The 58,730-nt window shown below is 44.3% G+C and overlaps 1 protein-coding gene across 8 annotated transcripts; it reads right to left on the reverse strand.

Moving 5' to 3' along the window:
- Nucleotides 1-429: 429 nt before the first annotated feature.
- SERPINB9 (serpin family B member 9) lies at nt 430-19,296 on the reverse strand. 8 transcript variants are annotated; one of them, XM_070584967.1, is made up of 9 exons: nt 18,912-19,294; nt 18,349-18,416; nt 15,780-15,957; nt 14,418-14,555; nt 13,939-14,056; nt 12,357-12,499; nt 10,950-11,105; nt 9,405-9,829; nt 430-4,151 (listed from the first exon to the last, which is right to left on the reverse strand). In XM_070584967.1, exons 3-8 carry the CDS (start codon nt 15,945-15,947, stop codon nt 9,425-9,427), a joined length of 1,128 nt encoding a protein of 375 aa, XP_070441068.1. In that variant the 5' UTR covers nt 15,948-15,957; nt 18,349-18,416; nt 18,912-19,294; the 3' UTR covers nt 430-4,151; nt 9,405-9,424. The 8 variants fall into 8 exon arrangements, with proteins under 8 accessions (XP_070441068.1, XP_070441070.1, XP_070441067.1 ...); XM_070584969.1 differs by having other exon boundaries at nt 1,580-4,151; nt 18,919-19,082; XM_070584966.1 differs by lacking the exon at nt 430-4,151 and adding an exon at nt 7,338-7,699 and having other exon boundaries at nt 18,912-19,296.
- Between the last annotated feature and the right edge of the window lie 39,434 nt (nt 19,297-58,730).

Genomic DNA, 58,730 nt, shown 5'->3' on the forward strand with positions numbered 1-58,730 from the left:
AACACTGGCAGCACGTGGTTTCTATTACAGAACAGCTAAGCTTCCGGGAGGGCACTGGGCAAGGTCCGGTGCCTGCATGCGTCATGGGGGGGCGAGGGGTGGGGAGGATGGCAGAGGAAGACCTCCTCCCTCCTCCCTCACCCTCACCCACCAATCCCTTTATTCCCCCCCACCCCCGCCCCCAACCCTGGGGTAGGCTCCTGAGCCAGGGCAGTGTGGGCCCAGGCTGGCAGATGGGGAAGGATGGCCTTGCAGAAAAGCTTTGACTTTGTAGTCTGACAGCCCTGGCTTCATTTTCTCTACCTGTCTCCTACTAGCGAAATGAACTTGAACACATTGCTTAGCTGCTCTCAGCCTCAGTTTTCCTATCCATACGATGGGGTAACAATACTTACCTCCCTTGTTGCTGTGAAGACTTAAGTAAAATAATGCACATGCAGTGCCTAGCACCGTCTCTGGCCCATAGCAGAATTTAACAAATGCTATTTCCTCCTTCCCCCAAAAGAGGGAGGGATTGCTAAACCCCGTTTTCTCTACCGCGTAGCTTTTGAATGGAGCCCATCTCTCCTTAGAGTAGGTGGCTTAGGTTATACTGTTGTCATCTTCGCCTGGTTGTCAAGAAGAGATCCGGAAACATGGGCTTGGAGAATGTCTGAGCTGGATGTCTTGTCCAGCTAGACCTCCTTATTTCATATAAGGTCAGGACCCAGCTCCCATGGGGTGACGTGGCGGGGGGGGGGGGGGGGGCGGGTAATGATACCATCTCCACACAAGGGAAGCCATACTGTGGAAAAGAAAACATATTGTAACTTTGTATGACCTCTGCCTAACTAACCCAGCTGGTTATGTACCCTCCAGATCCACCTGCATTGTGGGTTTTATGACCCTTGCTTATGCATGTAGCTCCCGGCTGCACTAAGACAATAACTTCGTTCTTTTGAGTTCCTTACAAATGTAATGACGTCTGAACAGAGAGTGTGCTGATAGCCATCATCAGTGAAAACAAAGATCTGGTGTGGCAACTCCCAGATCCACATTCCTAACCCCCTCCCCTGTGACCCACTGGCCTATATAACTCCTTCAAGATTCTGTGCCCCACTTAAGATGGTTCTTTTGGACATTAGCTGGCCATCTTCCCACTTGCTAGCAAGCTGTAATAAAATACGCTTTCTCTGCCACCATCTTGCCTCTTGACGATTGGCTTCTGTCTTGTGGTGAGCAGATCATGCCCTTTGTGCGATAACAGGGGGAGTATTAGGACTCAGTCTTCTGACGTCAGGGTCAGCCTCATGGTCTGGGGCTGGAAACTTCTCCTTGTCCTGCCCACATCATACAAAGAACTTGACTCCTGAGGTGAAAGTCAGAGAAGCAACTCAAACCCCAGGGAACAAAGAATAAAGGCAGGTGGTCCCTGCAGTCACAGCCTCCTTTTGGAGGCTTGGCTGTATTTCCAAGTGGTTTTGACCTTCACTCTTGTGTAGCCCAGCTCTGTGAAGCTTTCCTACCCTCACATCACAATCAAACTGCTCTCTCATTTCACAGTTGAGGAACTGAAGCCCTGAGAGGCCAGGCAGCTATAGGTTGGCCCATTTTGGTTTATTGGGATCCATATTTGCACTCCTTTGGCATTTCTCCTGGGCAATATCCAGATGTCTGGCATATCCATGGAACATGAGTCAAGCTCAATTATAAAGTCTCTCTCTCTGTCTCTTTCTGTCTCTTGTCTCTCTCTCTGCATGAGTCAAGCTCACTTACAGACTCTTTCTCTGTCTCTCTCTCCCCACCCCTGCCCCCAAACCCCATGCACAGGCACTGGGAGCGAGGCCACTAGTACTTCAACAGCTCTCTTAGGAAAAGTCTCTTGTAAATACCCTCTCAAAAGCTCCTCTCCAATTTCTCCTATCTAGGAGGGGTCTAGAGCTCTGGGTGATTTCCTTTTCAAATCTGCACAAGGAAAGAGAGATCACTCTTGTATCCCATATGAACGAAATTTCCCCCTTTCTGCAGCACGTGCCTGAACCACTCTTGTACTTCATCACAACTCATCACAGTGGCCTAGCCAGTCTGATAATGGACCAAGAACTCTGAGTGACCCTCAGACACCAGGTCCCTAGAGAATCTGAGTGAAGACGCTGCTGACCAATGAGCGTATGCAGACCTGTGGCTCATTCGGTCCAGTGCAGACTGCTGGGTTCTGAGGGCTCCCCCTGTCCAGCCGTCTCAGCAGACCACTCAGTGAATTTCTGATTGCTCCCGTCTGGCTAGCGAATGGCCTCGGCTTTGTCATTTCTTTTTAGTTCTGTTGGTCTTTGTTTTAGTCTTTACCATATATTATGTTGGTATTTTGGGCAAAACTGAAAGAGAAAGATTCCCACTCTAACATCCTTTACAACTCTATTCAGAAAACAATGTGGCTTCGCTTTCCCTTTTCAGTCAAGAGTGAGACAGTTGGAACTCAACCTCAAGTCTTACAAAACCCACAGTATGTGTTCAGCTTATGTGACTGGCATTCTCCAGACAGGGCCAGCATCATGAGCATGTGATCTGTGTATTTGCAAAAGACCCGCACTCAGAAGGGCCCCAGACTTGAGGATGCTCTGCTGTCCTGTCCTGAAATTCCAATGAGGTGGCTCTCATTTGCATTTTGCATGAGGCCTCATACATCATGTTGCTGATCCCAGTGCCTGGGGCACAACCGTGGGCAACCTCCTGCCCTCGGGGAGCTTAGGATCTTGTGCAGATGGGTGAATTGTCCATTTTAATTCAGTGTAGCAAATGCTTTAGCTTCAAAGATTTAAACACTCAGGTGGAGTATTTGACCCACAGGATTAGTGAGGGTTAGCCAGCGCTGTGGGTGTGGGGCTGTGGGATGTACATGGAGCAGGAGGAGTGGGAAGGAAGGGTTTGCTAGCTAGAAAGTGGAAATTGCAAAGCCCCAGAGGTAAGGCAGAGCAGGGAATAGTCAGGAAACTACAAACAGCTCAGTCAGGCTGGAGTTGAGGGTTGTCCCTGGAGAAGTGACAGGGAATGGGGAGGAGAGTGGGTAAAGCTAGGAAGAGCCTTGTGTTAGTCAGCTCGGGCTGCCGTGACCAAGTACCACAGACTTGTGGCTTGAACAACATTGATTCTCTCACAGTTCTGGAGGCTTGAAGTCCGAGATCAAGGTGTTGGCAGGGCTGGTTTCTCCTGAGGCCTTGCTCCTGGGCTTGCAGACGGCTGCCTTCTGTGTGTTCACGGGGCCTTTCCTCTGTGCAAGTGTGCCCCTGTGTCTCTTCCTCTACTTATAAGAACACCAGTCCTATCAAATTAGGGCCTCACCCTTATGACCTCCTTTAACCTTAATTAAGTCCTTAAAGGCCCTGTCTCCAAGTGCAGCCACACTCCGAGGCACTAGGGGTGAGGACTTCAACATAGGAATTTTGGGGGAACGCTGCTCAGTTCCTAACACACCATGTTTGCTCTATGAAGGAGTTTAATCTTTATCCTAAAAACAATGGGAAACTGCCAAAGGTGATCTCAAGACTCAGGTCCTCTTCTCCTGGGCATTCAGCCAGACCATATGTTCTGGGCTCCTTGCAACCAGGTGTGGACATGAGACTGAGTTCTCACAGCAAGGAGCAGGTGGAAGTGGTGTGTGCCGTTCCAAGCACTGCCCTCCAAGCTCTTTGTGCTTCTGCAGTCCTTAGAAGGTGGCTGTGAATGTTCAAGAATCCTGGGTCTTTGAATCACCACTTGGAACAACCATTTCTGTCTTTATAGAGGGCAAGAAATAGGTTTCTATTGTGTTAAGCTACTGAGACTGTGGGTTTCTGTTGTAGCAGCTAGCATTACCCAGATTTACTTTCAGGAAAGATCTCCCTGCCAGTAGTGTGGAGAATGAGTTGGAGGCATCAAGGAAAGGAAGACACATGAGGATGCTGTTGCAGGAATCAGATGAGCAATAACGGTGGTCTGCACACTTTGCATGGCCGAGTGACAGAGGAAGAAGGGATCCTGCTGTCTGGCGTGAGTGACTGGGTGGATTCTCTCGCCTTCCGGTTCACTCCAATGGGTATCTAAGAAGAAGTATGAGACACTGGCCTGGGTGCCAAGTATGCAGTGTTGATGAAGCAAAGCCCATTGCTGCTGTCATGGATCTGACAGTCCTGGAGCTGAAAATGAAAGGAGGAGGATTAGGAAGGTGGGAGATGATCTTTGCATAAATTGAGATAGACGTACTTGTTGGGTACCTAAATGGAAGGATGAAGGGGGCACCTGGAGATGTGGATCTTGAGCTCAAGAGAGAGAGATCTGAGCTAAATATCCAGATCTGAAATGCATCAGCTCTAGGGTGGCAGTCAGCCCATTGATGTGGACCACATCAGCCTGGGAGAGAGAGGCTGCAAGAGGGCTCAGGCCAGCCCTGGGAGCAATGGGCAGAGGACAGTGCCAGACAATGAGACTAAGCAGGAGATGCCAGGAAGGTACAAGGAAGATCAAGACTTAAGGCAAAAAGTCTGTCGAGGAAGAAGTCACCAATGGTGTCAAATATTGCCCAGAAATCAGATGTCTGTTGAATTTAGGAATAAGGAGGGTGCTGGTGATCATTTAGTGCAATGGTGGAAATAAACCTTCTTTTCTTTCAGAAAAGAACAAAGAATGGAAATAAATCTTATTCAAGAAAAGAGAAAGGTAAACGTCTGTCATTCTCCTTAAAAACTATGATAAAAACCAGGAATAAAAGGATAATTTAAAAATTGTTTATGTAGATTTTATTTCCATTTCAATGCCGTGTCACTCAGTATTGCACAGAAGGTTGTATCCTAGAGTTCTTCTTTCTTTAGATTATGTGCAGATTACAGGATTAGATTTTCCTAGTTAAAATTTTAGCTAATATGAAAACATACAGAGAGAAAAATAGAAGTTTTCCTCCTATCCCCCCCATCCCGGAGATAACCTCTGTTGGCTATGGCCTCTCTTTAAAAGGTGGAGCCTTTGAAACCTTTCCCATGGACTCACAAGCATGCATTTCCGCATACACACACAGGGTTCAGTTCATACGAATGACGGCACACTACACACAGTATTACAAATTACATTTTTCACTTGATTTGTTTTCATGATCTTTCTCAGCAACTGCGTGTGGACCTATCATAATTTAAAAAAATTTTCTGCATAGGATTCCATCATATAAATGAATTAAATTCTTCTCCTATTGAGGAAAAAATAAAACTTGGATTATTTCCACTTCATTCATTGTTTTTGTTCCCTCTCTCCCTCCTTTTCTTTCATTCTTTCTTCCTTTTTCTTTCCTCTTTTGGTATTAAAAAACGTTAACTGTATACTTACAAATAGTTAAGATGATAAATTTTGTTATGTGTGTTTTTTTACCACAATTAAAAATAATGATTAAAAGACCCTGTAGATCTGATTTTTTTTTAAATAATAATGCTGAAGAGAAAAACCTAGAATATGTCTGAGCACATATGCAAATATTTCTGTAGAACAGACACCTAAAAGTGAGAATGCTGGTCTACAGAGAATACTCATTTAAAATTGAAAGACTGTATTAAATTCCCTCCAATAACCGTTAATTCCCACTCGCATACACGGTGTAGAGGAGTACCCATTTCTCATACTCTCACCAGTACCGGATATCATCCACCTCTCAATGATAACCAAGACCAGCACAGGATTTCTGTGGCGATTGCACATCGTCTCAGAATTCCTGGATAATGCGAAAAAAGACACAGACAAAACAAAACAAAACAAATAACATATTAAAAAGAGAAACAAGTGGTGTAACAGACTGACGTGCTCCTTCTTAAGATCACTTGCCAATTTTATAATCATATAACAAAAATCCAAGAGAATGTATTGAAAACTCTTGAATTACTAAGAGTTCACCCTGGGGCCGGCCCATGGCCGAGTGGTTAAGTTGGCGCGCTCTGCTTCAGCGGCCCAGGGTTTTGCCAGTTTGGATCCTTGGTGCCAACCTAGCACAGCTCATCAGGCCATGCTGAGGTGGCGTCCCACATGCCACAACTAGAAGGACCTGCAACTAGAATATACATCTATGTACTGGTGGGGGGGGGGGGCTTTGGGGAGAAGAAGAAAAAAAAAGAAGACTGGCAACAGATGTTAGCTCAGGTGCCAATCTTTCAAAAAAAAAAAAAGAGTTCACCAAATTGGCCATAGGAATGATAAATATTGTGACATAATGAGAAATGTATATTTAATCTCTGCCCCCAGTTCCTGACACAGGCCTCCTAAAAGCCTTGTAATTTCCTGAGTGATAGAAGCATCTTTTGTTCTAATATGGAGTCTTTGACTCCAGTTCCTGACTCAGAGCTCCTAAATCCTTTGTAATTTCCTGAGTGATCAGAGCATCTTTTATTCTAATGAAGCCATTCTTGGTGGGCCTCTGGATAGGTTCAGGAAGGAGGCAGGTTCCCAACCATGATTAGGCCGAACCACAATTAGAAGCTTGGAACTTTCAGTCCTAACCCCCATCCTCCAGGGAAGGGAGAGGGCTGGAAGTTGAGTTAATAATTGATCATACCTACACGATGATGCCTCCATAGAAACTCCTAAACAGCAGGGTTTGGAGAGCTTCCAGGTCGTGAGCACATCGAGGCCCCGGACAGTGGCGCACCAGAAAGGGCGTGGAAGCTCCACACCCCTTCCCCCATACCTTGCCCTATGTGTCTCTTTTATGGGGCTCTTCCTGTGTGTATCCTTTATAATGAACCAGTAATAGGAAGAAAAGCACTTTCCTGAGTTCTGTGAGACATTCCAGCAAACTATTGAACCTGCGGACGGGGTTGGGGGAACTCTCATTTATAGCCCATCAGTCAGAAGTACAGGTGAGAACCTAGGATTTGCAATTAGTGTCTGAAGTGGGGGCTCTTGGAACTGAACACTTAACTTGTGGGGTCTGAGCTAACTCCTGGCAGCTAGCGTCAGAACTGAGTTAAACTGTGACATCCAGTGTCCCTGAGAATTAGAGAACTGCTTGCTGTGGAAAAACCCACACAACTGATGTCAAAAGTGTTGTTTAGTAGTAATAGGGAGAAACAGTTTCTCTGTAGCATGTATAAACTTCAGTTGTTTACTTATATGCCATCCATAACCAGGTGAGGAAAAATGCTCTTTTACTATCATTATAATGACAATAAAACTCAGAAATAATCATAACAAGAAAAGTAAAAGCTGTGTGGGACTTATATAAAAAATTTAAATCTAGACAGATATAAAGAAGGATTTGAATAAATGGAGATTCCTCTCATTTTCCTGAATAAGAATAAACATTATAAGTAAATTAACTCACCCAAATAATTGTCAACTTAAAAGGCAAATTTTCCTGTTATTTTATCTCAAACTGAGTTTATTCAGGAGTAACCAAAAGGATTGCCAATTCAGGATGTGCATGCTATGGAGAAACACAGGCAAATCTGGAGAACAAAGGGGAGCTGCCTTTATAGAGAAAAAGGGGGAGTGGGAGGGGCTGTTCTAAAGGAAAGTCCATTGGAGGAAAGTAACAGTTCAGGGCAGCAAGGGCTTCTCATTGGCTGAGCTGTGGCATTTCTCATTGGCCGAGCTGTGGTGTTTCTCATTGGCTGAGCTGTGGCATTTCTCATTGGCCGAGCTGTGGTGTTTCTCATTGGCTGAGCTGTGGCATTTCTCATTGGCCGAGCTGTGGTGTTTCTCATTGGCTGAGCTGTTGTTGGGTGGAGAGAGAAATCTTCCTTTAGTAGTGAAGTAGTTTTACTTCCCAGCCAACGTGCAAGTGTCATCTCTTCCTGTTTGGTGTAATTGAGGATGTGTGATAGGGCAAGAGAGCTCCCCCTATAGGCCTTCTTGACTCCAATTTAGTTGAGGTTTCTTTTATTAATTTCCACAGCTCCAAATTCGCCTTTCACTGACACACTCTGTAAAACTAAAGCTGGACTCTGTAAACATTATTACTTTGCCAGCCGGCACAATGTTGGGCTTCGTCAGTCCCTCGAATGGAGGGCACTGGAGACTTTGAGGAGACAGCAGTAGACAGGCACTTCCCTTTCAGGTTCTGGTCTTCCTAGGACTACACAGCAACCCACACCAGCCGGCTTTAGCTGGATTCTTGTGCTTTCCCCATGCAATGGCTATTTCTGCAGTTACAATGGCTGCAACCTCAAGCAACTGTATCCCTACCTAGCATTTTTTATCTACAGACCAGCTCCAGCCTGCCCTCAGCCACCAGCAAAGGCAGACAGCTTTCGTGGGCCAGCTCCAATCTAGGAGATATTTTTCTACCTCCAGGTGATATTGCTGGGATTTATTTGTACAAAGCTCTATTTAATTGGCTTGAAATTAAGAACTTATATATTAAGTATTCCTAACTCTCAGAAATATAACAGAAACTAACTCAAATGCTTTGTAGGTCCATGTTATCTAGGATTAATCCTTAGTAAGTAAATGACAGCTTAAGGTTGTTGGTGTAAATTAAAAACATACATGTATATATAGATACGTAAGAAACAGATACGCACAGACAGAGATATCTAATCATTTTTTTAAAAGTTCCTGAGGGGCCGGCCTGGTGGCGCAGCAGTTAAGTGCGCACATTCCGCTTCAGCAGCCCAGGGTTCACCAGTTCAGATCCTGGGTGCAGACATGGCACTGCTTGGCAAGCCATGCTGTGGTAGGCGTCCCACATATAAAGTAGAGGAAAATGGGCACGGTGTTAGCTCAGGGTGAGGCTTCCTCAGCAAAAAGAGGAGGATTGGCAGCAGTTAGCTCAGGGCTGATCTTCCTCAAAAAAAAAAAAAGTTCCTGAGCTCATTTATGATCAATTACTAATCAACGCACTATCAGTGGCATGCAGACATGTGAAATGTAGTCCCAAACTCTGATGAACTTAAGGCCTAGTTGGAGAACACAGATGATTAATAAATAAAGCAAGTGCCATAAGAGAAATGCCCTCCCTCAGTGTGGGATGAGAGGTCAAAGATGTATGTCTGGTTATGTGGGAAAGGAAAACTTTCTCAGAGAAGGTGACATTGGAAATGAGCTTTAAGGAATTTTTACTGTTCGAGTTGGAAGTGGAGAGACACAATCACATGAAGAAAGGTGTGACCCTACAGAAGGACCACATGGTAAGTTGAAGGACAGTCCCTAGCCCAACATGGTTGTCATCCTATGGGATTTGGACTACATCTTAAAGACAATCTGAAATCATTAAGTCTACTGTCCCAGGATCCCGATTGAGTAGTGCAAATGAGCGGTCAGTATGGTGAGAGCTGAGTGTGGAGAAGCCTGAATTGCACTGGCAAATCACTCAGACGGTCAGGAATCTGCCCTCACCTTTGCACGTGGCTTTCCAGGCCCACCCTCATGGAGCTGTAGAGTGAGATTTGGGGACACAGAAAGAGGGAAGTACTCACATGCACAGTAAGCACACCCCCTACGGAGAGGAAAACCTGCCACAGAACAGAATGCTGTTGGTTTTGTTGTGTCTAATGAAGAAAAGGAAGGGATGGTCAGCACAGAACCGTGGTCCAAATTCCACGCAACATTCCACAACCAGTATGGCAGAAGCAGCTGCGGCCTCCGTGCCTTCCTCATTCACTTCCACAAAACTCTTGTGCACAAACTTGGACAGACACAGGTCTCTCTCGGCTGACATTGCCGAAAAGTCGGCCTTGCCCTGTTCAAAGGCATCAAGCATTCCCAAACGCTGAAGCACAGATTCCATGTCATACTCCTCCTCCAGTGTGAATCTCGGAAGGAGAACTTCAACTTCAGTGCTCTTCATACAGTCTGGCTTGGTCCAGGCCGTGAATTTCTCAAAAGTGAGATTTTTTTCCACCTGAAAGATTGGAATTAGACGTTAAGATGCATACTTCAGCACATACCTACGTGTACCCCTTCTCCTCTCGGAGATGGGAGTAGACTGTCACACAGGACCAGTGGCACCTTTACCTGCCAGGAAATTTGTGAGATCTTCTACCTGTGCTATTACATACACAGCTTCCTTGCCAAGCAGGGGAAGCCTCAAGCAGCCTGGAAGCACGAACACTGTGTCTGTTCCTCTCCTCACCCAACGACTACTAGGAGCTGTCTTTTATTCTGACAATTGTCAATGCCCAGGTGACTGTGCTGCTTTCAAAGACAAGACAGTGCTGGTAGGAAAAAAGATTGGAAGAGAAAGGGTCTCAGTGTAGCCCACACAAAGGGGAAGTCTGCCCAGAGGTGGGATCCCGCGTGCTTCCTGGAGAAGAGACGTCACAGGGAGCTGGACAGAGGGAGAGCCAGTGGCTGCAGCTCTGCTCACACTGGCCCCTCGGGCCTCGGGGGCACTGCCTGCCCCCCATGCCCAGGCTTAGAATCTACAGGGCGATGGTTGACTGTCACCCTAGGGAGCCATGCTGAAAGAAAGCAAGGCGGGCCAGGTGAGCCATTTGGGGCCGTGTCTGGCTCTGCCCCTGAATGCTGGCTCCTGTCCTCCTCTCCTCCCTCTTGTTAGGTCACAGTGTAAGCTTTTCTCATTCACTGCTCTGGGTTCTAAATAGGGACAAGGGTTCCTAGTTTTTAAAATTTAATGCTAATAACAATGATTATAATAATGGAGCACATTTATACAGGGCTTATTATGTACCAGACAACGTACTAAACTTGATACCTGAATTACGCCCATTTTATCCTCATAATAACCCTATCAGGCAGATGTTATTATTATCCCCATTTTAGAGGTGAGAAAACAGAGGCTGAGATGAGTTAAGTAATTTGGCTAAGTCATGGAGATAATAACGGGAGAAGTAAGTCTTGAGTAACAATTTGATTCCAAAGCCCGTGTCTGAATACTGGGGTCTGCTGCCCAGCTGCCCGCGCCACCAACCAACTGGAAAGGTCAACACAAAAGGTGAAAGCGGCGCTCGAGTTTTAGCCTATAAGGAAGGACATGAAGAGTGTCTGTGCGTCCATCTCACCGAGTCTAGCCCCACGTCTTCGTCAGGGAGCAGAATGATCATGCTCAGCTCCTCGCCCACATAGGGCAGCTCCAGGACCTGGGCCTGCACCTCTTTGATGTAGGCAAGTTTAAACGTGGCTTCCTGAAACATCATCTGCACTGGCTTTTGCTCCTTCTGATGAGAATAAACAGATGGGCATGGAGTTAAAAACAGAGTATTGAGAGGGGGCAACAGCTGCAGTGGCCTCCAGGAGTGTTTTCAGCACCCATGATGGAAACAATATTCGTGCTCTAACGGCGCTAGCCTGGGAAAGAAGACGCTTTTATTCTGCAAAATAAACATGATCCCCTGCATTTTCCACAGGCGGAAGTCAGATTATCCTCATTGAAAGTATGCCCGGCACATATATCTAAGGAAACAATATAATCAATGATGTTAAATAGAAAATTATTTGTATTTAATGAGAAAAAGTTCTATAATAAAGTGGGAGGACACAGTTCCACAGCACTGTGACCGGGAGCACGGAGGGACACGCCCTCTCAGGAAGCACCGGCAGCCAGCGTGAAGACCCACAGGTATTTAAATACAATTGTCCCAACGCTGGTACTCTTAGCCGAGGCAATAATTTTTTAAAAATACAGAAGAGGTATGTGCATGCAGAAGTTGATTGAAGTATTATACTTATTAAATTAATTTTTAAAAGTTGATACACACCATCTATTATAAAAACTAAAATAGTTTCTAAAATCAATGTTAGAAAAGTTTTTCCCCTCCCCACTTTGTAACTAGCGGGCTCATTATTTAAAGTACCCCTTATCTCCCCAAAAGGGTTTTACCTACCAAACTTTCCTAATTGCATTAAAATGGTATTTTTTTAGGAGCTGGGGGACTCGGTAAATTAAAATGCCCGCCTGAATTGAAGTCATACTTCAATGTCAAGGCTAGGGTCTTTGTCAGTTAGTTTTAATATTAAAAGCTATAAAACTGAATAATAATAAATTAATCAACAGCAATTCAAGTCTATACTTATTTTAATTTTTAAAGTACCCAATTAAAGAAATATGTTTTCACACTCTCTCCCTCTACCCTCCAGAATACAAACATACATCACATTTCCTTAACACCTATTTTTTGCTTTCTATCTAAGCAACTTGGGCTTAAAGGAAATCTTAAGTTCCCAGAATGAGGAGGCAGCAATGAATATATGAGAAATTATCAAAGGCAGTAGGAGCAGTAATAAAATGCAAAAAATTACAGGCAGCAAATATTTGTTATTTCTTCAGTCCGTTTCTACTGAGTTTAAAATTTCATTCAGAAATGTATTGCTTCCAATTACTTTTAACCAATCATTTATACCTTTACAATGTTAAATTTTTCCATTCAATTTCTTCATCAAACTAGCAAGATTGTGAAAGCTTCCCCCACCTGGTTTATTTTAAAAGGCATTTCACTTGTGTTCGTTTTGTCGAACTGTTCCTTCCACTTTCCTTTGAAGTAGATGGCGTTGACAAGAACCAGCCTGGTCTGTGCATCAATTGAGTTACCTGGCAACAACTCTTGAATTTTACCTTTCAGGAAAAGTAGAGAATACATTCAGTTGATTTTTATAAAAGCGTGATGAATACACCATGATAAGGCTTATTGGCAGATCCTTGATTATTAGTAGAGAATTAAACATTCTTTTTTCAAATTTGCTGAGTTTGGATTGTTACATACAGAAATCAAAGACAACACACGCAAGTGGTATTCATGATCACCAACTCTTCGGGAACATCCACAAAGTTGGTGACAGCAAAAGACTTCTAAATCACTCAGGGAAGACCCTGTGCCAGATTGGGGAAGAGGCAAGCAGGAAATGAGAGGGGCTGGAGGGGCCTCGGTGACCCCATGTGGTTAAATGGAGTCTATGAGCCTATGCCCCAAAGTTACATCCACTGCCACACTCCACAGCCACGTGTGGACACTTCAGAGGCAGCCAGAAAGAAAGGCTCAAAGGGGAAATAGCTGGCAATGGGCAGCGTGGGCACACTGAGGAGTTTCTGGAAGCCTCTAGAATAGATTTCACTATTTGATCCTCTAAACAAAACACCATACATTCCTATAAAAGGTAAATTGGGCAAATTAAAGATAGTCCCTGCTTCCCCTAAGTATCAAGTTGTATCTTTTTAATGAACTAACAGCATCCCTGCTAATTCACTGCCTCCAGATGGCATGGGTGGTGAATATTCCACTGGGGGAAATAACTTCTAAGTCTTTAAGGAAAGACAACCTCTTGTTCTTTACTGTGTCGTTTAGTAACAGAAACAGGAATGCTCCTAGTGGTACTAAGTGTAGTTGGTGCAGAGGGGCTGAATGGTTCAAACATCATACCATCATTGATTGTGGGGGCCAAGATCAGAACGTGCACTTTCTGAAATAGAAATGACTAAGGCTCAACCCCAAACATAGGGCGATTTTGGTCTGCAGAGCTGATCAGCCCTGGGAGAGGGTTTGCAGTCGGCCTACCAAGTCTAGGTTACCATGTCTAATTAAGGGAGTGTAAGTGGAAGACACAAAAGAGGCACGAGAACAAGTAAGCTTAATGTGTAGAGGAAAGGCAGTGGTGATGGGGGTCACACAGACTCTAGAAAGAGGAGGTCCGAGTGTATGACTCAAGGAAGATCTGACCATCAGTCTCCTTCCTACGGAAACAATGCATTCACCCAACATGTGAAGGTTACAGGCCAAGTGAAAGTATGTTTCAGTGTAATTTATTAAACTGGAAATCTGGCCTATGAGCTCCTTTTCACATTTGTATCAGTTACTCTCGTCCTGGGAGAATGGACAAAATTAAGTCTCTGTCGTTGAAAACCCAAGCATCTCAATGGAACCTCCATGAGTCCGTCAAGGTTCAAATACGCCATGAGGCCCAGCCTGTCAACATGACTCCGACCATCTGAAACACTAGTGAAATCAGAGGAGCAGGAAGAGGAGAGAGAGGGGAAGGGAAGTCACACATAATTCTGACCTTCAGTCTTTTTTGAGACCCAAGTGTTTATATGTTTCCTGGACTGCTCTGCAGCTTTGGCAAAGGAAAGCTGCTCCAGCTCAGCATGGTAGAATCGAACACAGGATTCCTTAAAGGTCTTTGGAGAGAAAAGTGTTCAATGAGGCTATATTCCTAAATAAAATGTCAGTAAGTTTCCAAAAATTCTGAATAGCACCTACTTTTTATTTAAAAAAGCATACATCTCTCAAAAGTGATTATACTGTAGTCTACTAGACACTAAAATATCAGAGTTTATAAATAGGTAAGCATTAAGCCATGAATATCCAGAAATGGATAAATGAATTTTAGAAGTAGTCAAATTTCAAATAATTCAAGGTATAGTTATAGCATTATGATTTTTTAAAGCAGTGTTCAGCATAAGTTTCAGTTCTCCAGGGTCTTTTCCTCAGATTCTATATTTTGAATACAACTTTTATTGTTCTGTTGAATCAACTTACTGGGAAGAATTCACAAGACTTTTCTCCAAAGAGCCTGTTGGCCGTTCTGAGCAAGTACTGAGTACCAGGTTTGTTCACTTCGGTGAGAAGGGACTGGAAACCCTGATGAATGTCTTTCTCTGTGTTTAAAGAAAGCACCTGTTGAGAAAAAGAATTAAAAAATTATTGGGCCAGCCCCAGTGGCCTAGTGGTTAAGTTCAGCATGCTCTGCTTCGCTGGCCCGGGTTCAGTTCCGATGCAGACCTACACCACTCTGTTAGCGGCCATGCTGTGCTGTTGGCCCACATACTAAAAAACAGAGAAAGATTGGCACAGATCTTAGCTCAGGGCAAATCTTCTCAGCAAAAAAAAAATTTATCAATACTGCTTCTTGGTCTCAAAACAAATTGTAAGCAAAATTTTTTCTCAAATACTCTACAAAATTTTCCTTTAAAAGGACATTATTTTTATTTTGATTGTGGATTTAATACATACCACATGGGAAGCAATACCATGTGGGGGTGAGGGGAAGATACAGAAAGTAAAAGACAGAGAGAGGGAAAGAGCAAGCGAATAGCAAAGAAAAGAGTTGGCTTTTCTGCCTAAACAGATCTCTTGTTTAAAGATGAGTAATAAGAAGGAATGAAAAGGACCTGCATCCCAGGAAAGCAGGTCCTAAATACAGGACAACTTAGCTCTAAAATTTATGAAGAAAAAAAAAAGAAGCAGTTGAAAGCATTACAAATTCAAGGAGAAATGGGCAGAAGAACCCTTAAGAGTGGGCAAGACATCACTCTCAGTCTCTGACAGCTTAAACAGAACCCAAGAGCTAGTTCTTTGATATTTGTTAAACTAAACTAACTACTACGTACACAGTCTGCACATGTAAGTAAGTACATGCCTTTTCACCCTCTGCTGCATACTTCTGTCTACCTCCTTACTGAGCCAGGAAGGCATGTTAGTGTATCAAGGACTTGACATAGATATTAGTTTGTCCTTCCTTACCAATGAATAACTATAGTTACAAAATCTTTTACTCAAAAAAAATGAGATAGATCTTAGCTGCTTACGTTTCCAAATAATTTCAGTATCATTTTCTAAACAAAGATCAAGAGCTCGGAGAAAATTTTGATCATCTTATCCACGTTATCATTTGGAGAAAGTTTTCCCAAAAAGTCCCGGTGAAGGAGACTCCCTGCCCTGCCCTTTGCATCTTGTTCCCCAGGCAGTCTCACTTCCCTGAAATGAACATGTTCGTGTGAACACACCAGGCTCCAACCCCCCATCCTCCTTGGAGGTAGCTTTGGAGCAGAAGACATGAAGCTGGGGGACAGAACATAACCACAGTGCCAGTCCCTTCTCCTGGGCGACAGGCAGCCTTACCTGGGCCATCTGGGCCGCAGTGTTTCCTTTTGCCCCCAGGAAGACCATGGCCAGGGCAGAGGAGATGCTCACAGGAGAATAAAACACATTGTGTGAAGGGTTGTCTTGACCTAGTATCTTTAAAAGGCAGAACGCAAAGCTGCCATTTGCTTCCGAAAGAACATCCATGATGCAGAGTCTGGAATGAGAAAATAAAGAGAAAGGTGTCTTCAATACATCCCTGGATGTCATTGACCTAGTACACGGCAATTTTGGAATTGTACTTTTTTTTTTAATCTTAAAGTCCATAATATTTTAAGTTGAAGGAAAATTCACTTACTGTTGCTCTCCATCCAAAAAGATAAGTCCAAATTTAAAGGTAATTAGCTAAGTGTGATAGTGGCAACAGATCAAACCAGCTTGAGAGTCTCGAGCCAAGAGAACTGGCTGGCATGCACAGACACACACACACACACACACACACACGCATGCACACGCACAGGCACACACAGGCATGTGCACGCACATGTAGCACACAGCCTCCTGGGAGCGGTGAGGTCTAATCCTCTCCCATAGGGACCAACTCCTCTCATCTGAGGCAGAGAACAGGGTCAAGGAGGAGGAGAAGGAGGAGGGAGGAGGAGGAACCCCCAAGCGAAAACCCTCTAGCTCCTCTAGCCTGGGCTCCATAAAACAATGCTGATTCTTGCATATATTAATCAAGAGTCCTTGTGAGATTTTCACTTACGCACCCGACCATGGTCTCCCCGTGTGTCAGCTGATACACGAAAAAAGTAGGAATGCTGAACTGGACCCACAGACAGGCTGAAAGTGGGTATAAAATTGGCTATGAAGCAAGGAACTTCCATCTACAGTGGCTGGTCAGTCAGGCCCTGGCCCACTGAGGGAGAGCCAGCCTGCTCTCCCACTGAGCAGCCCTCACCCCCAAGATGGCCGACGACTCCTGTCGACGAAAATAATCCATAACCAATCTATAAATGAAAATTTGGGTGAGTTTATTCTGAGCTGAAATCTGAGGACCATGGCCCGGGGCCTTTCTTCCCGAAGGAAGAAAGGGCACCGAAGAAGTGGGGCACACAGAGTGGTTATATACCCCCATACAGGACGTTTCACATATGATTGAAATGTCCCTCCCACAATAGTCACAAGATTGCCCTGTCGACACAGCACTTGATGGACACAGCAGGTAGTGGGTCTGCTATCTTGGTGGGCGTAGCAGGAGGCAAGTCTATTGTCTCGAGCTGGGTGGTCACAGGTGAGCGCAGCAATCAGTTTCTAGCCTAAGGAAAGATGCTTAACCCTTAAGGAAATGCCAATGTTGGGAGGGGGAGGGAAGTTGCACCTTTATCTCAAGGGCCTTTGCTCTTGCCCTAGGGAATATCTAAAGCAGATATACAATGCATGATCAACAGCCAGGGTCAGGCCCTTTTGGAAAGACAGCGTCAGGCCGAATTAGGTTTATACCAAATGGCTTCCTCATATTCTCCAATATATCCTATTGCTTGCCATTTTTATTTGTCACTCCTGACATCCCATAAGCCAACTGAGAGTGCCGGCACATCGCCAACCCCTAGACACGGTGTGATTTCTGAACATTGGAAACGGGGCTGAGACAACTGTGTGTTGTTTCCATTTGGTTTTTCAATTTTCTTGCTAACTCAGAAACACAGATTTGGGAGCTTCACTCACTAGTCCCAGCCAAAGTCACTAGAGTAGAGTGTGCGTGCAAGGGAGAAAAGCAGCGCCTGTGGAACACCAGAGTGGAAAGGCCAGGAGGAACAGAGAAGAGTCCAAAAAACCGGTCCCTGGTGATGAGTAAAAACCACTGAGAAGGCGGAGGCATATCTGTGAAGCCAGGGAGGTGAGAAGTGTCAATGGTTGCGGGCAGGTCTGCAGACCACACATCTCGAACTGAGCCCATCACCAACCTCACCCCCAGCCCACTGTTCTCCAGCATTTCTCGGAAAAGAGACCCTGGCTCACGCAACTGCTTGCCTCAGACCCGAGGAAATCTCCCTGACTCCTTCTCCGCTCCCCTCCAGCCCTCAGCCCCCTCACCGAGGTCTGTCTCCTGCCCCTAAGTAGCTCTTGCACCAGTCCACTTGATCCTGCACCTGGTCTGGACACCCTTCTCCCTCTCACCCCAGCCTCCCTGCTGCCCTCTGAAAGGCTCAAACGATGAACAGAACTGGCTGCTCCACTCCCCCTCCTGACTCCCCACTCCGCGCCCCCACATACATGCCATTCTGAGAGGAAAACAGATCCTGATCCTTTCACCCTCCTCTTAGACCTCCCATGGCCCTTAGGATGAGCTCAAAGCTCACTCTATTTAAATGGCTTACCCTCCACCCGGCCTCCTCCTCCTGCTCCAGCCTCCACCTCTAGCCATCCTGAACCCCATTCAGTCCCTCAAAGTCACCTTTGAAAACACCGTGTATCCGAGTCCCCGTCCCCTTCACCGGGTTCATGCACTCCCCCCACCCTCACACCAGCAGCCTCAGGAGGCTTCTGATTGCCCACCCTACAGAGGTTCCTCTCACGCCTTGCACCCTCGCCCAGCGTAACTCACCCCTCTGTATTGTGAGTCCTCAGGAAGCTCCGCTGGAAGCGCTGAAGACAAGGGCTGGTTCCAAGGGCCTGGAAGAGCGCACAGGAAACGGAAAGGCTCCATAAATTTGTGTTGAAGTAATAAAAGAATTAGGACGGATAAAAGTGCTAGGATTCGCAGCTAGTGACTGGTGATTTCAGGACAGAGAAGCGGTAGGGCAGAAATTATGCTGATCCCTGAGGAGAGAGGGGAGGGAAGAAACGCGGCCGCCAGCGGGAATGGGGCTGCAGGGTGAGAGCCCAGGCAAGAGGAAGGGCGGCGATGCGGCAGGGAAGGGGCGTCGGAGGAGCAGAGAGCAGGCCGTGGAGGAGGCCAGGCGTCTGTGACTCGTTCGGGAATCGCAGGGCGCAGGCTCTGGCCACTGACCAGCTGCGGCCCAGAGAGCCTCTACTGCTGTAAACAGGGAGGCGGCGCCGCCTTCTCGGGCCCGCGTTGGTACTGAGACAGCTCTCTCGCCCTCGCGTCGGTAAGCTGGGGCTTCTCCTCGTCCCTCCAATCCCCCTCCCCGGCCAGGATGCCCCCACCTGCCACCTGCAGCACGCCGCGCTCCTCCTGTCGCCTGGATCTCCTCCGAGCCTGGATCCCAAAGATATGAAGCGCAGACCTGGTCTCGGTCCCCCTCAGCCCGGGGAACTTCCGTAGCGGGGCGGGGCGAGGCGAGCTCAGGGCCCCCGCGCGGCCCACGCCCTCCCCGGCCCGCCTCGCCTGTGGGACCCGCCTCGCCTGTGGGACACGCAGTGACGCGCGGGACCCCGCCCGAGACACGGGATAACCTGGAGGCGCGCTCTTCTTGCCCCTACCAAGGCGAATCCAAACTGAATTCCTGAAGGGAAAGAATTTTCTAAGTGATAGCCCTGCCCGGATGGAAACTCGCGGTGCCTCTGGCGCAACCGCTCCTCTGGCTGTCAGAAGAAATAACACCCGGGGCACCTGTGATGAGGATTTTTAGGCTGCTTAATTTTAAAATGGCTTATGATGAGGATTTTTAGGCTGGTTAGTTTTAAAACTACAGATGAGATTCAGGCTCCAAGGAGTGGAATTTGTTTGCCCCTTTGTTGGGAAACATTTACATTTCTAAGGGAACCCTCTATCTGTGAAGATGCCTCCCTCTCTGTGCCAGGAAGAAGGGGGTATGGTCTTATCTCTAGAAGCTCTTAATCAATGCCAGAGGCAAGAACTTAAGTTGGTTACTGTCTGGCAACCTCATGTAACTGACCCCCCCCCCCCCCCACACACACACACAAATCCTCCTTTGTCTTTAGCCGAGGATAAAATTCAAGCGGTGACTTCTGCTATTTACTCAATCCAGTTTGATTCTTATCTAAAAGTTGTGGGACCGCCAAATGGCCAGACCAGCCAAATGGCCAGACCATAAGGGCACTGATACCATTTTAACTTTTTTACATATTCTTTGTCTTGTAAAGAGATAACTCACATACCTATGCCTTAAATTTAGCCTTACTCTCCACCCAACTTTGCAGCAGCAGCAGCAGCAGGAGCTCTGACTGCCCGTGGGTCCTGTCCCCACGCACCAGCTCTGCCTGCCCATGGGTCCTGTCCCCATGCTACACTATTCTCTAAATAAAAGAGCACTACTGCCAGATCTTGAGAGTCTAAGAAATCTTTCTTTCGACTCCTCGGCTCACCGACCCCGCATCACCTGGGGAGGACGTAAGGTAAATAAAGGTGGTGTGACAGACTCCTGGTTTAGAGTCAGGAGGTCCTGTGGATCTTTATTCCATGCCTCTTGTCTTACGAGTATGAGAGCTTCAGCTAGAATGAAGTATTTGTTCGAGGTCCGGTAACTAATTAGCTGTCCTCAGCCCAGATCCAGAAGCCAGGGGCCCAGCTCATATAGTGCCTGAGCCCTTTTCCCCTACTGGGGCTTGTGCTGCGAGGCTGCTGTGTTCGCAGCTTCATCAGTAGCCTGCAAAGTGACAGAACAGATCATAGTGAGACTGGCTCAGGGCCTGGGAGTTCAGCAGCGGGGCCTGCTTCTGGGCTGTTTGATTGACTAGTTCAGGATGTCCTCGGAGATCCATGCTCCTTCTCATTGTGTCAGCTCCGTCTTCAGGCTGGTGACCAGAGGCCCCCATTGGAAGAGCTCCATGTTGACAAGATGATGTCCAAAGGAAGAGGAAAGACCAAATGACTTTCTCAGAGAGCAAGATTTTTCCAGAAGCCTTGCCCCTCAGCAGATTTCTCTTACTGTTTCAAATGAACCTGAACTAGTGCGTTCTCCTGAGGGCCTAAATAAGAGTAAGCCAGGTGAATAGGGCACAAAATGTAAGGAGGCACGCACTCTCAGGTGACAAGCCCTGCACCTACGTGACCCTGAGAATCAGTGCCTGCTTATATTTAGCACCCTAGGTGCCTCTCTCTCTCTTTTTTTAAACAACAGCTTTATTGAGATATAACTAACACACAATAATATTCACCTTCTTAAAGCATCCAATTCAGTGGTTTTTAGTCTATTCACAAAGTTGTACCACTACCATAGTATCTAACTCTAGAACGTTTTCGTCACCTCAAAAAGAAACACCATACCCATTAGTAACTATTCTCCAGCCCCTCCTTCCCCCAGCCCCTGGCAACCACTGATCCATTTTCTGTCTCCAGGGGTTCGCCTGTTACAGGCATTTCATGCAGATGGAATCATACAAGAAGTTATATATGTTATGTAGACTTTTGTGACTGCCTTCTCCCACTTGGCATAATGTTTTCAAGGTTCGTCCGTGATGGTTCAGGGTAACATTTATCAGTACTTCATTTCTTTTTATGGCTCAAAGATATTTACAATAATATTGGGTATATAAATCCATTTTGTTTATTCATTCATCAATTGACAGACATTTGGATCGTTTCCCTCTTTTGTCTATTATGAATAATGTTGCTGTGAACATTCGGGTACAAGTTTTTGCCTAGACTTATATTTTCATTTCTCTTGGGTATATTTCATTGGTTTTATGGCTTTGGTTTTCTTGGGTCGGGGACCTTGACAAGATGCATTGGGTCGGCTATGTTTAAAGCTCGCATCAAGTATATTTTATAATTTTATATCTTTGAGCAATATGCTGTTATTAGGCTGACGGAGGCCAAATTCAAGCTATTGATCCCTACCATCATCACATTCAAAAAGGAGCATGCAAAAGTGTTGAAAGTTAGCCTTGACATCTGGTAATACTTTTTTCTTGTGTTCGGAATTGTAGAGCCATGAATTTTAAGGCAACATATAGGCATAGTTGTCACCAACACTGCAAGAAGGTGTCTGCATACACACAGATCAGATAGCATGACATAAACGTGCTGGCTGCCTCTGTGCTCCACTGCTCAGAGGAAACTTCTCTCCAAGCAGGTGATAGCACAAGGAGAGAAGATGGATCTGACCAAGGATGAAAACAGAACTCTCAGTTAGAAAATTGTTTCTCCACCTCCCCCCAATAAAAGATACACGGGAGACATAAAGCAATAGATTAAGTGAAAGGCTTTGAAATAAGTTATTTATCTTTCCAGTCTTTTTACTTTAAGAAAGTAGTGGTATCTCTGAAAAATGTTTCCCTTTCTGGTTGATTTTTAAGGGTCTTTCCAGAAAAAAGCTAAACAGGGTCCCAAAGAGGAAGCGTTTTTCAGGGATTTTCCAGCACTGTCCAGAAGGGAGCACATTAAACTATTTCTCAAACATCACTGTTTCATGATCTGACAGGCCCAAGAGAAATAAGAGAAGTGCACTGCTGGCCTGCAGACCTGGCAAGCACACACCAACAGGTCTCCGATGGCTGCCTCATAGCGCCAGCCCCGCGGAGACCCCTCCCTAGCCAAGCTCAGTCCCTCTTCCTTCCCAACTCTAAGTCTACCGAACCTAACTTCTCACACTATCAGTCTTTTCTGTGACCCCACCATTTATGTGTTTCTGAATTCTTCTGTATCCCTAGCAAAGGCCAGCTCCTGCAGTTCTGCCTTAAAGGCTGACAAAGAGCAAATGCTGAGTTTGGCCCTATTCTGCAAAAGTTTCTACAATTTTGAAAACGTTTTTTCCCCTTTTAACATGTTTTTACCATAAATGCTTACACAAGTCATGTTGCATTTTAAGACTCATTAACTCAATTAACGAAAAGTAGTGACCACCTACCGTGTGCCTGGCACTGTGCTGGGTGCTTGACACCAAGTTGAAGACGGTATCTCACGTGAGGTGACTCACAGTCTGATGAGAGAGACTGAAAGTGCACAGAGGAATTTTCCAAGTGTTAATGAGAGAACAGATGGTGGAAGCCATGCCCCAAACACCCCAAGAATGTCCCTGTTTCACACTTGAACTCTGTATGGGCTTTCTTTTGAGTCTCGTCTCCTCCACTAGACCATAAGCTTCAGGACAGCCTAACTCTCCTTTACTCATTATCGAATCAGTGACATCAACCACAGTATCTGAAACACATTTGTTGAATGACTGAGAGGCTTCATATGGGATGCGATTATCAAGAAATATCAAAGCTCTCCAACTGGACAAAGGGAAACAGTATTTTAGATCTGGATCATCATGGTAACTTAAGGAACCAGGACAAGGAAAATCCTCTGGGAATGGACTGGGATAGGTCTGGAGGGGTGTGTGTGTGTCAGAGAGGAGAGGGGAAGGGAGGGGGTTAGGAAGAAGACAGTGGCAGGGAAGGAGCCCTTGAATCGTAAGTTGGAGCCAAATCAGGCAGGACCTGTACCCAATACACTGAAACCCAGAGATAACTCCCCCACGTTACTTGGTTTCAGATATAAAGTGCTTCACCATTAGCTCCCATGCTCCGCTCACCTCCTGTTCTCAAATATTTTAGCTTCTATGGATGAAAGAGGAAGTAGAGGGGAGGAGGAGCCAATCAATCAAGAAAGGTGGCAGGTGGTTCCCTGTCCCCAGTATTCTCCAGTATTGAAAGATCAGGCTGGTGTTCAAAAATGAACATCAATTAACCATAAGATTGCTGGAATCACCAGTGCTTATCCTGGAAGACCCAGGCAGCCAAAGGACCCAGAATCATCCCGAATGAGATTAAGCCCAGAGCAGGCAGTCTCCATGGGATGGCACTCACAGCAGTAATGATGAGGATGCAGTTGAGTCTCACAGAAGAAGGCTTGGTACTGCCAACCAGGCAGATGGCCGGGATCACTTCGTCAGTTCATTAATCTCACGGTAACATCACCCTGCCTGTTATATGGTAGAATTTGTTTGGACTTCACTTATTGCATTACAGATGGGTTTTTCCAGACTAAGGAATTTTGTAGAAGCTATCCAGATTTAAGCCTCAGTTTCACAAACAGATTTTTATTGGAAGGACTATTCTGTTAGTAGTGTGGATTTATGAGAGAGAGGACAGGACCACACTGGACGTGGAGAAACCAGTTAACAAGCCATTAAAATAATAGTGTAGAAGATACGGTGAGACTCTGAACCCAGGCAATAACAGGGACTAAGAAAAGGGAGCAAATTTAAGAGATCTTGAGGGAGAACCCGCCCAACAACCACAGGTGAGATTGGGGAGGACCCAGGACCCAGGAGGCTGAGTTTCTGCCTTCTACAGGACGCTGGGGGACTGGAAGTCAAGGGGGAGAAGCAGGTTTGGGTACAGGAGGATGGACACACTGGGAGTGACACCAGGGAAAGATGTATCAGAAATAATAAAAAAAAGAAAGACATAATTCTGAAGCAATATTGAAATTCAAAATTATAATTACAGGAGTGTATTTCTAAACATACTTTTAAGGCAGTAGAGTTCTATTTCCTTCTCTGCTCTTCTGTAATTTCTCTTTCATTTTCCTTCCTATCAATGTGTGAACACTACTGACAAAGAAAATTACGCTTTTTTCTCCGATGAGTCTGTGGGCAGTTTTGAGAAAGCACTGACCACGAAGTTTGTTAACTTTGCTGAGAAGTGACGGGAAACCATGGAGAACCTTCCCGTCTGTTCACACAAAGTGCCGGCTAACAGAAAACAACACCAGCAATTTTGAACATTGCCCTCTAACCCCCCAGAGAGTGACCTCCAGCCAAACCTCTGTACTGGAAGTGCTGTCGGTTCCCACATGAGAAGCAGTTTGACTTAATTGTTTAGCTCAGGGTTTCTCAACCACAGCACTGTTGACGTTTGTGGCCAGCTGATCTTGCTTTGTGGGGGCTTTCTGTGCACTGGAGGATGTTAGCAGCATCCCTGGCCTCTGGCCACTAGGTGCCAATAGCACTCTCTTAATTATGAGAACTACAAATGTTTCCACACATTGCCAGATGTCTTCTAGGGGCACACCTGCCCCCAGCTGAGAACCAGCGCAGTAGATTTATTCATGCCAGGAAGGCGTGATAACAGGAGGCAGACAGGACAGATAAAACAAGTCTTTAGGAGTGAATGTAACATGGCCCCAGGGAGTACAAGAAAGAGCAGAAGTAAAAAAGGAAAAACGGCCCAGCAATTTTACAGAAGTTCTCCAGACCAAAAACTGACTTTTGTGTCAAGTCAGAATGAGAATTAAGATTGTTTCCAGATCTCCCTTCTATCCCCAGCCCAAAGCCTCCCTCCCCCGGTGAGCTGGGAGGAAGAACCTCAGAGGAACCCCAGTTGGGGTCAATGGACACACTGCAGGGAGTGTCCATATACCCCTGATATTACTTGCGAAAGGCTGTGCATATGGCAATGTTGTGGCACTCTTTCACCAGACTGTCAAAGAAACCTAACACACAAGAAGACTCAGGACCACTTTGCTGAAGTATTGCTCACTACTTCATTCGTACAGGTCATACATAACCCACTTCAGTGTGTTGTATTCGTCTTTAATGCATAATCACACACTAAAATAACCCATTTTTAAAAAGTTCATTTAGATAGCTGCATTTCAGTTTTAAATAAATTTTTAGCAAAAATTTAAAATAAAGTTGAAATTCTTTGCCTTTTTGTGAAATAGAATTGTAATTTTCCTTACCAAAGATGCAATTTTGCTATAATATATTGATACTTTTGTCTCGAGAAAATAACTTAATCACTTGATTTCTCCCTTGAACACTGTGGGAAATTCCCTGTCCTACCTTTCTACCCACATCTCCATCACCACGGCGCCCCTCCTGCCACCTATGGGCCATCCTGGTTTTCATCAGCTAGTGTGAAGGTGTGAAAAGGTCAACTCTACGGAATCACAGAAAAAAAAACATGCCATGTTCTCCCTATGTGACAGGCACACATACCTGGGACATCTGGGCAGTGGGGTTTCCTTTTGTTCTCATGAAGACCATGGCCAAGGCAGACGAGAGGCTTAGGGGCAAGAAAAACACATTCCCTGAGTTGTCCTCTTCACCCAACTTTCTTAATAAGCTGGTGACAGAAGTACCATTTGCTTCACAGAGACCATCAGGAGGGAAGTCTGGATCAAAAGCATAACGCAGAAGCATATCAACCAAGCCCTCCTTTAGTCACCCAGACATGAGTACCCCCATCGGTGGACACTAGGTGTGGTAGACAGAATAATGGTCCCCCAAATATGTCCATGTCCTCCTCCCTGAAACCTGTAACTATGTCACCTTACATGGCAAAAGGGACTTTGCAGATGTGATCAAGTTAAGAGTCTTGAGATGGGGGCGGGAGGACAGCTCTCTCAACCAGAGCATTCCACTGTTCAATGTTTTATTTTAAACTTCCTCCTACAATATTTTGAGGGAGTGTCTCACATTTTAAAAAAAAAGTGTGAAGGCCACTCTCTAATTATAGAACAGCCCACACCAGTGTAAATATTTTTAAGTTTCAATGTGTGAAAATGCCCACCAAGAAAGTACACTAGTGGATAATTTGCACAACAGCACCCTGCGCATAATGGGTCATTTAAATATTGAATGCTAAGGTTCCTCAATTGTGCTCGCACCACAAAGCCTGTGGGAGCCTTCGCTGCACAGGTGTGGCCCGGGCTGCAGCTGCCGGAAGGCTGGGGTGTCTGCGTGGGCAAGCCCCCTCAGACAAGGGTCCAGCCTGCCTCCAGCCACTTGAGGCCCACTCAACCTCACCTTACCCTTGAAGACATTTCAGGAAATCAAGGCACTGGGGCCAGAAAGGGGAACTCACGCTGCAAAGCAGCCGGGCGGGCACAGCCGCCGAGCCTGAAGGGGAGAGAATTAGGTAAAGCAGGGCTGACAGAGACACATAGAAGATCTCAGTTCCACCCTGCCTGAGTGTGAGAGCTTTGCCATGGAGATGCGGCAGACACAAATCCTAGAGGGGTTGTGTGCGTGTGTGTTGAATTGTCCTGTCTGAACTGGTAAAGGAATGAACTGGAATATCCCATCAGTCTCGACTTTGTGTTTTAACTGCTTTTACTGCCTTGTGGGTGCCACCTTCTGCTTTCTCCTGTCCTTCCTCTTGGCCTCATTTCTGCATCTCCATTCCTTTTCAGGGTTCAGGGCTACTCAGCAGCATGGCATCCCCCACATTAGCCACTCCACAGTGTGCTATGGAGTAGCTATCCATGACACACAGGCGTGCGCACACTCACACGCAAGTGTGCCTCCAGGGCATGTCCGAGCTCACAAACGTCAGGAGGGCTGGAAGAAGATGACAGAATGTCTCTCTCCCAGTTCTGGATGCTCCAGTCCCTTTGGCGCAGTAAAGCTTGTGAGAGAGTCGGGACTTTAAACAACATGGACCTCTCCTAACAAATCTAAAAGGGAAATAATCTCAATATAATACGAAGCAATACCTATGGGCGCCATTGGCACAATGCTGTGGCTTCACGACTACACTGCACTGTGGAAAGGTCTGATTTCCAGCCACTCAAGTGAATTGGCATCGAACTAGTTTCCCTTTTACAGGTGGACAAATAAGGCCTGGCATGATTAAATTACTGTCCTCGGTCTCACAGAGTGACAGAGTCTCAAAAGCAAGCCTTCTGCTTTGCAGTGTGTGGCACCATTCTCCTCCCAGGAACCTGGTATGCCTGTGAACTCCCTCTTCTCTACATACATTTTACATATTATAAATGAGTTTACTCAAAGAGCATATACATAGAACTTTCCTTGTATGTTTTGGGGGATGAAAATGAAAATTAGAGCAGTAAGTCCTGACCCGGAGCTCAGACCCGAGGGGAGATACGATCCCTAAAGTCATGGCCGTCAGCTGGCCCTGTGCTCTGTAACAGCAGGAAGAGCAGGTTCTTCCGGGTGGGAGGGGAGTGGGTCTGCATGGTTCCTGTGAGAGACTGGGCGGGAGACCCCTCCGGGCAGGTGTAGGAGTCTGCACTTGATCCAGGGTCTGAAAGCTGTGCATAGTTTTAAACAAATGTGGGATATGAGTACTTTGGAGTTTTAGGAAAATAACGTGGCCCACCAGCTGATGTGAAAAGAGGCTGGGCAGTCTGCCTGTAGGCCACTGCAGGAGACCAAGACTGCCGGAGTGCAGAGGGAATATCTTCGTTGAAGTAGGAGATAGAATTGCCAGGTGAGGTGACTGATCACATAGGGTTAGGGAGCAGAAGGATTCAAGGATTATTCTGAGCTTGTGGCTAAAGTCACACTTAAGATGAGCCAAGGACCATAAGGAGGTTTATATGAGGAAGTCAGCTCAGAACAAGAAGATGATACACTCCGTTTGAGGTTTGTGGAACATCCCAACTGAACCTGTAGCAATGACAGCCAAGGGGTATTTTTTATTTTTTTTTAAGGATTGGCACCTGGGCTAACAACTGTTGCCAATCTTTTTTTTTCTTCTTCTGCTTTATCTCCCCAAATCCGCCCTGTACACAGTTGTATATCTTAGTTGCAGGTCCTTCTAGTTGTGGGATGTGGGACACCGCCTCAACGTGGCCTGACGAGCGGTGCCATGTCCGCGCCCAGGATCCGAACCCTGGGCCGCCGCAGCGGAGCACGCAAACTTAACCACTTGGCCACAGAGCCGGCCCCAGCCAAGGGGTATTGTAAGTACAGGTAGGGGACTCAGGATGAATAGCAGTTCTAGAGTGAGACAGTAGGAGGCATTAGCGTCCCCACCCCAGGAGGGTCTATGTGAGTGGATGAAATTACTAGGAACACGTAATGGAGATGCAGGAGGAGAAATTCACCCAATTCTGGGGAATTTCTGCTATTTGAAGGTAGTAAGAGGAAGAGGGCTGGGGGGCAGGGAGACTGCGACCCAGCCTTGGGATATGGGAGACGTCCCCAGGGACTGGGAGGTGTGAGTGAGGAGGCAGGAGAGAAGGTGACCTGCAGTGGGGGGCCGGAAAGCAGCAGGAGGGGACAGGGGAGCCCATTGTGGGGGTGGTCTCCTCTCTGGTGGGTGGAGCGCTGGGGTGTCAGGAGTCTCAGGGGTGAGGAAGTGTCTAAGGAGCCCCTATGGTGCCATGTGAGGGGCAGATGAAGAAGAAAAGGTTAAAGTTATTGTTTTTGTTTTTCTAATGACGAGATTTTCACATATTCAGGTGTATGGGGTAACTATTCGAGTTCAAAACTGATTTGGCTTGAACTAGAAAGCCTGACTTATGGCCTATCAAACGTACATTGTACATCTGCTTATGCATTAAAGTAAGGAATCTCTCTTGAGATGAAGAATGCATACTCCCCCTCCTACCCTATTGGTAACAACACCCTATTAGTAATGCCCTATTGGTAACAGCCGGATTAGGATTAGTCCCTTTCCTGGCATCATGGTCATGTTGACCTGCTAATTTGCAACTGAACACCTCTTTGAAAATGTCTCCTGCGTGTGTTTAATGTATCTTCTTTGTTCTAAAAAGTTATGAGATGGTACTGAAACTCAAGCTTCTCTGGAACTCCTTCTAAGGCCTTCCCAGGTTATAATCCTCACTTTGCTCCTAATAAACTCACCCCAATTTTGATTTATAGGTTGTTTATGGATTGTGTCGACACTAATTAGAGAAAAAGCAAGAAGACAAAGGTCTTGCCAGTGAGCCACCAGCAGAGGGACGAGGGAGATGTGCATCCCAGACTCGCACCTGGGCCACACACCCCTGCCCACTCTCCGTGGAGGAGCCCAACCCAAGCTTGTGCCACCCCCCACCCCCTCAGCCCTCAGGCCGCCTGCTGGAGGCAAGAAGCCCTGCCTTAGGAGAGGGCACAGCCTCCTGCCTGCTGTGGGTCTCCCTCCCGTTCCTCTGTCCTAGCTCACCAGGAGCTCTAGTGGGAGGGTCTCGGTCATGGCTCCTGAGGGCCGATGCCTCCTCAGCTTGCATACCTGGAAGGTCCCCACTGCTCACCAGAATACTGCTACTACTGCTGCCACTGTTACTACTGCTGCTGCTACCACTGCTCTCTAATACTGCTGCTACCACACTGCTGCTGTTACTGCTACTAGACTACCTCTACTGCCACCACTATTATAATTACTATGACCACTCCTCCCCCCCTCCTCCTCTCCTCTGGCTTCCCCGTCCTCCACCCCCCTCTCCCCTCCCCTTCTTCCTCCTCCCCTTCCTCCTTCCTGGATGCTTCATCTCCACCAAGATCTAGGGAAAGACTGCCCTGGGCAAGGCAGGCAAAGGTACTACCTGTGCAACCCTGGCCCAGAGTGCCCAGGACTAAACTCGGGAAGGGGCTGTGATACTGGCTTAACACAAGGTTGACATAAGGGAAGCCATCTTGTAGGAAAAAAAAAAACCATATTGTAACTTTTAATGACCTCTGATTAACTAACCCAGACATGCTCTGTAGATTTTATGGCCCCTCCCAACTGCTATAAGTTGATAACTTTGTTCTTTTGAGTTCCTTAGGAATTTGATGACCCCCGGGCAGAGAGTCTATGCTGATGGCCATCATCAATGACAATGGAAAGATCAGGGTATAGGGCATTGCTCTGGTCTCTGATGCATATCCAGTAAAACAAAAGACTATCAGAAACTAAGACCAGATGTCTGTCTCCACCTGGAGATCAGATGGAAACCCCACTGGGATTAGGTCTATTTTTCAGGAACTGTTAAAATTTGGATTGTCTATACTTGTTATCCTTCTGCTCTGATACTTGATTATAAAATGGGCCTTTAGGTGTTGTTCCAAAACTTTTGGGCAAGGTACAAAATTCTAGTAATGCAAAATGTCAACCTGAAGCTGGGAACAAGAGAATATTTCCAGATGAGTGCTAAACAGTTTCATTACTCTAACCCAGATCTACATCTCAATTCAGCAGGAAGCAGCTAGATTGGTCCTTGCCCTGAATCCCTCAAGAATGAGGAATGACCAAAGAATAGGGGGCATTGAAACCAGCACACAGTTAGCCATTGATGATTAAGTAGCTAGGAACTAAAGGTTTTTTCCTTTTTGCAATGACTGATTATAGCTTTTAGCTGTTTAACCCACCCATTGTTAACTGTGTTGTTTACGCAATATGCTATCTGTCTCCCACTAGGCTCCTATAGATAACATCTCCCTGGAGCCTGGGTCACCATGGTAATGGGCGTGTGAGTTGTTTTTCTGGAATTAGAACCCCTCTGTTCACTCCAGGCCAGTTGAGACCACCAACTCATAAATTGGGCCCCCACAGATGTCCAATAGGTGACCTTTTGACATCCAGAGGCTAAAAGCTCCACCTTCAAATCATGCTCACGCTGCCATTTTGTGAACATGTGTCCTATGAAGAGGCATGGAGTTGGACTATGCTTGCAGAGATCAACAGTTACCTCACGAGGGCTCTCTTCACCTCCAATCATCTGTCTCCACACTTCAGACCACCTTGCACCCAGACCCCATAAATATCGCTGAGTCCTCATTTTCAGGGAAGTGGACTTGAGATTCATCCTCTCACTTCCTCACCTGGCTGCCTTGTGATTAAAACCCTCTCTCTGCTGCAACCTTGTCATCTCAGTGTTTGGCTTTCCAGGTAGCAGGCTAAAACAAACCTGGTTTGGTAACATACAGACACTTTAAAGACTGGAAAATGTAATTTTGTAATCTTCATAAACTCTTCTGAAAAAAAGAGTTTTGATCAGTTTCAAGTTGTGCAGCTTGATGTAGCCGCCCCTGACACAGGAAGGGTTAATAATCACTGGAAAAAGCTTGCCAACAAACTGTGACCCGGAGGTGAGAAGGCCGGTTAGCCAATGACGGGTAAGACCCCCTGGGGGGCAACCTAAGCCAGGCGGCGGCCGCCCAGGGGCACAGATGGAGAAACGATATCGATATCTGGAGCAAGAGGGACCGTTGCCTAAGAGACCTTGCCTGCTCTGAGATAAAAATATAGGAGCACAGCAACAACATGATAATATCAAAACAGAGGCCAAGGGAGGGCTCCTTGAGAAATCACTAAGAATTCTTGGCATTCGCTAATTACTTCATCCAGAACACCTGTGTATGTTTAACAGATGTAAGCTATGTATGTGTTGAAATGCTGGTTATAATAAACTCAGAGTGGCCATCAGCCCTCTCCGCATCTATCCTGATGTGTACATTGGATTGCGACACCGACACTTGAGTTTGCAAGGCTTCAGGAAAAAGGGCAGGTTCAGTTCTCAATGATTCCAAATAAAAATGATGGGAGAAAATTGAAAATGTTAGTTTGGAGCTTTGTAGCCAGATATTTCAGGAGACTAGAAGAATTCAGGATCCAGTCTGGTTAACAGATATAAAACAAAAACCTCAAGGACAATTGTTAGAATTAGAATCTAATATTCATGAATGTATACTATAGTTTCTACTGAAACATAATTTTTCTCTCTAAAATCATCCTCATTTTTATAAAAGATAGCCAAATTAAAACTAACTGGTTTGCAAAATAAGTTTAGTTCCAATAGACTGGGCCCAATTATTTACATAAGTATAGCAAGAATAGCCCTTGACCACATAGGCTCTTTTAATCTGCTTTGCTGGAACTTTCTATAAAGAATCTCAGATTGAACTTGAAAGGCCTCTCAAGGCCAGGAAAGCCAAGCCAAGGATTTGTCATCAGGCTTCTCCTGAAATACCTGAAATTTGGGTGAATTCCTCTCTTCTCTTGAGGTTCCCCAAAATATTGAGTTTCCTTGCACTTGACAGATAAGTGACCTTCTTTACTTACCCAGTATGGTTGCTGGGAACATTGTAAACAAGGTACCAGGCCAATATTTCCAAGTGGCTTTATTCCATAAAGTCAACCTTTGTTCCTCAAAAGCTGTCTTGTCATATCTGAATCTGTATGTTTCTCTCAAATATGACATTCAAGTCAAAGCCATGGTATTATAACCAATGTTTCCAATTGTGTCCTGTTATAAGGAGAATAGATTCTTATTGAACTGATGCAAATAACTATATTGCCATGAAAACAATAATCACTCACTAAGAGTTTCCAAATTCTGGAGGGATCAGGTAGGGAGAAAAAAAGTAAATGCTTCAACTCTGCTTACAAAGGTATAACTTACCAAGTAGATATAAGTCATAGTTAGCTTGAAAGAAAAGAGAAAAAATTTCCTTAAGTCTGAAAAAACAAAACATCAAAAAAAATCAGCAATACCTGAAATGAAAAGTTATGTAAATTATAATCATCCTCACTAGTTCATTAAGTCCTGTGTACTCAAATCTTTTTAAAGATTGGCACCTGAGGCAACAACTGTTGCCATTCTTCTTCTTTTTCTTCTTCTTCTCCCTGAAACTCCCCAGTACATAGTTGTATATTCTAGTTGTGAGTGCCTCTGGTGGTGCTATGTGGGACACCACCTCAACATGGCCTGATGAGTGGTCCCATGTCCACACCCAGGATCCAAACTGGTGAAACCTTGGGCCACCAAAGTGGAGTGAATGAAGCCAACTACTCAGCCATGGGGCTGGCCCCAGATTCTTGATCTTAACCTTCTGTTAGCAGTTTTATGAGGTCAATCAGTTTCTCTGTTAGAGTTTGTAATTTCTTACCCAGTTCAGTTTTATAATTGAAAAGTTTATCAGAAGGCTGTATGCTAGAGTAAGTGTCAGAATCCTTTCCACAAATTTCCCTGAAGATGAAACATAATTGCAAAAGCATCAATGTAAAGCAGCAACTATCTGGAAATAACAAAAGACTCAAAAGAGCAATTGACAAAGAAATTTGGATATTTCTGTGACATACAACCTTTCAAGATAATAACTAGAATTATGGCTGACAACCAGGACAGATCAGAATTTTAGGAATGCTATATAATTTTTAAAACGTTTATATCAGAGAGTGACCTCAGCAAAATGGCAGGGTGAGCTGACCCGGGACTCTCTCCCCTCCAAACTACAACCAAAGAACCGGAACAACTGAATTTCAACCAAGAAGCCTAATACAGAGACCGTCAGAGACCTACAGCAGCAAGACGATGGAGGGCAGAGAGGCTGCAGCCAGACTTGGAGGAGCTGGAATGGGGTAAACGAGATCTTCACTCCCTCCCCTAGACACTGAGATCACTCCCGTGGGTGAGGGAAGGAGTGGGGGAGGGGCCACATGTCTGAGCATCGTCCAGGATTCCCACTGCCAGTGCAGTGGAAACCTGCTGACGGGGGAAAGCTTCTGCATGCAGGGACCCCATCAAGCCAGGGCCCTGGGAGACCAGAGAGAGACAGCTGATCAGAATCCAGATCAGCACGCGAGAGAAAGTGCCCCTCCTCACCAAACATGCACTGTGTGCCCGCCATCATGGCTGAAGGCAGAGGGCTCAGAACGCAAGGCTCTCGACCCCCATCTAGTGGTGACAGGCTGTAACTGCAACCGAATACCACCATCATGCGCAAAAACTGCTCCTCTACCATCCAGCAATTTATAAAAGCTCCAGTCCAAAAGGAAAAGAATTAAACACAGAATTAAGTCCTGAGGACTTGGAAATAGGTAAACTAAGTGAAAATGAGTTCAGAGTAGCTATCATCAAAACACTCAGTGAGGTAAAGGGAAATATAGAGAAACAAGTCAACGAGTTCTGGAGTTACTGCACAAAAGTGATTGAAACTATAAAGAAGAATCAATCAGAAATACTAGAGATGAAAAATACAATGGATCAGATAAAACAAAATACAGATTCCCTGAATGCCCATGTAGACACCATAGAGGAGCAAATCAGCATAATCGAAGATAAACAGGCTGAATGGCTCCAGACAGAGGAAGAAACAGAACTAAGGATTAAAAGGAATGAGGAATATATCAGAGAAATAGCGGATTCAATGAGGAGAACCAATTTAAGAATCATCAGAATTCCTGAGGGTGTGGAAAAGGAAAATGGAGCAGAAAGTGTGCTTAATGAAATTATAGAAGAGAACTTCCCAAATCTACGGATTGAGGGAGAAATGTGTGTGGAGGAACCTTTCAGATTGCCTAGATTTCTCAATGTAAAAAGACCTACTGCAAGGCAGATAGTAGTAAAAATGGCAACAATGAAGGACAAAGAAAGAATACTCAGGACAGCAAGGCAGAAAAAAATAACCTACAAAGGAACTCTTATCAGACTTTCAGCAGATTTCTCTACAGAAACCTTACAAGCTAGGAGAGAAGGGAGTGACATATTCAAAAATTTAAAAGATAAATATCTTCAGCCAAGAATACTCTATTCAGCAAAAATATCCTTCAGATATGAGGGAGAAATTAAATCTTTTCCAGACAAACAAAAGTTAAGGGAATTTGTAACCAAAAGTCCTCCACTACAAGAAATCTTCAAGAAGGCTGTCTTATCTGCAAAAAGAAAAAAGGGGGAAAGGGGTCACAAACCACAGAGTAGGGAGGCAAATAGATAGAACCAGAATAGGATAGCAAATATTCAACTAAAGCATTAGGATGAAGGTAAGGAAACCACCAAAGCAAAGACGATCTTATCACTCTAACTACAAACTCATAACACGAGTTGGAATAAGAGATGGAAATAATAATTTAGGAGTGGAAGAGGAAAGGGACTAAATCAGTCTAGGCCAAGTAAGAGACGACCAGAGAATGGGCTATATCATATACGAGATTCTAAATACAAACTTCAAGGTAGCCACTAAACTAAAACCAGAACAGAGACACAAAACGTAAATAAGGAAAAATCTAAGAAACCCAGCATAAGAAATTGCAGAAGTCAATGGGTAGGCTAAAACACACAGGACAAGAAACAAAGGCAATGCATGAAAACTGGATAACAAGTGACAGAATGACAGCATTAAGCCCTCATGCATCAATAATCACCCTCAATGTAAATGGATTGAACCCTCCAATAAAAAGACACAGAGTGGCAAAAAGGATTAAAGAACAAGATCCAACAATTTTTTGCCTCCAGGAAACACACCTCAGCCCCAAGAACAAACACAGGCTCAGAGTGAAGGAGTAGAAGACAATAGTTCAAACTAATAGCAAGCAAAAGAAAGCAGGTGTCACAATACTTATATCAGACAAAACGGATTTCAAAATAAGGCAGGTAAAGAGAGACACAGAGGGACAATATATAATGATCAAAGGGACACTTCATCAGCAAGAAATAACACTTATAAATATCTATGCACCCAACACAGAAGCACCAAAGTTCATAGAGCAACTATTAACAGACCCAAAGGAAGATGTTAAAAACAACACAATAATAGTAGGGGACCTCAACACCCCACTCACATCAATGGACAGATCATCCAGACAGAAAATCAACAAGGAAATAGTGGAGCTAAATGAAAAGCTAAAACAGTTGGACTTAATAGACATATATAGAACACTCCATCCAAAAATAGCAGAATACACATTCTTCTCAAGTGCACACGGAACATTCTCAAGGATAGATCATATGTTGGGAAACAAGGCAAGCTTCTACAAAGTAAAAAAAAAATGAAATAATAACAAGCATCTTCTCCCATCATCATGCAATAAGGCTAGAAATTAATTACGAGAAAAAAAGCTGAGAAAGGCACAAGGATGTGGAGACTAAGCAATCTGCTATTGAACAAGCAATGGATCATTGAAGAAATTAAAGAAGAAATCAAAAACTACCTGGAGACAAATGAAAATGATAACATGCCATACCAACTCATATGGGATACAGGGGAAAAAGCTGTATTAAGAGGAAAATTCATCACAATACAGACACATCTTAACAAACAAGAAAAATCCCAAATAAACAATCTTAAACTACACTTAACTGAATTAGAGAAAGAAGCACAAACAAAGCCCAAGGTCAGCAGAAGGAGAGAAATAATAAAAATCAGAGCAGAAATAAAAGCTATTGAAACAAAAAAGGCAGTGGAAAGGATCAATGAAACAAAGAGCTGGTTCTTTCAGAAGATAAATAAAATTGACAAACCCCTAGCCAGACTTACAAAGAAAAAAAGGGAGAAAGCTCAAATGAACAAAATCAGAAATGAAAGAGGAGAAATAACAACAGACTCCGCAGAAGTACAACAGATGCTCACTGTGAAACAATGCTCAGTTATCCATTCAACCAAAGTGACAACAGAGATAGTCAAGGGCAAACAGAGAGTTAAAACAGTAAAAAACAAAACAAAACAAACAAACCACACCTTAATAGAGAGACCTCAGGCTTTTTTAATATAGGAAATTATTTTAACAAAACGTAGATCTTCTGTCTTTTTAGGTAGACTTACTAAAAAATAAAGAAAAATCTTTTATAACCTCTTTATCAAGAGCAGACTAAAAGTCCAAGAAAATTATCCTTTTAAGAGTGAGAGAATCAAATTTTAATTTCTTCACCAGCTTATTTTTGACACTAAAACTCATCTACTTAACTATATTTGCTTTGATCTTAACTGACTTGACCATGCATAGAACTCTTTCTAGGGTGCCTCTCCCACAAACCTTCCTTAACTTTCTTTTCACACTCGGAATTGGTCCCATGCTTTCTTTCTCCCCTTCTAGTGCTTTAGGACAAATTTGTCTTTCTTAACACAACAAACAAAAATATTCCCATTCTTTATATCTTCTTTACTGAAAACATACATTTTAATTTTCTTGAATACCAAGATGTTTTCGTCATTAACTTTTAGCAGCTTCAATTACATATATTAATTAGAATTTTTAACCCTTACAGACCTTAGTGAAAACTAAAAAGAAAGCAATTATGAACTGTCTTTTACATTAGCATTCTGTGACTTGGCAAGTTTATGAACACTTTTCATAATTTCTAGAAATAGGTTACTTTGTAATATGATTTTTAATAAAATACAAGACATGTTTACTAATATACCCAAATATCTTTTACTTTCTTTGTAATAAGAAGTCAAAAATAGATATTCCTAGACATGTCTAATGATGTTTCAGTATTTTATCTTATTTGAAAAATGACCCAGATATTCAGTGGGTTTTTTCATTCAATTTTCCCTAGCAAAACTTCAAGTTTCAAGTTACTAGAGAGATTTTGGAAGTTATCTTAAATATAAATGTATGTCTTAAATATACATGTTATCTTAAATATAAAAATACACATAACTATTTTAAAAAGTTCACCAACACTTTTAATCTTTTTCACATCTGTTTAGTTAACTCACCCCCAATAATTATTTAGATTGCCTACAAATCTTTATGAGACATTTGGCAAAATTAGCTATCATTTTAAGTTATTATTTTTGTTAACAATTTTTGTAGTAGAGATAACATCAGCTTATTTGACCAATAAACGTAGAATAAAAGTTACATGTCTGCATCATGTCCAATGCTGATAACTCTAAGGACATGTCCATTTTAATCAAGCCAACAAACTAAAATAAGCTTTCAGTTACCAAAGATTAATTTTATCATGTTAACTTGAATGACATTTGGGTTAGTTCCTATTACATTTAGAATTTATGTAAGTGCTTACTTTTAGCCAATTAAATAGAGCTCTTTAGAAATTATACCATCCAGTGGTAAAATATCACAAATATATAACATACATATAGACACACACACAGAGTCTCCACAGCTATTGTTTTAAAATTACTGCTATGAATCAGGTCCAACAATATACTAGTTATGAATACAAATTTTGTTTTAAGCCTTTTTACTAGTATTTCTGGAGAAGATATTCAAGATTCTAGAGTTTTGGCGAGAGCACTTTTATGGCTGTCTTTCTTTCCTTTTTCCTTTTTTTTTTCTTCAGTCCTAGGAATTAGAGATGGGCTAGATATTCCCTGGAGGGCTGGCAAGCTCTTTGAGATAAGAGGAATGAGTGGAACCTGAAGTGCCTCTGGAGCTGCATTTCCAGTCTTGCAAGGATTTTTTTAAGGACCATGGCTCATGATTTCTCAGAAATTGGGTTGTAGCTCAAATGACATTGTAGGTTGATCTACCTGTCCAACTATATCACAAAAGCACAGAGAAACCACTCAAGTTTTCTCCAAGATGAAGCTTCTGGGATATGACCCATCCAATTGAAAGTGTTTCTAATTAGTTAAAATGCACTCAGGGGGTGAGTTTCCATTGATGATTTGGGCATACTCCATGAAGGTAAAGCCCATGTCTGACTGGCAGCAGGTCTGGTAGTAGGGTGCAGAGCCCGACTGCAGGTGTCAACATAGTTATAAGATTTGTTATAAGTCAAGTCCCATTCAGCCTGGGCACTTGGTCCCTGAGGCAGCACAAGGCGAGCCAGGGAGGCAAGAGGCCAAGGCCTGGAGTGGGCGAGGGGTCATGGCTCCTAACATGGGAGTTGAGAGTTAAGTCCCTGGCAGAAAGTTTTTCAACTTTTCAATTTTACAGAAGGTCCAGGTTCTGCTCAGGTCAAGCCTGAACTTAACCTCTGGTGACAACAGAGGAGGTGACAAGACAATGAAGGAAAGAAGTGATCAGGCCTTGACCTCACAGCCTCTTCTTCCCAAATGTTATCAGGAAAAGGGTCACACAAAGAACAGTTCCCATGCTGGGAAACACAACCCAGCAGGACAGTTTACAGAATAAATTACAGCTCTCCTGTCTCCATACCTGACTCTGTAGGCATCTAAAATACTCAACACTTCTCGACAGGAGACAAAACAGCATTCCAGATTTTCAGTCAAATGACTGACCCAGGAACCAACTTGGAATCATTCCAGGTGCCCAAAAACCAGAGGAGAGCTCCTAGGGTGGAACATGGACTCTCTGAAACCAGCCAGAGAAGAGCTCCCAGGGGTAGGGGTGGGGTATGGAGCTTTCATTAGCATCTATAAGACCACGACAGGAAGTTGAGACTCCAAATTTGATGAGTTCTTAAGACTAGTCATTGCAAGAGCTCTCTGATTGTGGCCATGTGTTTTCATAAAAGAATATCACCATTTCCTGTTTCATAGGCTCCTAGATAAGAGTCACCCAGTTCAGGAATGCAGCCTAAGGGACTACTGGTGAGGATCCAGTTAGCATTTTCTATTGTTTCAGAATTTAGACATGGCTGGTCAAAAGCTTATTTATGCTGCAACTAGAACCAGAACTGGAGAATTTCGAGCATCCCCAAAACCAAGACCTTCACAATGAAAGCCAAACCAGGGCTCCATTTTGGAAGTCACAAAGGGCATCCCCTGCCAAACAAAGCCAAGAGAACTTCTGTGAGCAGATCCCATAATTCCTCCTTAATATTGATCACCCCTGAAACCAAGTCCCTTACAATGAAGGCCAGACCAAGGCTTCCTTTTTCAGAAGTCAGACCAAAAGGAAGAAGAAACAAAAATCTAGTCACTTGTACCAAAGTTTACTCACTAAAAAGACATCTTCCAAACACAGAAACCATCTCTTTACTGCAAAGTGAAAATATGTGCCAAGAGTTGGCAGTGCCAAGCCAGGAAAAAATCCCAGAACAGTCCCAGGAGAAATGCTCCTGGTAGCTCCTGGTCTGGTCCACAGGTCCTCCACATTGGCAAGGGTGCTGACAAATCCCGGGCAAAAAGGTCCATCAGGATTTACCTCCTGGCTGGCTTGCCAAATTGTTACTGAACCAGATTCATTTTTGCCTGTAGCCTGGAAAGCCAAACACTGAGATGACAAGATGGCAGCACAGAGAGAGTTTAATCACAAAGTGACCAAATGAGGAAGTGACAGAATGAGTCTCAAATCTGCTTCTCTGAAAATAGGGACTCAGGGGTATTTATGGGGTCGGGGGCAAGGTGGTCTGAAGTGTGGAGAGAGGTGACTGGAGGTGAGGAGAGGTGAGGGAATTGATGATCCGCGCAGGTGTAGTCAGACTCCACGCCTCTTCATAGGACCCATGTTCACAAAATGGCAGCATGAGCATGATCTGAGGGGGGAATTTTTAGCCTTTTGAAGTCAAAACGTCACCTATCAGACATCTGCGCTTGCCCAGTTGATGAGTTGGCGGTCTCAACTGGCCTGAACTGGACAAGGTGTTCTAATTCCTGAAAAACAGCTCACACACCCATTACGTGGCGACCCAGGCTCCAGGGAGATGTTATCTATAGGAGCCTGGTGGGAGCCAGATAGCATATTGCGTAAACAGCACAGTTAACAATGGGTGGGTTAAACAGCTAAAAGCTATAATCAGTCATTGCGAAAAAGAAAAAACCTTTAGTTCCTAGCTACTTAATCATCCATGGCTGTTTGCCTGTTTCACATATTTGAGAGTTTTATCGTCATTTTTTAGCAAGAAAGTCATCTAATGATGGAAAAACTTCAAAATAGATGTTTTGAAAATGATCACTCCACCCTCTTTCAGAAAGCATTTTTTCCCCTCATTCACAGGTAAGATGTACTTTTTCCTAAAAGGGCAATCAAGTGTGGTTTTCCAGAAATATTTGCCAAGTGTTTTACAACTGATAGCCACTTATCACAAAAAAGGCCAGCACATTTATTGCCTTTTTAAAAAGAAAAACATGGAAATACTTATTTACCTCCCCATTTTTAAAGTTTATCAAAGTTGATATGAGATAATAAATATTACTCAGTGTTTTTCAAAAGATGTTCATGGCCAATAACCTGCTTATTACAAAGTACTGTGGAAGTCTAGCTCTAAAGTTGTCCCTTTTTTCAGTTACAGCGATCCCGTCCTGTAGCACGCACCCCTTGCTGACAGCACACAGGGGCACGAGGATGCCACTGTCCACCTGTGCGTTATGAAGCAGTCTTCTCGCTGCCTGTGTAGAGCTTCACAGACGCAAGCTGCAGTTCAAACCCAGGAAGCCCTGAGTCCAAAGTCCACACTGTTCTGCTTCCAGAGGTGAACTGGAAAGGCTGGGTAGGAATCAGAGAGACGCAGAGTCTCAGGTGTGAATGTCACAGAGCAATTTTGGTGAGTAATCCTTGCCACCTCAGGTCTGTTGGACTCTCACTTTTCAGAGGGTTCTTAGCCCAGACAATCTTAAAGGAACTTTAGCCCTGACTTTTGATGACTTTCAATGGGATACAGAACAGACAGGGATTGGTTCTGAGGATCTCAAGGAAGGTAGTGGTGGCAGGAAGGTCTTATTGGAAACACTTGTGCTCTAGGGTTTCCTCCTTACTCCCACTCCTTTAGGATGACCAACTCTCCTCTTTACTCAACCTACCATGTCTCTACCTCTTCTGTTCCAAGGAAGGGAGCAGCCCTTCTCCTCCAGGGCATGGTTCCATTAATTGCCTTCTCTCACCTCTCTTTAATCTCTTCGACTCCTTTGGAGTCATCTTCTTATTCTCGTCCCACAAATTTGTCCAATCTCTCCCATATAAAAACAAATTAACCACACCTCCTTTACTTATTCTGCCCTGTAGCTACCACTCCGTTTTTTGTCCTTCCATTCACAGCAAGTTTCTTTAACAAGTCTACAGCGACTGTTGCCTTTCTCTCGCCTGATTTACTCCTCACTCCACTGCAGTTTGACCGCCACCCCAGCCTTCCCTGAAACTGCCCCCGATAGGTGCCCAGTGACCTTCTAATCACCACGGCCAGAAAACACATCCCAGCTCTTATTTCATTCTGTCTGCTGGCGATCTCCAGCCCTTCTGACTGCTGCCTTCCCAGCGTTTGCAGAGGGCTCTTCTCTCCTGGTTTCTTCCCTTTCCCTCCAGATTCCTTGTCTTCAGCCTGACATTCTGGAATTCCCCATGTTTCCATTCTAAGGTCACTTCTTTTCCTGCTGTAACATTCTTTTCTTGGACCTCAGCGATAGCCATGGGTTCAAGTTTCACCTTCTGCTGCTGATGTCCAAATCTCTGACCTGTCTCCTAAGCTGTAGACGTGTCCAGTCTCTGAACTACTGGAATCTCCTGGGAAGCTTGGTGAGCCCTTTCTCCAGCTCTTAAAACTGAACAATCAAGAGTCCGTCACTTCTATCATCTTAGCGTCTGTTCCAGCCACCTCTGCGTAGCCTCCATTGCTTGGAGGAGGCTCTCCTCATTTCTCTCCTTCACCTGATCCATGCCAACCTACTCTCCACACTGAAGCCCAAACAATCATTCCAAATCTGATCATGTTACAGCCTGGTTGAAAATCCTTCATAACATCTTCTTACCCCAAAGATCAGATCCAAACTCTCAATCAAGGACTGTAAGCCTCTGAAAGTCTTGATTTCATCTTCTTGCCTTTAGAGCCATGGTAAACTATTTGTACTCCCTCCATATCCTGCAGACACATTCCTCTGCACGTACACAGGGGTGCCTGGAACCTTAGTTTCTCTTCCAAAATTCAGCCCAAACAATGCCTCCTTCAGGAAGCTTTCCCAGATCTCTCCAAGTAGTGTTTGGCTCTTCTACTTCAAAAAATCCCATGCCTACTCTAAACCCCAAATCAATTTACCCAGGATCTCTTGGGCGGGAACCCAAGCAGTGGGATTGATTCCAGTGTGAGGGGAAGGTCGAGAACCATGGGCCATTAAAGGAAAGTTCTCTGGTTCTCAGTCTTTGCCCCACACCCTTGTGGAGACTGGCAAGTCCAAAATCTGCAGGGCAGACCAGCAGGCTAAAGACCCAGGGGAAGAACTGATGTTGCAACTCCAGTCCAAAGGCAGTCTGGAGGCAGAATTCCCTCACCTTGGGGGAACTCAGTCTTTGTCTCTTAAGACTTTCAACTGATTGGATGAGGCCCGCCATCACTGTGAAGACTATGCTGCCTTACTCACAGTCTGCTGATTTAAATGTTAATCTCATCTAAAAAATATCTTCACTGCAACATCTGGACTGGTGTTTGACCAAATATCTGGGTAGGATTGTCTAGCCAAGGAGATACTTATAATTAACCAACGCAGTGGGTCCTGTCTTTATGTCATGGGCTATGCAAAAATCACTGGAGGGTTTTAAGTGGGGAGAAGCATAATCATACCTGTGGTTTTAGGAAGCTCCCTCTGGCTGCATTATGAAGAGTATGTTGTGGGAGGCTGCCATCACAGGCAGTGAGACGATGTTAGGCAAAGACGGCAAGAGTGAGAGATGAGGAGGAATGACACGGGGCATAGGCAGGGGGATGCAGAGGCCTCACCCACCAGGGAGGCTGCAGGTACCTGAAGAGGAGGGCCCAGGCCATGATTCAGAGTCTCGGATACTATTCTCAGCCTCACTGTCTGTCTTCTTGCCCCATACCTCATTTTTGCAGCTCTTCAGCTGATACTTGAAAATATCTTTTGGTTCCCAACTCCTGATTCCTTGATGTCGTTTTTCTGATTGCCTTGGCTCCAGACTTTGCAGGCCCCAGGACAGATGCAGCCCTCGCCACCTCTCAGGCTGGGCCCCCAGGACCTCCCCCTCAGACTTCCGTTCCTCCAGGAGGGATGTGGAATCCGGGCACGTTGGAGTTCCAGGGGCTTGAGACCCCTGTTCTCCCTGTTGTCAGATGAGGAAACGCTGCGCACTGAAGAATCCACTTGGGGCTAATTGTAAGGGGGCCTCCTTAGCCTTCCCTGGGCTTCTGAACGTCTACACCATATTCTCAACCAACGGCCACTCCATACTTCGCCCACCTCGCCTCCCACTCTCCCCACAACGTTCCCCACAACAGCAAGCTTTCGTGGTTTTGAGAAGGCGTGGGCTAAAGAACGCATTTGCCTCTGTTAATTCATCCCAGGAGAGCAAAGACAGCATCATGAACTGTCAGACCTAGAAAGAGCATAGACTGTTGACTCTGCTCCTCATGTCTCACGAAGGAGAGCGGGAAGGAGGCGTAGGACCTGTGATTCCCTCGGGGTTCCACAGAGGGTTCATGGAAGAAACAAGACTGCGGTCCCTCCACCCTCCTTCCCGGAGCAGGGCTTTTTCTGCCACACCCTGTGATAATACTCTTGTCACAAGACAATATTAAAGAGTGTCCCATGCATTCAGTGAGGGAGGAGGAGTTTAATTATGATAAACAAGCATCAATAAGAACTAGGGGGGCGGTTGTGGAGAATGCTTAAGGAATGGAGTTCTCAGTTTCCAAGACCAGCCAGCCTAAGTGGCTCTGTGGGGTCTCCTTGCATGTGATCCGTGAAGCTGTTTTGCTGAAACTAAATTGCTATTTCAACTTGAAAATGGTACTCTCTGCTTTTTCGCCAGTTCTGTTGCGTTTGGGTTGCCTACACTAGTGCATGTATTCAACTTGCCCAAATCTCTTCTCTCTGTAGTTCTCTCCCCACGTCTCTCTATTCGAACTGTTAAAAAGCCTTCCTGGATGTTATGTGGCTAGTCCATAGAGTTGATGAATCATTTATAAAGACCTACTTCTGTCCTTTTTCACTACCCTGTCACAATGAAATTAGTACTGCTTAGTACCAATACGATCCTAAATTCAGAGTACTCAGCTATAACTGGTCATGCAGATAATCCCAAACATCCTTATATTAAAATGGTTAGATTACCACCAAAATGAAAGCACACTATTAAAAAGAAATGTTGTGGAGCACTTGTTGACCCAGGAATGTACAGAACCCAGTGGACCTCAATTAGAAAAGCATCACATTAGTTTGCCAGGTTTTGTATTTTAAAGAAGTTGTGAGAGAAACAAGTGTTTCTGATGATACCACCTGGTAACTGCCATTAGAGCCTTCTCTTTCTCTCCATCAATTCCAAGGGTGTGACCCAGAAGTATTAAGTGATCAGGAGGTGGGCAGCAATTAGGCTGGTCTGTTTGTCTTCTAAATATATCCATTCCTTTTTGGGGTGCTTTGATTGGATGTACTGCACATAGGAAAGTTAAATAGGAAATATAATCCTCATAGCCTCTTGGAACATGGCATATTAATAGGATGACCCTACAGCCTGGTTTGCCTGGCACAGGCCCCCATCCCTTCAGGCTGAGATTGAGACCTCTTTAAAGAAGATATGGGGGCCGGCCCTGTAGCCAAGTGGCTGAGTTTGCACGCTTGGCTTTGGCAGCCCAGGGTTTCTCCAGTTTGGATCCTGGGTGCAGACCTAGCACTGCTCATCAGGCCATGCTGAGGCGGCGTCCCACACAGCAGAACTAGAAGGACCTGCAACTAGAATATACAAATGCGTACAGGGGGGCTTTGGGAAGAAGAAGAAAAAAAAAGGGAGATTCACAACAGGTGTTAGCTCAGGGCCTATCTTTAAAAAAAAGAAAAAGAAGGTATGGCTGCCACAAGAACATGAAGCTGGCCACTGGCCAAGCCACTGGCCAGAGGGTATAGATTGGATCTGGCCCACGAAAGCTGTCTGCCTTTGCTGGTGGCTGAGGGCAGGCTGGAGCTGGTCTGTAGATAAAAAATGCCAGGTAGGGATACAGTTGCCTGAGGCTGCAGCCGTTGTAACTGCGGAAATGGCCATTGCATGGGGAAAGCACAAGAATCCAGCTAGAGATGGCCGGTGTGGGTTGCTGTGTAATCATAGGAAGACCAGAATCTGAAAGGGAAGTGCCTGTCTACTGCTGTCTCCTCAAAGTGTCTCCAGTGCCCTTCAGTTGAGGAACTGACAAAGCCCAACATTGTGCCGGCTGGCAAAGTAATAATGTTTACAGAGTCCAGCTTTAGTTTTACAGAGTGTGTCAGTGAAAGGTGAATTTGGAGCTGTGGATATTAGTAAAAGAAACCTCAACTAAATTGGAGTCTGGAAGGCCTGTAGGGGGAGCTCTCATGCCCTACCACACAGCATCATGTACTCCAACCAGGAATACACCTACACTTGCATCTTCAACAGTAAGTGCAACTACTTCACTACAGAAGGAAGATTTCTCTCCACGCCCAGCAACACACCAGCCAATGAGAAATGCTGCAGCTCAGCCAATGAGAAATGCCTCAGCTCAACCAATGAGGAACACCACAGTTCAGCCAATGATTAATACCACAGCTCAGCCAATGAGAAATGCTGCAGCTCAGCCAATGAGAAATGTCTCAACTCAGCCAATGAGGAACACCACAGTTCAGCCAATGAGAAATGCCTCAGCTCAGCCAATGAGAAATGCTACAGCTCAGCCAATGAGAAATGTCTCAGCTCAGCCAATGAGAAATGCTGCAGCTCAGCCAATGAGAAATGTCTCAGCTCAGCCAATGAGAAATGCCTCAGCTCAACCAGTGAGAAATGCTGCAGCTCAACCAATGGGAAATGCCTCAGCTCAGCCAAAGAGAAACACCATAGCTCAGCCAATGAGGAATGCCACAGCTCAGCCAATAAGAAGCCAGTGCTGCCCTGAACTGCTACTTTCCTCAAATGGACTTTCCTTTAGAACAGTCCCTCCCAGTCCCCCTTCTTCTCTGTAAGGCCAGCTCCCGTCCTTTTTTCTCCATATTTGCCTATGGTTTGCCATAGAATGCACATCCCAGATTGCAATTCTTTTGGCTAATTCTCAAATAATCTCATTTTGAGGGTAAACTAATGGGGGAACTTGCTTTTTAAGTTGACATATATGGTGTCAGGAAAGTGAGATCTGAAGGAGGCGACCCCCGATAGTTGGCAGCCCCCAGAATTGAGCAAGGTACCCACACTGAGCCCCTGTGCTCATCGCTTCTGTGAGTTGCCGCCTGCCTCTGTTTGGTGAGTCTTCTCTCGGATTCTGGGCTCTGCTCTCCTTGTGTTCTGAGCTCTCAGGCTGTCTTCAGGATCAGGAGAGGCTTTGTCCTCTCAGCACTTCGTCCTCCAGGTTGAAGGCTCTGGCCTTGGGTTTAAGGCATCGTCCTTGGTGAGTACTCAGTTATTTTCTGAAGGAACCACGGTTCCTTTTGGGGCTCAGCCTTGCCTGGAATCCAGGAGTTTTCTTTGGTTTTCAGATTCCTTTTGGAGTCAGGGCTGGGAATCCAGCAACTTTCTTCTGTTTTTAGACTCCTTTGGGGATCAGGGCTAGGACTGTAGTGACTTTCTTGGGTTTTCAGAGGAAATTTCAGAAACGGGATCCCTGCCATCTCAATGTTCTGAGGGAAACTCTCCTTCAGGGACCCCCGGCCAGCTTTATGTTGAAGAATTTTGGGCCCCTTACAGGCACATTTTTAACTAAGAGGGCCAAACAGACCAAAAGGAGTCCAGAATTGCAATGGCCACTTGGGGGAACTTTGTGTGTGTGAGGAAGATCGGCCCTGAGCTAACATCTGTGTCAACCTTCCTCTCTTTTGTATGTGGAATGCTGCCACAGCATGGCTTGATGAGCAGTGTGTAGGTCCACGCCCAGGATCCAAACCTGCAAACCCTGGGCCACCAAAGGCCTTTATGGGGAACTTTTGAACTTCTCAACCGAGCTTTTCTTAAAACCAAATTGAAAGACTGCAGCTCTAAAATTAAGCAAAACAAATTGTGTCTATTTTCACTGGTATCTAGAGGCTTCTAAAACACATAAAACTCTGAAATTGTCTCACTACAAGATATTATATATAAATTAACTGAAACAACTAAAAACCTGAGGGGAATAAAGTGGTTTCTGAAGCCTCCTGTTTCCCTCCCCTTCTTCTTTGTCTCAGGCGCCATCTTTTCTTTCTCAGACTCCACCCCAGCAGCCATCTTATGCTCAGGCTTCGCCCCTGACACTATGTTTCTCTTTTGCTCCCGCACCACCCCCAGCTTTTCTTTACCCTCCGCCCCTCCAGGCTAATTGTCTGTCAAAACTTCCTTTTTTCTCTGAACCTACAGTTGCCCCTTCTTCTGAACCTGTCAGAACCTGCCCTTTTAAAGTTAAACCCTCTGAGGATCGGCTGTCTTATGTTGCCTGGACTAAAGCTGAGTTGTGAGCCACTGTTAAGGGTTTTCCAAAAGCCGCTGAGGAGCCCCGTAGTTTTGCAGATGATTTAAATATACTCGTTCAGACCTACCAGCTAGCGTTTTCAGAATTATATCAGCTAGTTCATATGCTTGTTGGGGAAGGCCAGGCCCAGCATTGGATGAAACTTGCTTGATGGAAACATCCTGAAAAGGATTTAGAAAAACAAACCCCTAACTTTTGGCAAGAGTCTAAAACACTTGCTGGAAAATTCCACGAAGCAATCCCAGCAGCTTTTCCCAAGTCCATTGATTGGAACAAAATTCAGGCTTGTACACAAAAGCCTGATGAACCTGTGCGTGGCTATTTTAATCAACTTCAAACCACTTTCAAAGAGAATTCTGGCCTTCCCGAGGGAGTTAAATCCACTCAGGTAGCTTTTAATTCTATGTTTGTTAATGGGGCTGAACCAAGGTCTTTCCCTCTTGGTGAAGAGGACTCAGAGGTGTCCGCTCCAGATTTGGTCAGTTTGGCAAATCAGCTCACTTGCATCATAGAAGATTTAACTAGAAAAAAAACATAAACATCCTAAATTTTCAGCTGCTAACAAATGGAGGCCAGTGGACAGAACCAGAAACTTCCCAGTCTCTGTCATTTCTGTAAAGAGCCACGGCACTGAGAAGGGACTGCTGCAAGCTAAAGGCCCCAGGAGTCTTCAGCCCCCCGAGCCGATCCTTCCAGTGCCGTCCCGATCCCCAGTGTCAGGGCTCTGAGAGCCACAGGGGCTTTTCCCACTGCTTGCCCTTAATCAGCTTGGGGAGACCATTCTCCAGGTTGGGAACGAATCTTTGCCTGTCCTTATCAACACTGGTGCTGTGCTCTCGGTGCTCAGCCCCACTGTGATTAAACGGCCCCTGCCTCGGAGTACTGAAACTGTTCAGACACAGTCAGGGCTCAAACCAGCCCCAAAAAGCCCCTGCCTCGGAACCCATCCCCTTTGGCTTGGGCCCTCTGAAGGACACCCACTCTTCTCCCAAGCTCTCCCACTCCTGTTTATCTGTTAGGCCAAGGTTTCCTGGAGAAATACCATATCGGTATTTCTTTCTCCCAAAATGTCGAACTAATTCTAGAATTTGATAGCAGCAGCGATAGCAGCAACTCAGATGGTCAGCTAGGTGAATTAAATGACTCTTCGACGGCTTTTCTTTGCTCCATCTCTGATGACATTGAAACTAATTTTAAGGACACTAGCCATTTATCCCTATTGGATCAGCTGCTGCTCTCCTTATGGGCAAAGTCCGAAACTGATATTGGCAGAATACACAGTGCACCGTCTATCAAAATTCAAATGGATCCTGCAAAGGCTGTCTCTAAAATTAATCAAAATCCTATAAATCAAGAAAACCCTAGGGTACTGAGTCAATAATAGAAGATTATAAGGCCCGAGGCCTCCTTATCCCCTGTATTAGTCCCTGTAATACTCCTGTTTTACCTACAAGAAAGCTCAACAGCCAAGGATGGAGATTCGTCCAGGACCTCTGAGCAATAAATAACATTGTCATCTCTAGGCACCCAGTTGTTCCTAACCCTCATAAGCTGCTGGCGTCTATCCCAGCTAACCGCACACTCTTTACCGTGACTGATCTGTGCAGCATGTTCTTTAGTGTCCCAGTTGATGAGGACAGCTAACACCTCTTCACTTTCACTCGGGGGAGGAAAACAATTCGCCTGGACAGTGCAGCCTCGGGGCTTCACTGAAAGTCCTCCTTACTTTTCACAAGTCCTGAAGGCTGATCTCGATGGTGAGTTTCCTAGAGGTTCTACTGTGTTGGAGTGTGTCGACGGTTGACTTCTTTGCTCTCCCTCTCAGGCCTCCTCACAGGAAGGCAGCATCCACCCATTAAGGTTTTTAGCTCTAAAAGGACACGAGGTGGCATCAAGGAGAACCTGCAGTTTGTCCAAACCCAGGTTTGGTATTTGGGGCACCTGATATCAGAACAAGGGTTACACCTAGATCCAGACAGGCTTCAGGGTGTCCTGAGCTGCCCCAAACTCCAAACGGAAGGTCAGTTATAAGGTTTTCTTCAGCTATCTGGCTATTGCTGAGATTGGAGTCCAAATTTTTTTTTGTTATGGCCAAACCCTTGTATGTCTTATTAAAAAACAATAACCCCTGACCCAATTTTGTGGGGAGAACAGGACGACATAGCCTTTAAAGACTTAAAAGAGAGCTTCATAAACGCCCTTACCTTGGAACATCCAAACTGCCAGCTTCCCATTTTCCTTTTCGTGTATGAGAGGAAGAGAGTACCCTCGGGGTGCTCACACTAAATCATGGGACCACCATCAACCCATAGGGTACTACAGTCAGCACCTGGACCCTTTGGCATAAGGACACCCTCCCTGCTTTAGAGCTGTACCCTTTTGGTTAAGGACACCAGGGAACTAGTTGTGGAATATCCTTTAACCATTTTTGTAGCCCATGAGTGAAAGCTCTCCTAAATTCTCACCACACACAACATCGTTCAGCCAGCCATCTCATCCCTTATGAGATCCTCTTACTAACTGCTCCTCACATAACTCTTTCTTGCTGCAATCACCTTAAGCATGCCACCCTTCTCCCCTCCACTACCCATGAGGTTCCCCATGGCTGTTTAACACTTGACTAACCTCCTGACCCCTTGTGACAATCTGCAAGACATTCCTCTGAGTTATGCCCAGCATCTCATGATTTACTGAAGCATCTTATTTAAAGGGTGACAATGGTAAATGTTGTGCTGGATATGCAATGTCAACACCTTTTGATGTAATCAGAGCGGCACCTTTGCCCTTGGCTACTATCGCCCAATAAGCTGAATTCCATGCACTTACACAGGCCTGTACCCCAGCCGAGGGTAAGATGGCCAACATTCATACTGATAGGGGCTACACCTTCCAGGAGCCCATGACTTTGGGATGTTCTGGAAGCAATGTAGTTTCCTTACTTCCAGTGGAGATTAAAAAATGGTCCTTATATTCAGGAACTACTGGATACCAAGCTTTTACCTGCTGCTTTAGCTATTATTAAGATCCCAGGCATTCTAAACTTGACTCTCTGGAAGCTAAAGGAAATCACCCTGCTGACACTTCTGCAAAGGTGGCTGCTTTTAAAGGAGCAAATAGTGGCCAAACCTCTGTCACGGTCCAGAGAGATGCTTCTCCAAATGATAACGTGGAAAAACTGGCTAGCCAAGTCCAAAAATGGGCCTCAGAAAAGGAAAAACAAGAGTGGAAATTCAACAATTGTTGATTTGACAGAAAGAGAAAGCTCTGGTTCGGGCCAAATAACAGTCTAGCCTTCCTGGAGACTCTCAAATTCCCATTACTAATCACTGTACATGCCTTGAATCATTGGTCCACAGATAAAATGGTAACATTTGTACCAATACTGACGGGGAAATATTAATAAAGCTGCAAAAAGTGCCTATTTCTTGCCCTACCTTCCCAAAATACAATTCAGGAAAACCTGTCTGCACCACTCCTGGACACTTTAAATTGCCCAATGGACCATTCAAGGTTTGGCAAATGAATTTCATACAGCTTCCTCCATCTCATGGGTATAAACCTGTCTTGGTCATGGTCTGTATGTATTCTCACTGGGCTGAGGCTCTCCCTTGTAGACAGGCCACTGCTTCTTCTGTGGCTACAATTCCGTTAGAAAGATTATCTGTCCCTGGGGAACCATCCTCAAGCTTCATAGTGACTGAGGAACTCATTTCATAGGTCAAGTATGTCAACAGGTCTGTGCTGTTTGGCTGGTTCTACAGCACTTTCACTGTGTTGATCGTCCTCAAGCCTCTAGGTTGGTCAAACATACTAATGGCATTATTAAGACCCAATTAGCAAAGTTTGTAGAAACCCTCCAGATACCTTGGCAAAAGTGCTTTCATTGGTCCTCCTAAATCTCAGGTGTACCCCTTTCGGAACTCATAAACTCTCACCCTTTGAAATAATCACAGCTCACCCAATGCACTTAGCTCTTGCTTCTCTCGACCCTCAATTGGTAAAGAGAGACATACTTCAATATTGCAAAGGTCTAATTTCTTCTGAACCTTGGCTGTATAATGCTAATGCCTCTACGCTGATGAACCAGTCTGTAGATGATACTACTCATGCAGGTGTGGAAGGTGATGATAAAACAGAGTCACATACATCAGTCTCTCTGTAAAAGAACTTCAAGGGCTTGGGATTAGCCACAACTTTAGTGGGAGCCCAGCGTGAGGCCATCTGGACTTCAACAATTCGTAACTTCTTTTGGGCATCTTGTTCAAAATCAATTAGAAATATTTAAGCAAAATATTCAAAGACCAGAGCACCCAACTTTAATTTTGGAAGCTTTTAGTTACTTGAAATCATCAAAAACAAAATTTGTAAACAGGAAGATACTGAAAGTTATACATACAAAAACAAGGCAGGGACTAAACAAATAACGTGACTCAATGGGGAACAGGACTTCATTCTGAAATTTTATAACTGAATTTTGGAATATCTTGACTTGTGGGAAGAATCTTTAGACAGAGTTCCCATTTTTAATTGGATAAATTTATACTCTGTATTAGAATGCAATGAAACTGAAAAGGTCAAAATTTTGTAGAGTGTAAATTTGATGAAAACTTCCAAAGAATTATATAGATACATCATTTGATAAGTTTTCTCCATTAAAAGTATTTGGTAAAGAAATTCATGCTATATGGAGGTAAAAAGACTGCACTATGGAAATATTTGAATGAAATAGTTATACATTTTAATATGAAAAATTAGAATTGAGAAGATCCTTAATTTCTCAGATTTGTTCTGAGTTTAGCAAGTCCCTCAGCACCTGATGAAAGAGTGTTTTCTCAATTAAAGAAATACCATAATCTACAGCAAGGCTGGCTACATAATTTGAAGGTCCAGAGGAAAATAAAAATGTAGAGGCCTCTGGTCAAAAACTAAGAATTTCAAGATGTTGACAGCAGAGCATTAAACCAAGTTAAACCCCTTCTGAGGGGGCCCCACGTGCTGCACACGTCCCACACCTGTAAAACCCTGAGTGCTGGTCAAGAGATGAACGTCAACTGATGACAGTAATTTCAAACGTATTAACAATACAATGCATGAAAAACTGTGCAGGCAATTTTATGAAAAATTTTTAATAAGGTCATCTTGAAAAATACATTTTTTGACAAAAGTACCAGTGACATTTATTAGGTTAAGATTCAGGCAAGAAACGGATTAAAATATATTTTTTAAATATTTAGAGACTCAATATACTTTTTAAATTTTGCTTTAACTTATACAGATATATGTTAAACATCCTTTTAAATATATATTTATTTTTATTTATTTTTAAAATAAAAACAATTTATTGCCAGGCAGTATGCTAAGTGACTTGTACACACATTATTATTATTTTTTAAATGTATTTTTAAAGACCAATCAGAATTATTTTTAGGTCCACATTAATACAAACCAAATTTGCAGTCATTAAACAAAGTTTTAAAAATAAAACAAGCAATTATTTTCATTACCCCTTTCATTGTCAGGTGTCCAAGTTTGGACACACTACATATGCAGCAAATACATTTGATTTAGAACTTTAATATTTCATGGTGTATACATTTATATAGGTGTTACACGGGTTCATATGCTGAAAATACAAATTCTGACTGTTTTCTGAAAAATGTGCAAGTTGTTCTCTAATTCAATCCAGCTGTGCGTTTATCTGTTTTCTCTAAGAATGAGGGCAGAAAAGGAAATGTTATTTCTAAAAAGGGATATTTTAAATGACCTGGGAGTTCACCGAGGAGCCGTAACTCTTAGTTCCAGCAATCGTTTCCCTTTATAGTCCCTCCCTCTTAGCAAAGTAACACGTGGGACATGTGCATGCATCCAGCCACCCAGAGTGGCCTCAGCGACCGCTGTGCAGAGATGGGGAGAGGGTGCAAGCAAGAGTCTATGGAAGCTAAAGCCAGCCTGCCTTTGAGCACCAAGATAAGAGTGTTGAAAGTGCTAAGTTAGGAGGTTTATTTTTATTAACAAAAGGGTAGGTTTTACTAGAGACATACATAAAGTTAAAGTGTTCTGAAGTTTGCAAAAAGCTGAATTACAATTTGAGGGCCAGCCCCATGGTATAGTGGTTAAGTTTGGCATCCTCTTTTTTGGTGGCCCAAGTTTGCGGGTCTGGATCCCAGCACGGACCTACACCTCTTGTCAGCCATGCTGTGGTAGCATCCCACATACGAAACAGAGGAGGATTGGCACAGATATTAGCTCAGGGCTAATCTTCCTCAAGCAAAAACAAATAAATAAATAAAAATAAAGTGAGGAAACATTAAAAAAGAAAGAATTTGTACACATGGCCAATGAAACATCCTTGAATAGACATGATTACTGTCCCTGATGGCTGACATGTCCTTCCAAAATGTCTCCAAGTTGTTAATGAAAGTTCTGTCTCTGATCCCAATGCCAATCCAACTAATGGGAACAGTCTTGGGTGGAAAACGAAAGGCTTTACTTTGCCAGGCAGAGGGAGCAAAGCAAGTGCCAGTGCCCCCAAAATTGCTTGCTCCCCATTAAGAAACGGGTAGGAGATTTTATTTAGGGCTTTAGGTAGGGGAAGTGGGCTGTGGCCTCCTTGGTCAGGGTTTTTCCATAGGCCTGTGTCTGAGGCTGCTTCCAGCAGAGGAGACAAAGGATTTCCCAGATGAGTGTCCTTAGCTGTTTATCTCCATGGTGGAAGGCAGACTCTGACGTCAGGAAGCCGAGGAGTTGGGCCTGGGCAGCTTCGGTTTCTTGATATTCTCTGGACATCAGTCTCTCTGTAAAAGAACTTCAAGGTCCTGGGATTAGCCACGACTTTAGTGGGAGCCCAGTGTGAGGCCATCTGGACTTCAACAATTTGTAACTTCTTTTGGGCTCTATAGCTCAGGGAGGCAGAGGTTAAAGAAACAAACATTTACATCTGAGTGTAACCTAAGAACCAGGGACCTGGGGATGTGCACCTTTAGTTTTAACCCATATATGCTGGGTTCACTGTAGGGGAACGAATACCAGGGCTGATATTAACTAAGAGCCAGTAACAAAATGACGTAGAAAAGTGAATCCAAGCTTTACTTTCTCTAATTTTTACCCTTTTCTTTAAAATGTATGTTTTCTGTCCGTGTGTATAATTTTATAGTTGTGAATTTCAAGAAAATTGGTAACATAATTGCCACGGGCATTCTAAGAAAGTATCTAAGTGACTGTGAAAAGAATGGGTTTTTAAAATGAGATTGGGAATGCTTTTCTTAGAATGAGAAGAAAATACCCAAAGTTTTGTCTATGGATTAAAAACAACAGCAATATAAGTGACACTTATCTCAAAAGGTTGCTGTGGAAATTAAATTAGCATATGTAAAGGGCTCTGCATTTGGCTTGACAGAGTAAAAAAGACCAAATTTATCAATAATGGACCTATTAAATGTGTCTGTTAGCCACTGTCTTCACCTTTAGGGTTAAATAGCTATTTCTGCATTTACTGATACAACCATACAGTTTTGCTCCTTTGTGCTGTAAAGGAGACAGGTGACATTCATTTTGTCATGTTGCATCAACTTTGTATTCCTGAGATAAACTCAACTTTTTCATACTATCCTGGCATTATCAAGGCCATCTTAGCCATATGCAATTGTGACCAGGGAACCAGGCAAAGAAAGGGTTACTGAGGATCTGATCAATCACTAACTTGGTCTGTCAATGTTTTCCACACAGGAAGAAACTATGCATTCTATTTAGCAGAAACTCACATCCCCATTTTGCAGATGTTGCTATCTTGCAGAGAAACTCACATGTTTGCAGCAAGATTCCTGCAAAATGTTCCAGCTCCAAGTGTCCTAAAGTTACCTTAAACTTACTAGCATCTTAAATTCTCCTCTGGGAGGGCCCAAGCAGCCATTTTCATATTGTGCGATGTATGTAGTAGCATGTTTACCTGTTACACATGCTCCATGGATGAGCACAGTTGTTACACAGTTGTTACAAATAAACCTGTTAACCTCTGCTCTCTTGTGTATAAAGTCTCCACCAGCACTGAGCTTGGGGAGAACACTGCTTTGGGAGCTATCCTTGGTGTTCTCCATTGCTTCTGCAAGTGCTATCTTTTCTTCACCTACTTCTGCCTTGGGTGTGCTTTTTAGTTCTGCATTCACCAAGAGATGAACTCACCGTTTTTGGTTACATAATGAACTAAAAGAATGTTTACTCTTTTTGCATTCTCTAGATATTTGCAGTAAGATTGTGCCTTGAATGCTGCAAAGAGCATCCACTGCTGGGAATTTGAGGCCAGGTTCCGTCTGACTGCAAGGCTTGCCCTGTTCACCCCAATCCACACAATCTCAATGAGGAAGTGAATAAAACATGGCCCCAGTGCATTCACAAAATAGTCGGCCTTAAGAGATGATTCCATTCTCCTTTCCTCAGATTATGCATCACAGCTTCAGAAAGAATAATAAGTAGTCAAAGTATTTTATTAAAAATAAAGATATTGAAGTGTGTCCCAGGACAGGCATCTCATTCCTTGGCTCTGCCCACCATCTGCAGGACCACTGTCACCCACCTGGCCAAGTTCAGGGAGGGCTGTCCAGACCAGAACTGTGCTTGCACTGATTACTTAAGGCTAAGTAGTTTCAAAGAAGAATGAATTGACACAAAACTTGGGGAAGAAAAGGGATAAAATGGGAAAAATATGAGAGAGAAAAAAAACCTTTGCAGGTATTTATGATGATTTAAAAGTACAGGGGCCAGCCCGGTGGTGCAGCAGTTAAGTTCACACATTCTGCTTCGGTGGCCTGGGGTTCGCTGGTTCGGATCCTGGGTGTGGAGATGGCATTGCTTGGCAAGCCATGCTGTGGCAGGTGTCCCTCATAGAAAGTAGAGGAAGATGGGCTCAGATGTTAGCTCAGGGCCAGTCTTCCTCAGCAAAAAGAGGAGGATTGGTGGCAGTTAGCTCAGGGCTAATCTTCCTCAAAAAAAAAAAAAAAAAGTAAAGAACATCCTCTCAAAATATTAGCAAACTGAATTCAACAATACACTAAAAGGATCATACATTATGATCAAGTGGGATTTATTCCAGGGATGCAAGGATGGTTCAATATCCACAAATGAGTGTGATACACCATATTACCAAAATGAAGGATTAAGCCATATGATAATTTTAATAGATGCAGAAAAAGCACTTGACAAAATTTAATATCCACTCATGATAAAAACGCTCAACAAAGTGAGTGTAGAGGGAACATACTTCAACATTATGAAGCCCATGTATGACAAGCCCACAGCTAACATCATACTCAAAGGTGAAAAACTGAAAGCTTTTCCACCAAGATCAAGAACATGACAAGGATGCCTGCTCTCACCACAGTGGAAGTCCTAGCCAGAGCAAATAGGCAAGAAAAAAGAAATAAAAGGCATCCAAACTGGAAAAAAGTAAAATTGTCTTTATTTGCAGATGACATGATACCAAAAATATAAACCCTAAAGACTCCACCAAAAACCTATTAGAAGTAACAAATTCAGTAAAGTTGCAGGATACAAAATAAATATACAAAAATTGGTTGCATTTCTATACACTAACAATGAACTATCAGAAACAGAGATTAAGAAAACAATCCCATTTACAATTGCATCATGAAGAACAAAATACCTAGGGGCCGGCCCAGTGGCCCAGTGGTACAGTTAGCATGTTCTGCTTCTCAGCAGCCCAGGGTTCACCAGTTCGGATCCTGGTGTGAACATGGCATCACATGGCAAGCCATGCTGTGGTGGGCGTCCCACATATAAGGTAGAGGAAGATGGGCACGGATGTTTGCTCAGGGCCAGTCTTCCTCAGCAAAAAGAGGAGGATTGGCGGCAGATGTTAGCTCAGGGTTAATCTTCCTCAAAAAAAAAAAAAAAAAAGAACAAAATACCTAGGGATAAACTTAATCAAAGAAGGTAAAAGATCTGTACATTGAAAACTATAAGGCATTGGGGCTGGCCCCGTGGCCGAGTGGTTAAGTTCGCGCGCTCCGCTGCGGGCGGCCCAGTGTTTCGTTGGTTCGAATCCTGGGCACGGACATGGCACTGCTCATCAGACCACGCTGAGGCAGCGTCCCACATGCCACAACTAGAAGAACCCACAACAAAGAATACACAACTATGTACCGGGGGGCTTTGGGGAGAAAAAGGAAAAAATAAAAATCTTTAAAAAAAAAAAAAAAAGAAAACTATAAGGCATTGATGAAAGAAATTGAAGAAGACACATAAATAAAAAAATATTCTGTGCTCATGGATTAGAAGAATTAATTAGTTAAAATGTCCATACTACCCAAAGCAATCTACAGATTCAATGCAATCTTTATCAAAATTCCAATGGCATTTTTCACAGAAATAGAAAAAACAATCCTAAAATTTGTATGGAACCACAAAAGACC

The sequence above is a fragment of the Equus przewalskii genome, chromosome 19 (genome assembly GCF_037783145.1).
Source record: "Equus przewalskii isolate Varuska chromosome 19, EquPr2, whole genome shotgun sequence".
In the NCBI taxonomy this organism is placed as follows: domain Eukaryota; kingdom Metazoa; phylum Chordata; class Mammalia; order Perissodactyla; family Equidae; genus Equus; species Equus przewalskii.

What these genes read in the sequence shown, in the direction of transcription:
- SERPINB9 (XM_070584967.1), bottom strand. Translation starts at nt 15,947, where the DNA reads ATGGATGTTCTTTCGGAAGCAAATGGCAGCTTTGCGTTCTGCCTTTTA. An exon ending in GGTCTCAAAAAAGACTGAAG is followed by an intron (nt 12,500 to 13,938) that starts GTCAGAATTATG and finishes TTTTCCTGAAAG; the next exon opens with GTAAAATTCAAGAGTTGTTG. An exon ending in TGCCTTTTAAAATAAACCAG is followed by an intron (nt 11,106 to 12,356) that starts GTGGGGGAAGCT and finishes TATTCTCATCAG; the next exon opens with AAGGAGCAAAAGCCAGTGCA.